Raw genomic sequence first — 72,089 nt, forward strand, 5'->3', positions numbered from 1 at the left:
TTAAATAGTGCAGACATTGGTTTCCTTCCCTGTCCAGGTACCACCCTACCATCCCCCACCCCTACCCCACCCCATCCCATCCCATCCTCTTCAGAAGCTTTTGCTTGAAAGCTTTGAGGTGATGTTTCCTGTATAAACAGGTAGCTGCAACTAGGTATTACAATCCTAGAGTAGGAGGTCCCAGAAACTTGTTCTTAAAAGTGAGAATTAGAGGGATACTTGGTGACTCAGTTGCTTAAGCCTCCAACTCTTGATTTTGGCTCAGGTCATAAACTCAGAGTTGTGGGATGGAGCCCTCTGTCAGGCTCTGGGCTCAGCAGCGAATTTGCTGGAGATTCTCTCTTTCCTTCTCCCTATGGCCTTCCCTCACTAGCTCTCTCTTTTTTTCTCCCTAAAATAAATAAATCTTTTTTTTTTTAAGTGAGAATAAGAGATACTGGAAGGTCTCTACACATCCCATAAGCCAACAGGGGGTATAAAAAGTTCTGAAAGAAAACATTGGCAGAAAAAGCCCACCACGTACTAAGAAAAATTAACGAGTAAATAAACTATATTCAGATATTTCATGATTATTGGTTGATATGGGAAAATATTTCAAGCACCTAGATTTTCAGAAAAAAGTAATCTGAAAAGAAATAAAAATCAAACTGGCCTAACTTCCCTGAAATAAATACTAGATTTCAACAGAACAATGTCAACATGATTTTGGCAGGAAAACATTTTAATCTATGGAATTTTTCTCTAGCCAAGTTGTTATTCATGGGTAAAGAAAAGACAGAAAATGAACTCTCCATGTTTCTGTATTAAATAAGTTTAGATAACTAATGGTTATAAACCTTTTTCTGGAAATAAACATTGTCAATAATGTATACATTTATATGTATATATAGCATGTGCATGTAAATATATGCATTTTGTATATGTAAGCATCTATATATTATTGTATATTTTCTATATCATATCTAAAATACAAGGAAAATAGTGAAAAAAATAAAATTGACAAAATCCTATGTTTCAGAAATGAGTACCACATTTGTCTTAAGAAAACAAAAGTAGTTTAATCTTGCTTTGAGGGAAGAGGTCTCAAAAGGTAACATTTTATGGTTTATCAACAAAAAATATAGAGCAAAATATGCTTTTGAAAGTTAAAACTAATCACTAAATTTAAACTATATAACATCAAAAAAACTGGAGAAAATACAAGCAAGGAAATAGAGTCCATATACATACAGACACACACACACACACCTAAATAAAAGAGAATAGCACTAAGAAAAATATGTAAGTAAAACAATAAATAGCAAGACTGTGTAAAATATTTACTGACAAAGCTTTCTTCACTGATCTGAAATGTCAAATTATCTTAGACTACATTTCTATACATAGTAAGATTTATGTGTATGTTCTTAATGAGGCCACACTGCATCTGTTGTTTCTTTAATATCTGCTTGAAAAGTTCTTTCTCAGCAACGACAAAAAAAACCACTTTTTTTAAAATTTGGAATTAAATAAAGACAAATATTTAAGTGATCATGATACACAGAAAAAATTTATACATATAAGCCTGAGAAAATACCACAAAGGAAAAAATGTCTGGACCATGTGAAAGTAAAAAACACCTGTATATTGAAAAAAAAATTAAAAGACCACTACCAACTTGAAAATAAATAATTGCAATATATCCATTAGTCAATGGGTTATTACTATAAATACAATTGATGAATCAAAAATAAAACCAGTATTAATATTTAAAGAGCCAAAGAAAAATGAGAAAAATTGTTTATCCTCATTATGAACCAAAGATATGTACATTTTTAGATGCTACTTTTCATTTACCAAATCACCAATTTAAAAATATTAACTATACTTGTGGGGGCACTGAAGTGGTTCAGTCAGTTGAGTGACTGACTCTTGACTTTGGCTCAGGCTATGATCTCAGGGTCAAGGATCTAGCCCATGCTTAGTATGGAGTCTGCTTGTCCCTTTCCCTCTGCTCCTCCCTCTACTCCTCCCCTGGCTCACTCCCTTGCTCTCTCTCTCTCTCACACACACACACACACACACACACCATCCCCTCTCCCTAATAAATAAATAAATGAAGTCTTAAAAAGTAAGTAAATAAAAAATTAAACTACTAATTATACTTTTGTTTGATGGTATGTGAGATGGGCCTGTTCATGAATTGTGCCTGATAGAAATGCACTACTACAACTTTTCTGGAAAGGAATTTGGAAATTCATATTAAGAACCTTAGAATGTTCACACAGTTTGACTTGATCATTCAATTCCACCTCTAGGACTCTGTTCTAAGGAAATGATCTTAAATACTACCAAAGATTGAATTTCAGAGATACTAACTGCAAATAAAAGGGGGAAAAAACCCTTTCTAATACACAAGAGAATAATTAAAACAATGTAGTACAATGTAGAAATGAAATACTGTACCTCATATCTATTAAAAACATAGTGTTCCAAGAATTTTTTTAAATGAGAAATTTCTCACCACAGAATGTAAGTCAAACAAAAGCGCAATATAAAAAAGCAGGATACATACAGAGTATGTATTAAGTGCTTTTTAAAATATTAATAAGGTTATCTCTAGAGATGAGTCTCACAGTTTATTTGATTTTTAAACCTTTCTATATTGCTCATATTTTTCTACAGTGTGTCTATATTGTTTTTAAAATCAGGGACAAAAATGTAAATACTTTCCATGTGATGTAAAACTAAAATTACGGATTCAGCCTCTAAAAGGCCGCATCCTGTGACTGAATCCATGTGAAATTCATTACCCCAATGTGACAGCTAATTTTTCATCAAGCCCACTTGTGAATAAGCCTCCATGACTTCCTCCATTGTGTTCCACACAATTTAGCACTTGATTATACGCTGTTTTGTGTGCTCTTTGGAGTTCCTCACTCTTAATGCATATGCGTTAGAATTACTCAAACCTGGTAAACATTTATGAAGCCTCAGTCCTGTTCCAGGCTCTGGGTTGTGCTCTGTTAGTTTGCTTTTTATTTAATTACCACAATTCGAAAACATTCTTAGTATTTGCCAATTTTTAAAGATGTTAAAAGGTTAAGTGACTTACTCACACTCAGAGGGGCAGAACTGAAATTTAATCAGAGATCTCCTCTTTCCAGTATTTCACGGTTTTTCCACTAAATAGCTTTTGTACTCCAAGAGTGCAAAAACTCTTTTCACTTCAGATGACCAGTAAACTTCATGAATACTCTTTAAGGTTATTTAATTCCCTAATGGAGGTTATCATATGGAAAGGAATGCCATAATCTACTTTTCTTTTTTTTTTTTTAAAGATTCTATTTATTTGTCAGAGGGACAGAGTGAGAGAGCACAAGCAGGGGAGTGGCAGGCAGAGGGAGAAGCAGACTCCTGACTGAACAAAGAGCCCGATGTGGGACTCAATCCCAGGACCCTGAGATCGTGACGTGAGCCGCCACCCAAGCATCCCGACTTTCCAATCTCTGTATGATACTGAACAGTGCTTATCAAATTCTGGATGTGTGCTGGTTTTTTAGGCACCAATTCAGAGGTTTATCTTGGACATTTGCCCATGTGTTGAATGTATGGCAGACACAGATGGAGGAAAGCAAACCACACAACTATTCCACAGGGTATGCATGAAATGACTCTTGGAGAAACTGACAAGCAGGAGATGTGTAAGATGAGGCATGCAGTCCTCTGGAGAGGTATGTGGAGGCCAGAACACATCATGGGATGTGCTCCAGGAGGGCTGGCTGCCACCCTTGAACTCTGCCATCTTATACAGGGCAAGCAAGACCGTAGCCCTTTAAACGGAGCCATGACCTGAGCTTGCATGCCAGCCACTCATGTGGCTCTGCTCTTATCACCTGGAGTCCTCACAGGAAGTGAGACTATGTACTGCCCCTCCCACTGGTAGGTGGTAGGAAGGACTGGTACCTATGGGGTCACCAGTACCTAGGATCACCTAGAGGATAATGTTTTTTTTTTTTTTTTTTTTTTTTTTAAAGATTTTATTTTATTTATTTGAGAGAGAGACAGTGAGAGAGAGAATGAGCGAGGAGAAGGTCAGAGAGCGAAACAGACTCCCCATGGAGCTGGGAGCCTGATGTGGGACTCGATCCCGGGACTCCAGGATCACGCCCTGAGCCGGAGGCAGTCGTTTAACCAACTGCGCCACCCAGGCGTCCCTAGAGGATAATGTTTTGCCACCAAAGACATAAGACTTGATGTTTTAGGTGACAGAAAAGAATTTCCTTCATCTTTTCTCCCTCCCATTCTACCATGAGGAAGTTCTACTAGCTGAAAGCCCTCCCAACCTAGACGAGTTGGGAGCCCCCCAATGTGCTGCTAGACCCACTCCATGACTATCTGTGTATCTGTTTGACTCCTCTTTCAAGAACGCAAATCTTCAACTTCTGTAATTTTTCATCACCGTATCCCCAACACCCAACACAGTAAATAATAGAGAATCAATACGTATTTATTGATTACAAACAAACATGTAAATAAATGAATCCCTTCCAGCTCTTTTATTCATACTTCAGTTGAATACTCTGGGGAAACAAACTTTCTATTGGCTGGAGGCTGCCTATAAGGCAATTTAATAAAGTAGCACTTGGACAGGGAGCTATGTCCCTAATCCTATTACCAGACTGAACCTTCCCTGCTTCTCCAAGTTCTCCCCAGCTGAAGGTTCCTCCAGTCCCGGGGTCCAGACAACCTGTGTTTGAACATGGTAGTGTATGTTCCATTAGCTGGAGCACAGACCACCCACTTGAGGGCCTCTGATGACACCCGGTGACAGAAGCCCCATGTCCTTGGGCTCCCAGGTGGTCTCTTGGATGATCCTATTTCTGCTCCCATATACCCATTCCAGGATCAAACTTCTGTGAGGTATAGGATTTCTTCTTACTCTTGCTGGTCTTTGAACTCTGCCCGTTACCCTAAGACTGGCTGTTGAAGAGCTGTCCACTTGGCCCATCATCCTTCTCCCAGTCTCTGTGTCCTCTGCCCTGGGCTTCCTCTAAACAACCTGTGGGATTACAGCCACCACCCTCTTGGAAATTTCAAAGCTGGTTGTCACCTGAATCATCACTAGCTTGGGATATACCTTTAAGACACTGACAGGCCTGGAGGTGCCTGGGTGGCTCAGTTCTTAAGCATCTGCTTTTGGCTCAGGTCATGATCCCAGTGTTCTGGGATCGAGCCCCAAGAACAACCAGCTCCCTTCACAGTGGGGAGCTTGCTTCTCCCTCTCCAGCTCCCCCTACTTACATTCCCTCTCTTGCTATCCTCGCTGTCAAATAAACTTTAAACAAACAAACAAAAAAAAGATGGGCATGGTATGCTGGTTCCTGCTCACTGCCTCTCGGGCCCTCCCAGACATCACACTGGCCCATCTCAGGGTGCCTGCTTCATGCTAAGAAGAGCGATCATACCTAGACCCAGGATAAGCTACCTGGGCTTCCTTCAATAGCCCCAAATCAAGCATAGCTTCATTTCTATCCTTCTTTCTTAACCCAACTTCAAACATTATTGTAACAAACTGAATGGATATTGCTTTTACACATTTGTAGGTCCAAGTTTGAGACTTATTTCAGGACTCAGATTAAAAGTTATTTTCCAGTAAGATATTCTCCTAAATGACTCCAGTTGCTCAAAACATTGAAGACGACTAGCTTTCTGTACCAAAAACTTCTTACAAGGAGAGGGAAATTTTCACAAGTGTGGCAGTCACTTAACTTTCAACAGATTGGTTTCTGGCCAGTTTCTAATTCTGTGGTGACATCAGCTCCTTTTCAACAGATTAGTTGCTAGGTATAATAGAAACAAACTTTCTACCATTATTTCTATAGAGAAGAAAAATATTTTGTAGTTCTGCACTTTCACGTGTGGTTTCTTTCTGAGTCATCTATTTTTCCTTCCCCTAAAACTCTTTGGCCACTAAAGTTTTGCCATGAAGTTCATTTATCACAGGTACGGTATGCAACCATCAGTGTTTGGCCAGGATCAAGGGGTGTCCTAGGATACAGGACTTTGGATTCTAAAATCACTTCATTCCCAGGTGAACCAGGATGGTTGGTCACTCTAAGTCCACAGGACATGGGAGGGTAGGTATGACAAAGTCAACGACAGTCTGCTATGACATGCAGGACACAGGACGACCCCTACATAGGAGCTAGTAGGAACAACAGAAATCCCCCTCAGTAGGAAAAGAGTTGTCAGGGTGGATGTGAGAATTGGGACTATGCCAGGGTCCCTCAAAGTTCTAATAACCCCAACCCCAGAGCCTTTGATCTAAGACCTCAATCAAGGAGGCATTTAAGAATACAGAATATTGGGGCACCTGGATGGCTCAGTGGGTTCAACTTCTGCCTTCGGCTCAGGTCATGATCTCAGGGTCCTGGCATCGAGCCCCACATCGGGCTCTCTGCTCAGAGGGCAACCTGCTTCCCCCTCTCTCTCTGCCTGCTGCTCTGCCTACTTGTGATCTCTCTCCCTCTGTCAAAGAAATAAATAAAATCTTAAAAAAAAAAAAAAAACAAAGAGAGAAAATACAGAATATCCAAAGTGCTTAGGGGAGGTAAAGTAGAAAAGCTTGTGCCCTACTTCATACTGGGTTTCTCAGGAGGAGACCACATTTCAGGGTGTCTCTAGGCTGACATGCAGCAGCTACATCAGAACAGAAATAGCAACGGCACCCCCTGTTACAGCAGCAAGGGGAGGGCCTACACTTCAGGAGCTAAAGATAGGACTTGGGGAGGACTCAGAGGCTTTATATTCATAAGAACCAAGATGGACTCGTAAGGACAGTTGGATGGGGCAGAGTAGGTTGTTTCTAACCTTACTGAGAGTCTGGATCTCAAGCAACAACAGCCCCCGTCGCTTTGGTAGGGGATGAAATAAAGACAGATGCCAAAACTGAGAGGTCAGAGGTCAACCGCGCATTAGCAGAATTCAACAGGGAAAGTCAGCACTTGCGTGGGCCGGGAGGTTTCTCTGCATCTGATGCCAAATGGAAAAAGCAGAGGAGGGGAGACTTTCCTTGAAGAGAAACAAAGAGAAATTGACTTGAAACTGAAGACCTCAGTAAACATAAGAGTTCTGGTGGCCTTGTCCCACCATCCCCAACTGTAGACATACAAAGGAATGTACTTTTGGGCACATCTGAGTTGCAATGTAAAAAAAAAAAAAAAGAATCCTGTCATATTTCCATGGCATTCAATTCCCTCTACCTCCTTTACTATTTATTGTTCTCTATGTTTATTCCAAATATATCCCTCACTTCAAATCAGGATATAAATTTCTATTTCATAGCTATGAATTACTGAGTTTGGAAAGATGATGCCATGAAAATCAGAACACTGAAGACTTGCATATCAGATTCATTACGAAATTGAACTTGTCCCTCGTACAAAAAGAATCTTAGCATCTTTCATAGCCATATCATGATTCCCATTCTCTCTGCTAAAACTAAAAAAAAAAAAAAAAAAGGCCTAAAGTACCTTTCTTTACTTTTTATTTGACACCTTTGTTTTGCACACTTGTGATACAGGGCTCTAAAGACTATGTCTAATTTTGGGAAGTTCAAGCACTTAAGTAAATTTTGGAGGAATAAGTCCTTCATTAGGTGAGCCCACGTTGCTCAAACCTTGTAACACAGGACCTTACTGATCTGGCTTCCGCTTGGGCCAAAACACATGATTATCTTGGCAGGAAACTAGAATTTCCTTTTGACGAGGAATGGATTAAAGTTTCCTTTCTAGAAAGTACACTCACAATGGCACTCTGTTCAGAGTCAGGCCCATGCAGGTGTGACTTGGCAGGATTTGGGAGGCATAATAATAGAAGATATTATAATTGGAGTCATTTCATTCAGGTTATACAAGATGAGTTTCTAATCTACTCAAGCAATAAAGATTGAATAAACTGCATAAAATACCATTCTCAAGAGGCACTGATCCTATGAAAAGTATCATACTTCTGAAGCTCCTAAGTTATCCCACTGTTAATTTTCTTCATCCTGCTGTCTCGGTTTAGTCGTACCTTGGGGCTTGCATTCCTTTCCAACTAGACCTAATTTTATGCTCTGACAGTTCCCCCAGAAATCTGCTTCCAATGTAGTCAAGGTTGTACACTTGCATTTCAAGTCGCGCTGCCTAAAGACTTCCTTTGAGAAATAGATCAGGGTTTACTATAACACAGCTTTCTTCCTCTGCAGCATTTACCCTTGAGAAAGTGTGTTGTCAGACAATCTCAGTGGAAGCACGATAGATTCTACTGTGGGTAACATGTTCACACAAGGATGAGAATGTCTGGAGAAACAGAACAGTGTTAGCCCAGAGCTAGCAACTCTGATTCAGTTAGGTTTTGGTTAACAGTCTACAGAAGAGTCTTCAGCAGCCACTGCTTCTAGGCTAAACCTGGCCCTTTGCCTGTTTTTCTAAATAAAGTTTTATTGGCACACAGCCACTCTCAATTGTTTTCATTTTCATATTGTCTATGATGGCTTTCACACTATGTGGCAGTTTTAAGTGACTATACACCTGCAAAGTCTAAAATATTTACTCTCTAGCCTTCTATAGGAAAAGTTTGCAAACCTCTGATCTAGAACCTGAATATTGGACACACCACACTGCCATTACCCTTCACTCTTACCTCACTAATCAACGAAAGCCTTTCTTCCCATTGAAACTAACCTCAGAAACCTTCCCAGTACAGGCAAACACCAATATTCACTCCAAGTTGCCACCTGCAGCTTGGATAAATAACTTTCAGGGTCACGTAGGGCAGCAAATAGGGAATCCCATTCCTCATAAACTATATAACCTAAAGATTAAACCCAGGTTCTTCTCTAATTATCCTTTTTTTAGAACTGAATAAAGTTAGTTATACTATCTTCCTATGTCTGGTTTTCTAAACTAGACCACTGGGCTGGTAGAAACCACAAGGGATCATGTGGCTCTCCCTTTGTGTCTTTGAGATTCCCTAGAACTTGGTAACTATACCATCAATAACTGAACTGAACCATTTCTAAGAATTGCTAAGAATTTTTTTAATCTTTAGGGAAGGATAAAGTCACCTTCCATAGCAGCCACAGACTGTCTAATGAATCTATTTTTTTCTTTTTCTTTTCTTTTTAACTTCAAATCAATTTCATCTTTCTCTGTCATTGAACAAAGGTCATCATCCTCTGTACTTTCCTTCTTAATCAATTACCTTGCCACACAGCTCTTTTGTTTTTAAGAATCGGGCTTACCAGAAAGCGCTCACACTGGTGCTTCCTAGCCAAGGAAAGAGAATATAATTATATTTTTCATTATCCATCTCCCTTTCCCTAAGCATATGCCCAGAAAAGCTACAGGGGAGCAATAACTCATAGCCAGGCCTTAAAATGAGGAGTCTTCAGCAGCTACTTTACTCTTCTCTAACTAAATGAGAAAGCACTTAACAAAAGCACTTAAAAGTACCATGGAATACCCCTGATATGGAAGGAATTATTTATCCTCCACTTAAGCACCACATAATGAGATATTATTAATAAATGAAAATTGATCTTCTTTGGAAACCATAAAGCTCAAATCTCTTTCCCACCAATGGTGATGTCTCTTTCTCCATGCAGCCCACAAAGGAAAAGCAATTTCACTCCAGATAGCCCCAAGATGTAAATCAAAGGTTTTATGGCTTTGCTGCTGGTTTCTCTGGTGATACACTTCACTGGTATCAAATTATAAGCATCTGAATCAGTAAGCATTGAAGGTTATTAAGGGTCCTAAGAGTTTCCAGCATATGTGAACAGTGAAATAATCACCGAGGAATCGATGTTGCTTCATTTAGCTTATTTTCACAAACATAATGTTAACAGTAGTTATCACGACAAGCTACTCTCATTTCTTTATATTCTTTATGTCTTTGTTCTTTAATTGGAACTTCTAAGCTTCAGGCTTCAGAACACAAGGTAGTCTCCTAATAGGTAGAAAACCGCATCAGGAAATGGCTAAGCCTCTGAGGCTTTGAAATATTTAAACTGAACACAGTATGGAAATTAGGATTCATTCTTTAAAAGCTCCAAAATACCTATTCCTAGGCATTTTCTGTACATGTGGTCACTGAATGGCTACTCTTTTGTAGTTGAAATCTCAACCTGAAGTCATTTTTCTTTTGCTTTAAGAAGAGGAGAAGAGAAAAGGCAGGAAATCCCCACACCCATGCCAAAATAGTCTTAAAACAGCTGTGAGGCTTTTTACCTCTTATCAAATGACCCAAACACTAGACATCATACACCCAAAGGCCTGCCATGATTCCAAGACAATGGTGTCCTAAGGAGGGCAAAGAGCAAGAACCATTAACATGGGAAATCAAACAGAAATGTGAAACCAGAGATAACTCAAATCTAAGAGTGAATTTGATGGATTGTTCAGCATGAAGGTTAAATGACTTGTTGAAGGTCACAGGAGAGGCTATAAAGAAGGGGTTGTACTAGAATATTTTAGGCACTTGTCTCCACTCTCTGGCATTTCCTTTAGAGCATCAGTTCCATCTCCAGCTTCTGGTAACTGAGGACTGCAGACACCACTGGCATTGAAGGTGACTTCTCCACCACAGCAAATTACTGTTCTACATTTGACCAGAGAAGGCAGATTCTTCCGGGCCCTTCCAAACCTCCCTCGAAAATCGGAGGGTACAACCTTGTCATTTTCATGCTTTCTTTCTAGAATTTTATAGTAAACTCCAAACTCTCAATCCTTAAAAAGTATGCATTCAGGTTTAATCAAAATGTGACTGTTAGAATCTGAAGAGCTTCACCTATTACCTGCTGTCGGTTTTTCAGTCTTCTTTATACAATTTAAATCATTTTTGCTCTATTTTGAACAGAGGTGCTGATGGGTGACATTCCAAAGTCTGTGCCGGCCAGATAGGCCAAGCAACAAATGCATTTTATGGAGAAATGAGCTGAGGAAATAAGAGAGTGAAATTCATGGTAGATAAAGAAACTGAAGGAAGGCACGGAACACTCTTGCTTCTCCAACCTCAAATTTTCCCTCTCTGTTGGATTATTCTCTTTGCCTACTCTTATTTCTCTCTTCTTAATAATGAACAAAAACAGCCCCCAAATTTTCCCCTGCCAGCTACAGACATACTTCTTTGCAGAACTCTTCAGAGGAGTTGATACTTCTAGCTATTTCCCTGTGCCTAATTCCTCTCCCATTTCTCTGCAACCCACTTCCTTCAGGTTTTCAGTGCCCATTGCACCAATGAGACTGCCCTCTCTACTGAACTGAAGCCCCACTCTTAGTCCTCTACTTACCTGACTTCTCAGCAGCTTTTTTAAAATTAATTTCTTTTCAGCGTAAGAGAATTCATTGTTTATGCACCACACCATGCTCCTTGCCATACATGCCCTCCATAATACCCACCATCTGGCTCCCCCAACCTCCCACCCCCTGCCCCTTCAAAACCCTCAGATTGTTTTTCAGAGTCCATAGTCTCTCATGGTTCATCTCCCCCTCCAATTTTCCTCATCTCCCTTCTCCTCTGCATCTCCCCATGTCCTCCATGATATTTGTTATGCTCCATAAATAAGTAAAACCATATGATAATTGACTCTCTCTGCTTGACTTATTTCAGTCTGCATAATCTCTTCCAGTCCCGTCCATGTTGATACAAAAGTTGGGTATTCATCCTTTCTGATGGAGGCATAATACTCCATAGTGTATATGGACCACATCTTCCTTATCCATTAATCCATTGAAGGGCATCCTGGCTCTTTCCACAGTCTGGCGACCGTGGCCATTGCTGCTATGAACACTGGGGTACAGATGGCCCTTCTTTTCACTACATCTGTATCTTTGGGGTAAATACCCAGGAGTGCAATGGCAGGGTCATAGGGAAGCTCTATTTTTAATTTCTTAAGGAATCTCCACACTGTTCTCCAAACTGGCTGCACCAACTTGAATTCCCACCAACAGTGTAAGAGGGTTCCCCTTTCTCCACACCTTCTCCAACACACGTTGTTTCCTGTCTTGCTCATTTTGGCCATTCTAAGTGGTGTAAGGTGATATCTCAATGTGGTTTTAATTTGAATCTCCCTAATGGCTAGTGATGATGAACATTTTTTCATGTGTCTGATAGCCATTTGTATGTCTTCATTGGAGAAGTGTCTCAGCAGCTTTTAAAACAATGGCAATCCCCCTCCACCATGATATACTTCCTTCACTGGGCTACCAGATCCCCCCATTCTCTTGAACTCTGTCCTATCAGCTTGGCTCCTTAGTCTCCATCTCCTCTGCTCGTTGCCCTCCATCACCGTAACCTCCTGAGCATGGAGCACCCCAGGCACTCTATCACCTTGTTTCCCTCCTCACTTACTCCCTTGACCATCTCAATCAGACTCTCGGCTTTAAATGCAAGCAACACGTGTTCTGGTCTTCCATATGTGCCTCCAACCTATGCCTCTCCCTTCAACTGCGTCTCTATCTCTAATAGTACAAGATTTAAAGATCTAAAACCAAACTCTTGGTCTTCTCCCATCCCCCAACACCTGCTCTGCATGCAGTCCTCACTCTTTCTGTCCAGGACAATGTTCTTGCGCTGCTCAGACTCAACACCCGGCTGTCATGCTGGACTTCTGTCTTTCTTTTAAATCCTATGTCCAGTCTGTCAGGAAATGCTGCCCACCTCCATTTTTCTACTCTCTGCCCCCAACCTCAATCAGGAACAGCTCTACTTGGCAACACAACAGTGTCCCAACTGGGCTCTCTCCTTGTTCACTTGCTCCCTAGCAGTCTGTGCTCAACCATTTAGGGCACCCGGAGGTATCCCTTCTATGTACTTACAAAGGTATCCCTTTGTAGGCCATCTGTTAATGGCCTACAAAGCTTTAAGAGCCTGCCTTCCTCCAACACTTGACCCTCCCTCCACTCCCTGCCACTCACTCTCAGGATTCAGGTCCTATCTCTTTCCCCTGTGCTCACTCCACTCCAGTCACTCTGGCCTCTTTCCTGTCCCTCTGTGCACCAAGCATGCCCTTGCCCTGAGCCTTTGCAATGACTATTATTCTCTCTGCCTAATACACTCCTTCCAAATAACAGCCTGACATACTCCCTTGCTTCCTGCAATTTCCACTCAGATGTGAAAGCCTAGCCTGAAAACCCTATTCAAGATTTCAACCACCTCCTGTCAACAATCTTGTGCCCTTGATCCGGTCTATTCCTTTCCTCTATGGTACACAGCCATTTCCAACACTCCATTTAATTCACTTATTCATTATGTGGACTGTTTACTGCCAACCTTCCACCATTGGAATTCAAGCCCCATGAAGACAAGGATTTTTGTTAGTTTTGTTCACTCATGTTCCACAAACACCCATGGTGCTCAAAAATGTGTTGAAAACTGAATGAATGGTGAATCAGGACAAGAGCCAGTATACAGAACTTGTGAAAGGCAGAAGTCACAGGATATAAAACACAAAGAAAAACTAACCTATGTCCAACTTTGACTATAAACCATGCATTACAAGTGTTTTTATCCTTTTGCCAACTTCTCCATGACCTCATTGCACTTTCCCCTTGAAAATAATTAAACATTAGCAGTATTCCTTTTGAGCATGTAGGTGACAACATACATCTATACTCTCTGAAACTAATAAATCTCCCTGGGAGGCAGGGTATTTCCTCTATTCCAGGGTCCTCAAGCAAAAAAGATGAGGTACTCCAGTGAACTTGAACTCCCTGAGTAAGTAAATATAGAAATATTTCTCCTCATAGCTAAGTCAGAATTGTTGCCCTTAGCAATAAAGTTTACACGGCTGTGATGGTGTCGGGCTTATGTCAAAACTTTAAGTATTGGGGGGGAAAGTGAACAGATTATTCACATATAGAAAATGACAAATAGTAGCACAGAAAACTAGTTTCTGGGAGTAATAATATAACTTGAGCATATTAAAAGCCAGAGGCATGAATTAATAGACTAAGACAAATAATTCTCTTAACCTAAGTCTCTCTATTGTTAAAAATCAGGTAGCTCAAAATGTACCATTCTAAACTTGATGATTTTTAAACAAAGGGATCAATTTCTTCTTTTCTCCCCATTGAACTAAAAAATATGACTCATTCAATTGAGATAAAGGCAAAACCCGGAGACTCACCCAAATAGTGTCTGAAGCAGCACTATACCCCAAGAAAGAAGCAAACCCATGGAAATTTTCAAAATTACATTTTACTTACCAGCCTGTCCTACTATGCAGTAGATCAGAAAGATGAAAATGGCTAAAGAAGAAGAACGAAAGGAGAATGGAGAGTGATGGTGTACAGGCCTGAAAAAATAAACTCATTTATAAAAAGGAAGTTAAAATCTCATATTTCTGCTTTCTCCTGGGTTCTAACTACTGGTATAAACATGAGATTAAATTTTTCTCATGTTGTCTATACTTAATCTTCTATGAAATGCCTCAATAGGTCTTTTGCCCATTTTTCTAACAGACCATCTTTTCTTATTGTACCATAGATAACATCTATAAACTGTGGATATTAACAAAATAGTTATGTGTGAAGCAAATATCTTCTTTTGATTTATTATTTATTATTTGAATCTCCATGAGGCATCTTTTGATGGAGAGGAGTTCTTTAATTGGTTAATTTTATATAATTTAACCTTAATATTTAGCACTTTTATTTATTACTTTTAAAAAATGAAACAAGATGGGATCAGGAGGGAGACAAACCATAAGAGACTCAATCTCTCAAAACACAGGGTTGCTGGGGATGGGGGAGGTAGGGATAGGGTGACTGAGTTATGGACATTGGTGAAGGTATTTGCTATGGTGAGTGCTGTGAAATGTTGAAGCCTGATGATTCACAGACCTGTACTCCTGGGGCAAATAATACATTATATATAAACAAACAAAACAAAAACAAAGCCTCTCCTACTCTGAGATCATAGAGATACTCTCCTCTATGTTCTTCTAAACATCTTAACGATTTGTTTTTACCGATTGTGTATTTGATCTAATGGGATTGATCTCTGTAGTATACATGGCAGAATATATAAATCCATATCATGGATATGGATGTCATATATCACGGTCTTCCCTCACAGGTAACTCTCCAAGCACCAGTTATTGCAAAGTTCATCTTTGCTAAATATTATGCAGTACCAACTCTTTCATAAATCATGTTTCCAGACCTTCTATTTCACTCCATCCGTCTGCTGTATGTCCTGTGCCAATACCACACTATTTTAATCAGTGAAGCGTTGTCAATCCTTACTCTCTGCCAGACCAGTTTCCCCCCTACCACACCACCCCAACCACCTGATTCATCTTCTAATGGAGGGTCTTTGCTCTTTCATACAAACATGAGGACCACTGTGCTGAATTCCACAAAAATTCCTGTTGGGATTTTGAGTTACTTGTTCTAAATTTCTAGATCAATTTGGAGAGAACTGACATCTTTATGATGCCTAATCTTCCTATTCGTGAATATAATATATCTTTCCATTTATTCTGGTCTTCTGTAAGTATTCCCATAAATTGCTTATCTTTTGTAGGAATTGTTCCTAATACTACATATTCTTGTCTCTATTATGTTAAAATTTTCTCTTTAGTGTTTTGCATAAAAGTGCAACTTACTTTTTAGAATACTGATCTTAGAGGAATCTGGGTGGCTCAGTCAGTTAAGCATTTGACTCATGGTTCTGGCTCAGGTCATAATCTCAGGGTCATGAGATCAAGCCCCCAGTCAGGCTCTGTGTTCAGCAGGGAGTCTGCCTGAGGATTCTCTCTTTCTGCTCACCCCACTGCTCTCTCTCCCTAAATAAATGTTTTTTAAAAAAAAAATAAATAAAATATTGATCTTATATTCAAATGAACTTATTTGCTCAGTCTTTCTCACAGTTAGGTATGTTCAAGTTCTGGCAAACGGAATAAGAATGGAAGCAAAATAAGCCACTTTTAGGCTATCTTATAAATTTCCCATGTGATCTTCCATGCTTTCTTTCTGGTTAAAGTTTGATACTTGGCGTGATCTTGGAGATGATGAGTTGAGACCATCTGTTGTCCTGGGTGCCTAAATGACCACACTTGCACAGGGCCCCCACATGCCACAGACACCTTCCTCCCAACTAGGAACACCTGTTAGACTCTTTATTAGAAATAAATTTATATTGTTTTAAGCTACTGAAATATTAAGTTTATAACAATTAATGTTGTTCAAATTGCTCAACATTTGTTGAAAGAGATCTGTTAAAAAATCTCTCACTATGATGTGGGCTTGTCAATCTCTGTTTATAATGTGTACATTTGTTTTACATATTTCAAAACTATTAGAAGTACTTAAGCTAATAATGTTGTATCTTCCTGATAATTTGAAACTTTTATTAATGGTGATCCTCTTTGTCTCTAAAAATGTTTTACACATTAAAAATTTACTTCTTCAGACATTAAAACAGTAACGTCAGAGGGAAGGTGTGTGTGCAATACTTGAGTGGCACTGTCTTTTCCTAACTCTGACCTTCACCTGAGGCTTTATGTTTTTGCTATGTTTTCTTAAGTGGCCTATACTTCAGTTTTCAGTGTTTTCACCAAGTCCAAGGTCTTTTTTCCTAAGTGTAGATTTTCCATTTATGTTGATTGTGATTACAGATAACACATCTTATTTTGTGCTTTCTATTTTTTCTTCCTCCCCCTTCTTGCCTTTTTTTTTTGGATAGAATAGGAGGGGTTTTTTTTTCCATGTTTCTTTCTTCTTATTTTTTTAAGTTTTTATTTAAAGTACAGTTAGTTAACATAGTGCATTATTAATTTCAGGTGTAAAATTAAGTGATTCAACACATACAACACTCAGAGTTCATCGTAAGTGCCCTTCTTAATTCCCATGACCCATTTGACCTATCCCCACCCCCACCCCCCACCTACCTCCTCTCTGGTAACCATCAACTTGTTCTCTATAATTAAGAGTCAGTTTCTTGGTTTGCCTCTTTCTTTTCCTCCCCTATGGGCATCTGTTTTGTTTCTTAAATTCCACATGAGTGAAATCACATGGTATTTGTCCTTTTTTCACTTAGCATAATAGTTTCTAGCTCCATCCACATCATTGCAAATGTCAAGATTTCATTCTTTTGTGTGGCTGAGTAATATTGCACTGTGTAAATATACACCACATCTTTTTATCCATTCATCAGTCAGTGGACATTTGGGCTCTTTCCATAATTTGGCTATTGTAGATAATGCTGCTAAAAACATAGGGGTGCATGTATCCCTTTGAATTAGTATTTTTGTATTCTTTGGGTAAATACCTAGTAGTACAACTGCTGGATCATAGGGTAGCTCTATCTTCAACTTTCTGAGGAACTTTCATATTGTTTTCCACAGTGGTTGCACCACTTTGCATTCCCACCAACAGTGCAAGAAGGTTCCCCTTTCCCTAAACCCTGGTCAACAACTGCTATCTCCTCTGTTGTTGATTCAAGCCATTCTCACCAGTGTGAGATGAATCTCATTGTAGTTTTGACTTGCATTTCCCTGATAATGAGTGATGTTGAGCATCTTTCCATGTATCTGTTAGCCATCTGGATGTCTTCTTTGGAAAAATGTCTATTCATGTCTTCTGCCCATTTTTAAACTGGATTACTTGTTTTTTAGATGTCGAATTTGATAAGTTTTTTACATATTTTGGATACTAACCCTTTGTCAGCTGGGTCATTTGCAAGTATCTTCTCCCATTCCATAGGCTGCCTTTTAATTTTGTTGATTGTTTCCTTCACTGTGCAGAAGCTTTTTATTTTGACGAAGTCCCAATGGTTTATTTTTGCTTTTGATTCCCTTGCCTCAGGAGACATATCTAGTAAGAAGGTGCTACAGCTAATGTCAAAGGGGTTACTGCCTGTGCTCTCTTTTAGGATTTTTATGGTTTCAGGTCTTACATTTAGGTCTGTCATCCATTTTGAGTTTATTTTTGTGTATGGTGTAAGAAATTAGTCCAGTTTTCCCAACACCATTTGTTGTAGAGACTATCTTTTTCCCATTAGATATTCTTTCCTGCTCTGTCAAAAATATTAATTGACCATACAATTGTGGGTTCATTTCTGGGTTTTCTATTCTGCTCCACTGATCTCTATGTCTATTTTTGTGCTAATGCCATACTGTCTTGATCACTACAGCTTTTACAATATAATAGGAAGTCCAGAATTGTGAAGCCCTCAGCTTTGCTTTTCTTTCTCAAGATTGCTTTGGCTATTTGGGGTCTTTTGTGGTTCCATACAAATTTTAAGATTTTTTCTTCCAGCTCTGTGAAAAATCCTATTCATATTTTGATAGGGATTGCATTAAATGTATAGACTGCTTTGTGTAACAAAGACATTTAACAATATTTGTCTTGAAATCCATGAGAATGGAATGTCTTTCTATTTCTTTGTCATTTTCAATTTCTTTCAAGAGTGTTTTATAGTTTTCAGAATACCAGTCTTTTACCTCTTTCGTTAGGTTTGTTCCTAGGTATTTTATTAGTTTTGGTGCAATTGTAAATGGGATTGATTCTTTTTTTTTTTTTTTTTTAAAGATGCTACAATGTATCTTTTTTTTTTTTTTTAAGATTTTATTTATTTATTTGAGAGAGAGAGACAGTGAGAGAGAGCACGAGCGAGGAGAAGGTCAGAGAGCGAAGCAGACTCCCCATGGAGCTGGGAGCCTGATGCGGGACTCGATCCCGGGACTCCAGGATCACGCCCTGAGCCGAAGGCAGTCGTCCAACCAACTGAGCCACCCAGGCGTCCCTGGATTGATTCTTGACTTCTCTTTCTGCTGATTCAATATTGGTATATAGAAATACAACAGATTTCTGTACACTGATTTTGTATCCTGTGACTTTACTGAATCCATTACCAGATCTAGCAGTTTCAGCATGGAGTCTTTTGGGTTTTCTATATAGAGTACCTTGTCATTTACCAAAAAAAAAAAAAAAAAAAAAAAAAAAAAAAAAAAAAAGCTTGACCTCTTTCCTTGTTGATTTTTATGCTTTTTATTTCTTTATGTTGCCTGATTGCTATGGCTAGGACTTCTAGGATTATGTTATATAGCATAGTGACAGTGGACATTGTTGCCTTATTTCTGACCATAGAGGAAAAGCTCTGTTTTTTTCTCATTGAGGATGATATTAGCTGTGGATTTTAGACTGGGGGTACTAATATTACTTGTTTCCCCTTATTTTTTTTCTCTACTTCTTTAGAAATCACTCCATTATATGTTTTTATTATTTACTCTGGAAATTTTAATATTCCTGATTAAATTTACAAAGTTGAAAGTTAACCAAAATTAAGCAAGACCAGAATCTTATAACTTTTTTTACCCCAACAAGAATTTTGGTTGCTGTCTAGGATTTTAGTACTATTTCCATTTTTAACCCCATAAGCTCTAATTTTTCTAATTATTTTTTCTAATTTGCTTAAATAATTTTCATTTTACTTTGTGCAATTGTTTTTGAATTTTTATTTAAGTAAGCCCTACATGCAATATGAACCTCAAAATCATGACCCCAAGATTAAGAGTCACATGCTTTATCAACTGAGCCATCCATGTACCCCTTATTTTGTTCAGTCTTTGCATATATTTACCATCTACAGGGCTGTAAAAAATAATCATCTCTTGGAGAAGTACATGGAAGAAAAGGAGAAGAGAAAATGTATATACTTGCCTGCCTTATACCTTATACCTACTAATTAAAATAATTAAAATTTGCCATAGAGGAATTAACTCTTCCTACAATTCCAAGATTCTCATTTGGCCCCCAAGTGGCCCCCTAGGATGGAGATCCTACACCCTGCCATGTGGACTTGCATCCAAGTCTGAAAGTGGAAAAATATCCAGAGATACAAGGTATATAGTTGCTTAGCCCGGTGGCCCAACAGCAGACAGGGAAGCTTAATCATTAGCTATCCTCAAGTAGTAGAACTGCACAAGTCAAAGACAAATCCATGGGATGCAGTAGTTGTAAAGCAGAGCAAGTGACTGAGGGTCTGAGAAGGAGGTGGAGCCAAGGGAATATGAAGAGATAATTAAGACTGGGTGAAACACATCCCATTCCTTATAGCTTTCTGAGCTTTCTTCCAGAATTATCTTTCTTCTTTCTGACATGAATTCTTCAGAAGTTCTTCTACTAAAAGCCTGTTATTAGTCTTTATTTCTCCCACTTTTTTGAAAGATATTTTTGATAGGTATCAAATTCTAGGTTGACAGTTTGTTCTCTCAATACTTTCAAGTTATAATTCTACTGTCTCAATCTACTTGTTCCTTTGTAAATAACTTCTATTTCTTTCTAGTTGCTTTCTTTTTTATCTTATCTTTAGTGTTATACTTCAGATTTATCATGATGTATCTAGATGTGAATTTCATTTTATTTATCCTGCTCAAATTTTTAGGGCTCCCTGACTACATGGATTTAAGGCCTTCTTCAATTCTAGAAAATATTAGACCAGTATACCTTTTTATATTACCAGTCCCTTATCCTCTCTATTCTCTTCTTTTATAACTCATTATATTCCATGTTGGACCCTCCCATTTTATACTTAAGTTCTCTTTTTTTCCTTTTTTAAGATTTTATTTATTTATTTGACACAGAGAGAGATCACAAGTAGGCAGAGAGGCAGGTGAGGGCAGGGGAGGGAAGCAGGCTCCCTGCTGAGCAGAGAGCCCAATGTGAGGCTCAATCCCAGGACCCTGAGATCATGACCTAACCCAAAGGCAGAGGTTTAACCCACTAAACCAACCAGGCACCCCATACTTAAGTTCTCTTAATATATCATTTTACATCTGTCTCATATAACTGAATTCATATAATTTTTTCAGTCCTCTCTTTCCAGTTTCATTCTTTAACTTTGTATAATATACTCTATTATCTAACCAATGAGTTTCTAATTTTAGTTATTACATTTTCCATATTTCTTAAGTTTTACCTTTTTCCAATTTACTTGGGAAAACTGGATGGTATTGTTCCCCATACTATATGTCCATACAATCCATTTCTATAAACATTAAAAATACTATTTTAAAATTGTAAGATCCAGACATTGCAGGCTTGTTTCAGTGGTTTTCTCCTTCTAGTGACAAGGGATCTTATTTCCTATTTTATTTGGTAATTTTTTTGCATGAGCATATATTTCATGGAATCCCCTCTACAGAAATACTTTGAGGTCTCATCTGGTGTTCTATTGCTTTAAGTAGATTTGTATTTACTTCTAGCTAGTACATAGAATACTAACAACACAGGATCAACTTTAAACTAGATTTCCAGCTTGATTTTTTGAGACCATATAGATAGTATGAATTCTAGCCCTGAGCTCCCATGAGATTTTTCACTTTTTTCTCACTTGCTTAGAGCCAAAACTAAGACAGGTATATATACCCATTCTCTCCCTTTGTGGGTTGAGTTTTGTTTTTCTGCTTTAGTGACTAAAGCTGTCAACTCTAGAAACTCAGCTCTATTGTGTGTGTGTTACAGCACATATAGGAAAAGGATCTCCAATCAGACCTCACACATTAGTCCTAAACTTTATCTTTTGTTTTTCACAAATATGACCATTAAGAGAGCATGCTAGACCATCAAGAATAAATAAATAACCTAGAGCAAATACAGGCTTCAATACTGGCTTAGCCCTTTGACTCTGTCTTTCTCCTAATTTTCTGCCTCAGATTAATTCCCATACTTTCCTGACAGCACAGACATGCAGTATTTTTTTTTTGCTTTTACCTAACAAATTTATATCAGAAAAGGGTACTATAAACATCCAGTTGCTGCCAAAAATAGTATTTTAGCAGATATACCAGCCAAGATTCAAATTCCCAGAAGACACTGCAATTAATCTAGTTTGTGTGGCATACCCACACCTCAGTGGAATACAAGGCCCTTAATTAACAAATCTACCATTTCTAATCACAGTATTAAACAGAAATGTGTTCTCTGTGATCAAAATGAGAGCTTACTCCAATGAGCTCCCAACAACCAGCTACTCCCTAAATGTGAGTCATGCTATACCTCTATTATAGAAAGAGAAATCATTAGTTTGTTAACATTAATTTTAATACAGTTTTGTGGGTCACCATTCACATGGCATGGCTGTTATTACTTGCCAGTTCATTTAGTTCTAAGTATTCAAATATTCAAAACAGTTCAGAGTATATTCCAAGGGCTAGAAACTCTTAAACATCTAAGAAAAGTCTGCCCTCAAAAACACTGACCATCTAACTAAGTAACCAAGTATTTTTTCCCCAATGGATAATATAAATCAGGACATAAAAAATCCCTAAGCAGCATACTTTAAGATTAGAGAGAATTCAGTAATTTGTACACTTATTTTTTAACTAATTTTTTATCATTTCCACCATAGTCATTCTGTAGTCTGTCTCCGATGGGCTAACATATTTCAGGAGTTTGAATATATACAACCAAATAGTCTGGGAGTTTCAAGACCTATGAGTCAAACACATAGAGAGAGATTATAATTTGTAGGCAGATAATACATACATGATTATGTTAAGCAATTAATATATTTATCTAGTAGAATAAATTACAAAAGAAAATTCAACTCTTTTTACTTAGTTACAGCTAGCTGTCATATATAAAATTATAGCTCTTTGATATTTGATTACCTTCTCCTTTGTACACTTTCCCTATGGCCTCCTAATAAAATGGTATCAATTCCAGAAAAATTAAATGTACTCTGATATTCTGATTTTTTCTCAACCTAAGTTGAGTAACAAGGTAACAAGAGCCTACTGTATGGATCAGGATAGGCTACATTATGCTGTTGTTACAAAAAGCCCCAAAATCATGTGACTCAAAATGACAGAGGTATATTTCTACACACACTCACCATCCTCACTAAGGGATGCAAACTGATGGAGCCTCCATCATCTTGAATATCACCAGTCAGTGGAACGTGCATAAAGGCAGCTGAAAAATCCTACCCTGGTTCTAAAAGTCTTCTGCCTAGAAAAGATTCTCCTCGCTCTTACACTTTTTCCATTGGCTGAGTCAGATCTTGTATCTGTATCTAAGTTAAGTGCCTGGAGTGTGCTTGGAGAGTAGGAAGGATTATTGCTGAGCATCCTTAATGACTGGGGTACAACAGTCATTTTCCAGTTAAAATTACCTTCCACATAGAGTAATGTACACATCTCTAATACTGTGTCTTTTTCACTTTCAAATACCTACATGTTTCAGAATCTTAAGAATCTTGAGATGTTTCTCTCTAACACAGAAAGGATTTGCTTTCTAAACTGCTAACCTCAGGGTGCCTGGGTGACTCAGTGGGTTAAAGCCTCTGCCTTCAGCTCAGGTCATGATCCCAGGGTCCTGGGATCTAGGCCCATATCAGGCTCTCTGCTCAGCAGGAAGACTGTTTCCGTCCCCCATGCCCCCAGCACCTGCCTCTCTGCCTACTTGTGATCTCTGTCTGTCAAATAAATAAATAAAATCTTTAAACTGCTAACCTCTAGAATGCCTCTGTGCCTTATTTGAACACCATAATTTATATATACAATATAATGTCCCATGCATAAATATGGACTTGCTGTTCAAATAAAATTCAAACTACGTTGCCATTTGGTCATAAAACTCCTATTATATTTAAGGAAAGCATTCATTGAAAGTTTGACAGATTATCATATTTTACTCCCTAATAGTATCAGCTAAAACTTCAGAGGACTTAGAGAGCAAGGGCACAGCCCTGTTGGAAATCAGACTTCAAACTGAGCCAAAATGGACTTCCTGATATCCCAGGGTGAGTCGACACACAGTCTCCCCATCACTAAGCATTAAGATGATTTTTACATTTTCTCTTCTAAAGAGAAGGTCAAAACATTTATCCTCAGGATGAAAATTATATTCCACCTCAGAAAAGTTAGTTTTTAAAATGATGTATGTTAGAGATGATAATAGCATAACTAGACTCAAACTATGGAAACTAGTGTCATACAAAATAAGTGATCATCCCTAAATAATTTTATGGACATTTTAGAGAATATTACATGGAATGGAGTGTTCAAGGAGTTTGAACTCTATTCTGGATTCTACCTTCCTAGTGATGCGCTCTTCTGTTTCCATTTCTTACTGATTCCTTTTATTTTACTGTTAATGATAGTTTGTGAGAGCTCCATACAGGTATACACCAGCATAGCAAATCATGCTAAGGAAAACTCAAAATGTAAATGAAAGTCAATGGATAACAGAGGAGGAGTACTACATCCTGGTCACAAATCAGTATTCCCAGAGCACAACACTTAGAAATACTGACAAAATACTTCTTATTGTTTTATTGTTTTACTTCTAATAGTTTTCTTTCTTTTTTTTTTTCTTTTTAATTTGGGGGAGAGAGGTTGTACTCTCTTAGAAATTTAAATGACACTCACTGTGGGGCACCTGGGTGGCTCAGTGGGTTAAAGCTTCTGCCTTCGGCTTAGGTCATGATCCCAGTATCCTGGGATTGAGCCCCACATCAGGCTCTCTGCTTCCCCCTCTCTCTCTGCCTGCCTCTCTGCCTGCCTCTCTGCCTACTTGTGATCTCTCTCTGTGTGTGAAATAAATTTTAAAAATCTTAAAAAAAAAATGACACTCACTGAAACATTTAGAATTTTCAGCACTTCCCACAGAATAATTCATACTCTAAATCTGAAAGTAAGTGGGGTAAGGGGATTAGAAAAGCCTGCCAGGAAAGTTGAAGGCTGCGGTGGAGAAGAATGTTCCAGAAAGAGCAAATAGCTCATGCAAAGTAGCAGAGATTAAAGGATGAATGAGCATTACATGGGCAAGGCTCTGAAAGAAGTTCAAAAAGGCCAAATTCTAGAGAAGTAGGAAAGATGGCATGTGTTGAGATCAGATCTTGCATAGTTTTTGAAGGTGTATTCAGGAATTTCAGCTTTTAGTACAAAGGACAAAGAAAACCACTGAAGGATGCTAAGAAGACATGACATGATCAAGTTCACTGTTAGGATGGTGTTTAATATAAAAACAACATAAATTTCATCTGATCATACCTTACTATATCCATTTTAGTTAGGGGAAACTATATTTGGAGTTCCATTTGAAATCCTATGTCAGATAAAGAGGTATTTTTTCCCCCATCTACTGGGAGCTCGAGTACACACTATCTCATCAGGAGAGGAGAGCCATGATGCAGTTAACCTTGCAATTACACAACTCACCATGTTTTTTTCAATGCTCCCTTTTTTTTGGAGTATTTGTGTTTAGCTAGTTTCAGCAGTAGTTTGTAACAGTGATCATTTCATTTATTGTTCCGTCCATGCCATCAATTTGTTTAGTGAATGCAATATTTTTTCCAGTGTTTTCATTTCCTTGGCTGTTCTGTTGGAGTTTTTACATTAAACCTATTAATAAAGGGTCACCTGGGTGGCTCAATTGGTTAGGCATCTGCCTTAGGCTCAGGTCACGATCCTGGGGTCCTGGGATTGAGCCCCACACAGGGCTTCCTGTTGAGCAAGAAGTCCGCTTCTCCGTCTCCCTTTGCCACACTCCCACCACCCCCCGACTCATGCCCTCTCTTTCAAAAAAATCTTTTTAAGAAATTGATTACTTGGGCGCCTGGGTGGCTCAGTGGGTTAAGCCGCTGCCTTCGGCTCAGGTCATGATCTCAGGGTCCTGGGATCGAGTCCCACATCGGGCTCTCTGCTCAGCAGGGAGCCTGCTTCCTCTTCTCTCTCTCTCTGCCTACTTGTGATCTCTCTCTCTGTCGAATAAATAAATAAAATCTTTTAAAAAAAAAGAAATTGATTACTAAACACTAATATCATATATACAGATTCTGGTAGTAAGCATATTCTTAAATGTAAAAAACATCATAGTTATAAAATAAGTTAACAAGAGCAGGTACACAGCCACGCTATAGAGAAATTAGTGCAGAGAAATACTCTTTCATATGTAAGTTAAGAAAACCAGCATTTTCCTAATGTTAACTATTGGAACAATTATTCATTACTGGAATATTGCATTTATTTAATAAGATTTGTCATTTGGGTATAAAATCGTTGTCCATCTGGGGTTTCGGGGATGGACAGAGAGGTCTCATGTTAAAATAACAATAACTGTATATGTTTATTTTTGAGATTACGCAGACACTTTGGAGAAATGTGACCAGGGGAAAAGGCAGGTGGTTAAGCATGGACGTCCCTTTATCATGCTTTCTCAAGAGCAGCACTTCTGACAATTTGAATCAGGTAATTCTTTGTTTGGTGGGGCTGTCTTGTGCATTGTAAAATGCTTACCAGCATCCCAGGTCTTGACCTACCAAATGCCAGTAGCACCCGTCCCCAGTTGGGACAATCACGACTGGCCTCAGACACAGGCAAATACCCGCTGGTTTTTGAGAACACTGCCTTGAACCAGTCAGGAGTGCAACGCAGTCGCTGCAGTAGGTGGCCTGGCCTGCAGGAGTGACAGCAGGGATGGAGAAGATTAGAGCAGGCGGAGGAGAAATATATCCAGGGAAAAGCACCGGAAAAGCACAGGCAGATAGGACAGAGTTGCTACTAGAGGGAAAGGAAGTTTGACCACCGGGTTTAAACCATGAGCAATGGCATGGCGCCATCTATTGAGTTAATTAGTAAGATGAGGACCAGGATTGGGCGTATTGAAGAAATAGGGCATTTAATTAATCTTTTCATGTTGATTTTGAATTTGAGATGCCTGCAATGCATCAAAATAAAGAAGTTTGTTAAAAACAAAAAGTTGGGGGTACTAATGTTACTTTTTCTTACTTATTTTTATATTCTATTCATTACTCTTGGCATTTTGAGGGAAAGAGAAACAATGAAGTGTAAAAAAAGAAAGGGGAATAAAGTTTATTAAATACTTAGATTTTACTCAATTTTTCTAAGCTATAATTGACATACAGCATTATATTGGTGTCAGGTATGCAACAGAATGATTCAGTATTTTTACATGGCAAAATGGTCACCACAGTCATTTTAGTTAACATCCAGGACTATAATGTTAATGTCAGATTTTACTGGGATGAGTCCCAGGGTATTTGTTCTCACTCAGATCCTGTCTCAAGGTCTTCTCTATCAACCTGTAACCGTGGACATCACTCAGAATTTTATTTCCAGCCCTTTTCTCTTTATACTATCACCCAGCCTTAGGCTTCAGACACCATTTATGGTGTAACAGTATAATCCCCGCAGTTTTTCATGAACTCCCTCGTGTAATTAATTTTATAGGTGGTGCGTGGGTGCCCACACACCACAACTTTCTCAGCACACCAGGAAACACTTGAAAAAAGCATTTTTCTTCAAAGTTATAAAAAGTTTAGTTAACATAAAATATTAATATCACATATTACATGAGTAGACTCCATTTAGACACCTGATCTGCAAAGCCTAATTACTGAATTTAGAACAATTCTTTACTCCTTTGCCACAACAAAAGGCCCTTGTGGGTGTGTGCTACCAGGTTAAACTTGCAAGCATTTTCTTGGACACCACTGTGGGCATTTAATCCCATAACTGGCCTGAAACTCCTTTTCACCTCTACTGCAAACTGGAATCTCTGTCAGCACTGGCTCCATCTGCCTTCTTGCTGTGTTTCCTGACTCAATCCTTCAGAAAAGCCACTGACCAGGCAGCATCATGATTTCTCTAGCTGGATTTCTGTTGTAGGCATAGGAGCTCCTGCTGGGTGGGAAACAAAAACTGTCTTTTTTTCTTGTTTTCTGCCTTTGCTTTTATTTGTGTCATTGGGTAGTTTTCATCCCCAGTGGCCAATCTTCCCATTCTTTTTTAGAAAATAATCCCCATGATTCTGATCACATGGGAGATGACTCTGAAATCCATCTTAGACTTGACATTCCAGCCTGCATTCCAGCCCTAAATGGTCAAGTCCCTGCCACATACCCGAGACTCTACCACCAAATTTTTCCCCATCTGCCATTAGTCCCCATCCTCTCAACAAATGACACTACTTTTCCTCACTTGCCTGGCTTCAGACATCTCACTCACCCCAGCACTACCTCACCTGCTCCCATGGCCAAGGCCCAGTGGCTCTGCTTTTAAATCACACCTAGATGGTGACACTTCATACAACCCCATCATTGTCTCCCTGGCCCATGCCAACACCCATCACTTCCAAGAGCTTCTTTACTTGTCTTACCACTTCCATTGAGTCCATTCTCAGCAATCAAAGCCATCTTTTTAAAATGTAGGTAACAGAATCTCTTTTCTTTGGGGACTACTCTTCCTGTATGCTCAGAATGAAAACACATTATGTCACCAGAGCCACACCCCTGCATCCCTGCTGCCCCATGTGACTCATCATCTACCTCTCTGTGCCGAACTGTTACAGACTTGCTCATCCTTGAGCATGCATTGCTGGTTTTTGCCTTGAAGCCTTTCCACCTGCTATTTCCTCTGCCTGGAATTCTAACTCTAGGTCCTTCTGTGACAGACTTCTTCCAACTCAGGTGTCTGTTTCAAAGTCCTCTCATCAGAGACACCTTTCCTGACCCCTGAACAGATCCCCCTGTCTGGTTACTCCCTTTCCATTATCTTCTTTTACTGGCTATTTGGGGCTTATTAGAACCTGAATTTTTTTTTACCTTGTTTTTATCAATATGTCCCTAATGGAAAGCATGTTCCATGAGAGTGAGGGCCTTATCTGTGTTTTCTTTTCTTTTTTTTTTTTAAGCTTTGTATTCCAAGAACCTAGAATAAAGTATGTCATTGTCATTAAATAAATAAATATGCCACAAATGAGTCAGACTCAATGGTGTTAAAGTCATCTTGTTTTCTTCCTTCACCAAAAGTGTTCCTCAACCTAAATTCTGTTTTCCTCAAATGGCATAACCGTCTACCTTGTGGTTAAAAATATGAGGGTCATCTTCAACTTCTCCCTTCTTGAAATTCATATTCAATTATTTCTCAGGCTTTTCCATTTTACCACTAAATGTCTTGAGTTCATATCTTCCCTTCCCTTCTCAAAGTCCTAAACATTTAACTTGGCCTTCTAATGGGTCATTCTCTACTTGCTGTTACTTATTCTCTAGGCTACCAACAAAGTTACCTTTCATAAAATATAAATCTTATAATGTTTCTTCTTCAAAAATGTTCCAGGGGTGACTGGGTGGCTCAGTCAAACATCCAACTCTTGATTTTAGCTCAGGCCATGATCTCAGGGTGGTGAGATAAAGCCCCACATTGATCTCCGAGCTCAACAGCAACACTGCTTGAGATTCTCTCTCTCCCTCTGCCCTTTCCCTCCAACTCTCTCTAAAATAAATGCATAATTAATTAATTGATTAATTAATTCTAATTAGCCACAGGAATTAATTTTAAGCTCCTTAATATGGCTTTTAAAATTATTCTCAATCTGGTCCTCCAGCTCGTTTTTAAGTTGTTTTTCTATGTTTTTAAGTTTCATTTCCATGTGCTGATGTGCCTTGAAGTATTTACTGTAGGTTCAATTCCAGGCCATGGCAATAAAGCAAACATTGCAGTAAGTCGAGTCAAATGAATTTTTTTGCTTTTCCAGTGGATATAAAAGTTATGTTTATGCTATCCTGTAGTCTACTGAGTGTGCAATGGCATTATGTATACAAATGTACATACTTCAATTAAAATATACTTGATTGTTAAAAAAGCGCTAATCATCATCTGAGCTTTCAGAGAGTTGTGATCTTTTTGCTAGTAAAAAATCTTGCCTTCATGTTGATGGCTGCTGACTGATCAGAATGGTTGTTGCTAAAGGCTGGGGTGTCTGTGGCACTTACAGAAACAGTGACGTTTGCCCCATCCATTGACTCTTCCTTTCAAGAATGATTTCTCTGTAGCATATGATGCTGTTTGACAGCATCTTACTCAAAGTAGAACTTCCAAAATTAGAGGCAAGCCTCTCATATCTTGCCACTGCCTTGTCACCTAAGTTTACGTAGTATTCTAAATCCTTGACTGTCATTTCAATAATCTTCACTGCATCTTCACCAAGAGTAGGTTCTGACTCAAAAAACCACTTCCTTTGCTCTTCCATAAGAAGCAACCTCTCATCTGTTGAAATTTTATCCTAAGATTACAATAATTCAATCATGACATCAGGCTCCACTTCTAATTCTAGTCCTCTTGCTATTTCCATCACATCTGCAGTTACTTCCTCCATGGCATTCTGAAACCCCTCAAAGTCATCCACGAGGGCTGGAACCAACTTCTTCCAAATTCTTGTTAACATTGCTATTTTGACCTTTACCCATGAATTACGAACATTCTTAATGACATCTAGAATGGTGAATCCTTTCCAGAAATTTTTCAGTTTACTTTGCCCAGATCCATCAGAGTACTCACAATCTGTGCCAGCTTTACCTAATGAAATGCATTTCTTAAATAATACAACTTGAAAGTCAGAATGACCCTGTGATCCACAGGGTGCAGAATGGATGTTGTGTAAGCAGGCATGAAGAAAGCATTAATCTCACTGTGCATCTCCATCAGAGCTCTTGGGTGACCAGGTGCACACTGCCAAGTGAGGAGGAATATTTTGAAAGGAATTTTTTCCTTCAAATGGTAGGTCTCAAAGTGGGCTGAAAATACCCAGTAAACCATGTTGTAAACAGATGTGATGTCATCCAAGCTTTGTTGTTTCATTGATGGAGCACAGGCAGAGTAGATTTCACATAATTCTTAAGGCTCCTAGGATTTTTGGGATGGCAAATAAGCACTGCCTAATTTCTTAAAATCACCAGCTGCATTAGCCCCTAACAAGGGAATCAGCCTGTCTTTTGAGGTTTTGAAGCCAAGCATTAACTTCTCCTCTCTAGCTACAAAAGTCCTAAATGGCATCTCCTTCCAAGATTAGGCTGTTTCATCTACACTGAATTATCTTAGTGTAGTCACCTTCATGAATGATCTGAGCTCGATCTTCTGGAGAACATGCTGCACCTTCTACATCAGCATTTGCGGCTTTGCACTACACTTCTGTTATGGAGATGGTTTCTCTCCTTAAGCTTCATGAACCAACCTCTACCAGCTTCTAATTTTTCTTCAGCAGCCTCCTCACCTCTCAGCCATCACAGAATTGAAGCAGAAGAGGGACTTGCTCTGGATTAGGGTTTGGCATAAGGAAATGTTGTGGCTGATTTGATCTTCTATCCAAATGACTCAAACCTTCTCCATATCAGCAATAAGGCGTTTTTGCTTTCTTATCATTCATGTATTCACTGGCATAACCCTTTCAATTTCCCTTAAGAACTTTTCTTTGCAATCATAGCTTGGTTAACAGGTGTAAGACACCTCGCTTCCAACCTATCTAGGATTTTCTCTTGCCTTTTTCACTAAGCTTAAAAATTTCTAGCTTTCATTTTAAAGTGAGAGATATGGAGCACCTGGCTGGCTCAGTCAGCAGAGAATGCAACTCTTTATCTCAGGGTTGTGAGTTTGAGCCCCATGGTGGGTAGGTACAAAGATTACTAATAGGTAAAATTTTTTAAAAAAATAAATTTTTAAATAGGGGTGCCTAGGTGGTTCAGTTCATTGGGTGTCCAACTCTTAGCTTCTCGGGGGTGTAGTTGCAGGGTCATGGGGTTGGGCCCCACCTGGGGCTCTGTGCTCAGTTTGCAGTCTGCTTGAGATATTTCCCTCTGCCCAACCCTCTGCTCACATGTGTGCATGTACACTCTCTCTCACTCTCGCTCTCTCTGAAATAAATAAATAAGGGGGGCCTGGGTGGCCCAGTTGGTTGAGCATCCAAATCTTGATTTCAGCTCAGGTCATGATTTTAAGGTCCTGAGATCAAGCTCCACGTCAGGTATTACGCTAGTGCAGAGTTTGCGTGTCCCTCTCCCTCTGCTCTCCCAGCCTGTCTTGTGCTCTCTTTCTCAAACAAATAAATAAAATCTTTAAAAAATGGGGGCGCCTGGGTGGCTCAGTGGGTTAAGCCACTGCCTTCGGCTCAGGTCATGATCTTAGGGTCCTGGGATCGAGTCCTGCATCGGGCTCTCTGCTCAGCAGGGAGCCTGCTTCCCTCTCTTTCTCTCTGCCTGCTTCTCCGTCTACTTGTAATTTCTCTCTGTCAAATAAATAAATAAAATCTTTAAAAAAAAAAAAAAGTAAAGTGAAAGGGGCATCTGGGTGGCTCAGTGGGTTAAGACTCTACTTTCGGCGCAGGTCATGATCTCAGGGTCCTGGGATCAAGCCCTGCATTGAGCCCCACCTTAAGCCCCACATCGGGCTCTCTGCTCAGCAGGGAGCCTGCTTCCCCCCCTCTCTCTGCCTGCATACTTATAATCTCTCTCTCTGTCAAATAAATAAAATCTTTTTAAAAAATAAAGTGAAAGACATGAAACTCTTCCTTTCACTTGAACATAGAGAGACCCTTGTCAGGGTTAATTGGCCTCATTTCAATATTGTTGTGTCTTGGGGTACAGGGCCCAAAGAGAGGGAGAGAAATGGAACAAGCTGGCCAGTGAAGCAATCAGAACATACACAATATTTATCAATTAAGTTCACCATCTTAAAATGGGCATGGTTCATGGTGCCCCAAAACAATTACAACAGAGACATCAAAAATCACTGAACACAGATCACCATAACAAATGTAGTCATAATGAAAAAGTTTGAAATATTGTGAGAATTGCCAAGATGTGACCCAGACACACAAAGTGAGCAAATGCTGTTGGAAGAATGGCACCAAGAGACTTGCTCAACATAGGGTCATACAAACCTTCAGTTTATAAACAACACACAACCTGTGAAGCATGATAAAATGAGACATGTCCCCCCTGACATGCATTATGTGCTTCTTGAGAGTCAAACTCCTGCCATTCCTTGAATACATCGTACACTTCAAAATACTTCTGAATCTTGTTCAAGCTATTTCTACAGACTGGAATTCTCTTTCTTCTCCTTTCTACCCAGTGAAACCCGTTTACCTTCTTCAAATCCAATTCAAATATCATATCCTCTGAGGAATTCCTTATCCCATCAGAAATTAGTAATTCCTTCTGCTGAGCTCCCATAGCCCTCACAAAGCCACGTGTATGACAGAACTTGACACATCCAACTAGATTAAAGCAACTTTGTGTGCTTCATCTAGGTAAATTATGGACATTGTAAGGGATAGAAACTGACTAGTTCACCTTCCAGCTTCCACCTGCTATTCAATCTTCATGCCCCACCGTGGCTTCCCATCCTCTTCCCCTCCACAACCTCCTTACAATATTTTGATGTTCTAATTATATATGTTCCTCTTCCATTGAAGGTGCCTCAAATCCATTTTTTCAAAGCACATTTTGGCAGTGGAGGTTCGTATCACTTGAAATCTCTGGCCCATGCCTCACTTTAAGTGGAGAGCAAGTGGGTAAGAACAGTGAAGTCCGAAGTGTTAGCCAGCTATTTGTGGACTCAGACTGAATTTTTAAAGATTCAGACAGGAACAGCCAGACGTTGTGTGCCTATTGATACAATGCAGTCGGAAACACACAGAACAACTTTTGTTGTATTCTTGCCCAAAAAGCTGAACTTCAATCTAATCAGTCCTCTAAACTAACTCCTATTAGGAAATACAAGGGACAACAGATCAAGCTAAGTGACATCACGAAGAGAACAAACAAACAAAAAAAAAATGCAAAATGGGGTAAATTCTATAAGACAACTGATGTACTTTTTGTATCAAGTCAATGGGAAAATGTGAAAAAAATGTTTTTAATATAGTATAAGAAGGGAGACTAAGTCAGTCGGAAAAAGACAAACACCAAATAAAGGGCAAATACCATATGATTTCACTCAATGTGGAATTTAAGAAATTGATAACATAGGGGAAAGGGAAAAAAAATAAGAAAGGGAAGAAAACATGAGAGACTCTTAACGATAGAGAATGTTAGGGTCCGTAATCAAAAGAGCGAGACTGATACAAAGAGAAGGTCAAGCAAAGCTTTATTTCACGCCAAGCATCAAGAATCAAACTGATCAAATTAATCAAACAGGGCCTCTTTCTTACAAAGAGGCGACCCCTCTCAGCCTCACAGACTAACTTTTATAGAGCAAAGGCCATGTGGTTGAGCCTGGCTACACACAGCTGGCCAATGAGATTTTAACACACAGAGAAAACTGCACAGTCATGCTAGGTCACACACGGGTGGCCAATTGAATTACAATTCACCCTAGTAGATATTTGAACTAGCCAATCACCTTGGTCAGAACTGGCATAAGGCGGGACCCAATCTCCTTGGTAGCTAGGGAGACAGTATGCCTGCCCCACTGATTGGATGTCTCCACCTGACCTGACCCACCCTTGTATCTGGGCTTTGCAAATAAGTTCCTCTGGGAGGGGCAGGGTCAATCTAAGTTTACTGCATAAACAACAAAATGGCTCCCTCAGGCTAAGTAGGCCCTTACAGAGAACAAACTGAGGGTTGATGGGTGTGGGTTGGGGATGGGTGAGATGGGTAAGAGAGTGCACTTGTGATGAGCCCTGGGTGTTGTAAGTGATGAAGCACTAAATTCTCCTGAAACCAATATTACACTATATGTTAACTAACTAGAATTTAAATAAAAATTTTTTTAAAAAATTAAAATTAAAACAAACAACAGCAAGAAGAAGATAGAAAGCAGTGTCAAAAAAAAGGAAAAAAAAAAAAAAGAGCCTCTGGAAGGAGCTGCCTGTAGTGAAAAGGGTCTAAGAAGCTATAGAAGATGAAGAACATTTCTAGAACTCCTTGACTCAGAGACCCTGCTTTCCCGAGCTGTGGCTTCTGTAAGAGCAAAGTAATATATAATCATTAAATTTTTCCAGACTCTGCCACTTATCTCCGACGGTCCTACCAAACTATCTGCACTTCAGTTTGATTTTCTGCAAAACTGAGAGGGCAACCATAGCTAGTGGAATAAGGGGAGAGCAAGCTTCTCAGTGTATCCAACGAACAGGTCCTTAACATAAGTGACAACTCTAGCGTCATTCTTAGAGTAAATGAGGTAGTGGCCAAATTCACTGCTAGGAAGCCAAGAACAGCTCTCCTGACTTGCCTGTGTGACTGGGAAGTTCAAAAAACACACAAATATGGTGGCTGCAGAGGACTCCAAAAAAAGGTTCCCATTAAATGACCATCCTATTAAAAAATGCCAAATCTGCCTTAATGGCAGCTTCCTGGACTTTATAGATATTAACAATCTGCCACTTCCTCCCTTAATGTTCCCATGTTCTACCTGGATGCCAATGCATTCTTTTAAAATGGGGGAGGTGGGGGCAGGGAGTGGGCATTGCTCTCCACTTCCCCAGGCTTTCAGTCCTCCATCCTCCGATGATACTAAGGGAGGAAGTTAAGTATCTGCCCTGTGGTTTCAAGTGGAAAGCAAGCACAGAAAAAGTCACTGAGTGACATGAGACTATTTAAAGCTGTTACTGTTTGTAGGTGTGGCTGCCAGGCATCTAAGCACGGTGGCTCACAAGTTGTAATGAGGTAAAAAGAGCAGTCATCTCGAGCTTCTCCCACTAGCTGGATGTGGGGTGAGCAACTTCTCTGAATCACAGCTGAAACGGAAATTGTACAGCCTGTCTCTTGAAAACGAGGCAATGTGAGTGATGGCACTTTGTGTACTCTAAAGCACTACCTAAATGTTAAGAATCACTTCTATCTACCAGGTTTGTTGCCTCTTGCATATTAAATAGCAATCACAGGGCACCTAGGTGGCTCGTCGGTTAAGCATCTGCCTTTGGCTCAGCAGGTCATGATCCCAGGGTCCTGGGATGGAGCCCCATGTCTCCCTGCTCAGTGGGGACTCTGCTTCTTCCTCTCCCTCTGACCCTCCCTCCTGTTAGTACTCTCTCTCTCTTTCTCTCTCTCAAATAAATAAAATCGTTTTTTAAAATAAATTAATAAATAAATAGCAATTGTAAAGTTGTGTTAGGAAAACAAACTATTTTATATTGACCACGTACTAGACAGAAAGTCAAATCCCTACAGGTCTAGCTGCCAAAATTCTCAAACATGTTACACATTCCTGGTATATGGATTCAGTAAGTTTGTCAACTATGGTTACACTGAACAAACAATGTGTTGTGTTTTTTTCCTTTTGATTAAGTAGGCTTCATGCCCAACTCACAACCCTGAGATCAAAAGTCATATGCTCTACTAACTGAGCCAGCCAGGAACCCCACACTTAACAAATAAAATAACCTATCACAGTGAAGAGCAGAATATACTTGCTATCTTTTGGGGTCCCCATGGGTTGTTAATTCTTTGAAAGATAAATGGTACATCCCCATTTCCTCAATCATATAAAAAATATCAAACTCAGTAAGTATACCAGCACTTACACTCAGTAATTAGGACCCTACATTTTTTTTTTATTCTAATAGCAACTTTTGCTAAGCGTTATCAAAGACCAAGTCAAAATTTACCCACTAAATTTTAGAAAACCTTCTTTTTCTTATTCTACTATTTAACTGCATTTTCCTTTAGTATAATAACAGTATCACCAGGATATATAAAGGACCTATTACATGCCAGGCATTGTTCTAATTTCCCACACATACTAACCCATTTGTATTGTGTGTGTATATATATATATATATATATTTTTTAAATTTATTTATTTATTTATTTGACAGACAGAGATCACAAGTAGGCAGAGAGGCAGGCAGAGAGAGGGGAGGAAGCAGGCTCCCCGCTGAGCAGAAAGCCCAATGTGGGGCTCCATCCCAGGACCCCAGGATCATGACCTGAGCCGATGGCAGAGGCTTTAACCCACTGAGCCACCAGGTGCCCCTGTATTGTATATATTAACTGTAAACAGCTTTCACATCTATTTTAATTAACTCAAAATATTTCTCTTTATCACCTATATTTTGTTTTACATACATTGTTGCCAGTTCTGAAGATGAATGAGAGAAGTTCTCATCTACTCCCGAAATGGAATTCCACCCCCGTACAATGAGATGACATATTTAGATCAACTCTGAAGGACTACAAGTTTATCTCAGATTTTCTATAAAAACTAAAACAATAATTTATCCCTACTATAGTATGTAAATTAGTTAATAATGCATAATTTTTAATCCAAATTTCCAAAGTAGAAAAGTTTAAAAAACAATTATCTTTCTTTATATAAATAGACAAAAATACATTCAATTTCTAATGGTTCATATTACAGTTTCTCTCCCAGAAAGTTAATAATCTATGAGGAATTCTCTATAGCTTAAATTCCAAAAAGATAAATCATTTCCATCAGATTTAATTTGCTAATACATATCTCTACTGAGATTAGTCAGAGATTCAGAGTAATTAAAAAAAAGATGGGCAAATGTAGATGATTTAAAATACCCACCAAAGCCAAGAAGTGAATGCTACACTTTACAAAAAGCAAATAAAAAGCATCTTATTTCAAGGTGCGAACTTGAGAAGTTTTGATCAGTGCATTTAAGGACAATCCCCTACTCACTGCTCACCGGGTTTCTGACTGTCACAATCAATAGAATGGGCAGAGATACACTGTAGCCCCCTGCCGCTCCATGAATGAAGGCTGCTATAAACAGGGAGCTGTAAATCTTTCTCCAAAAGCTAAGGAGCCATTAAGAAAGCCACAAAGCACTTAGTAGACAGTGTGCTTAGCAGATTCCACATAATTACATCAATTGTTTCAGTACCACCTACGAAACAGGCACAGGTACTCTGTATTTCACAATGAGGAAGTTGAGACTTACATGGGTCAAGTACTTTACTGAAGGTCACACAGTAAGGGGCAAGAACAAAATCAAATGAAAGTCTGAGAAGGGGCACGTGCACCCGAATGTTTATAGCAGCAATGTCCACAATAGCCAAACTATGGAAAGATCCTAGATGTCCATCAACAGATGAATGGATCAAGAAGATGTGGTATATATACACAATGGAATACTATGTAGCCATCAAAAGAAATGAAATCTTGCCATTTGCGACAACGTGGATGGAACTAGAGCGTATCATGCTTGGCAAAATAAGTCAAGCGGAGAAAGACAACTATCATATGATCTCCCTGATATGAGGAAGTGGTGATGCAACATGGGGGCTTAAGGGGTTAGGAGAAGAATCCATGAAACAAGACAGGATAGGGAGGGAGACAAACCATAAGTGACTCTTAATCTCACAAAACAAACTGAGGGTTGCTGGGGGGAGGGGGGCTGGGAGAAAGGGGGATGGGGTTATGGACATTGAGGAGGGTTTGTGCTATGGTGAGTGCTGTGAAGTGTGTAAACCTGGCAATTCACAGACCTGTACCCCTGGGGATAAAAATATATGTTTATAAATATATAAATTAATAAATTAATTTTTAAAAAATGGAAGTCTGATTCCAGAGCCCACTTTCTTAACCATTTAATGCTATATTAACACTTAACACTGTATTGCCTGAATGTGACAAGCTCCAACATAGAAAATCATCATCTGGGTATCAACTGCCTAATTTGGGTTACTTATGCATCTTATTTTATAGTCTAGTGTATGTCACATTATAGAGCATTACTCATCTTTTGAGATAATTACCCAAAAAATAAATCTCTGGAAATCTGGTGGTTTTGAGGTCTATCAAGGAATAATGTTTATCCCAAGCTTTGATTCCTCTTATAAGCAGTAGCAACATAACTTACATATTATTCAGTTATTTAAATTCATGAATATCCAGCTCTAATAATTCTAAACAGCTCTGTAAGTGTCTTGCTAAATATTTGTGCTGTTTTCCCCCATGTTATTTTTAAAAAGATTATCTTAATTTAGTGATTTGAGTATCACATTAGAAGTTAGGAAACTGGGTAGCTCTGTTCAGCTCAATCACTAAATTCCTCCTAAAACATGAAGTAGTTTCTGTTTAAATACCCTGGACACTGAGAGATGTAACTGGCAAAATAAGGTGTGTGTGTGTGTGTGTGTGTGTGTGTGTTTTATGTATTTATTTATCTGAGAGAGAGCAAGAGAGAGAGAGAGCAGGGGCAAGGGCAGAGGGACAAGCACACTCCCCATGGCTCAAAGAGCCTGACTCTCCCTCCCAGGATGGGGAGATCACAAACTGATCCAAAATCAGACACTTATCCAACTGAACCACCAGGTGCCCTGGGTCTGTGTGTATTTAAAGTAAATTTTAAATCATATCATTTTCATTGTTAATTGGAGAACCAATGTGACAAAATTTCTAAGATAAAAATAAATCTAAGAAATTGTTCACTTTTTAAAAAGCACTTACCCGCATAGCAGATTCATTAGATGCTTCAAGTTTCCCTCAAGTTCTAAAATTCCTGGTCCATGCCTTATACCAGCATGATACAAATTCCTGGGTAGTCCGTCTTAACCATCAAATACAAAAAGGAAACCTCTGTTCTGATGATAGTTGCAATCCTGAATCCATCCTGAATTCTCATTGCCAGTGCCCTCCTGAAAATGACATTGGTCAACCAAGGCCTACCTATTACCATAACTCCAGCTGTTCACCTCAGTGATGAGTTTCTCTATAAAACCTTTAGTTTAGGATTCCAGAACTGGAAAATATCATAGGGATCATCTCTATATACCAACCTGCTCATTTTATAAAAAAAACAAAAACAAAAACTAAGAGGGATAGAATTTCCCTATGTGCACTCCATTTATAAATTTATTTTGATGCTAAGATTGGTGGACTAGTAGAAGAACGAAACTGAAGCAAAAACAATCAGTTCTAAGCCAACTCAAATTTGGGAAGTTTTATATTATTAAGAGGATCAGTGGGTAGATTTTAATTCTGGTTCCATCAGTCTCTAACCTTGGGCAATTCACTTAAATTTATAAATCTCAGGGCACCTGGGTGGCTCAGTGGGTTAGGTGTCCACCTTCAGCTCAGGTCTTGATCCCAGAAGGATCAAGTCCCACATCAGGCTTCATGCTCCTTGGGGATCCTGCTTCTCCCTCTGCCTCTGCCTCCCTCTTTCTGTCTCTCATGAATAGGTAAATAAAATCTTTTTTAAAAAATTCATGAGGGGCGCCTGGGTGGCTCAGTGGGTTAAAGCCTCCGCCTTCGGCTCCAGTCATGATCTCAGGGTCCTGGGATTGAGCCCCACATCGGGCTCTCTGCCCAGCAGGGACCCTGCTTCCCTCTCCGCCTGCCTCTCTGCCTACTTGTGATCTCTGTCTGTCAAATAAATAAAATCTTTAAAAAAAGAAAATTCATGAATCTGTTTTCTATTCTGTAAGGTAAGCAATCAATTACTCTTGAAACCTCCTTAAATAAATGAGGAAAGTAAAAATACTTACTCCTGATCATTAAATACATAAAAAAAACTTAATAAACACTTGATTGGAGATATGAATTAGAACAGCTAAAATTTATTGATCATTTACCATGTTTCAAATAGTTACCTAAATGTTCTGTCTGCATTTATTTTATGTAATCCTCACAACCTGGAACTGATTCTACTACCATACTGATACTGCATGGAAAGAATTGAGATGTAAAGAATTTAAGTAACTCAGCCAAGGTTTCACCTTTTAGGTGGGGCAGTAAGGATTTCAACTCAGGTTGTCTAACACTAAAGCAATGCTTCAAAACTGCACTGCCCTTTAGATAACTCTTTTGCTGTTGTATTTCTTAACTAGTCACTTTTCTGGATTTTTTTTTTTTTTTTTTTTTTACCAAGAACCAACGTGCTTCTTGACTCCTGATAAAATCCAATTCCTAGCTCTGTGGGCAGCCATTCACTCTATTTCCGTTCCCACTGGCATCTGTAAATTAGCCTCTGGTAATTATCTGTGAAGGGAGCAGCAGGCAGTATACAGAACAATGTAACTGCTGGTCAGATTCCAACATGGGAATTCAGCATTCTTGAGTCATCAATCAACCGACCATAGCCCAACTTGAGGACGTATTTGCTCAAGCTATAAAAATAGGCTTAACTGCATCGCTGTAGGCAAACACACCTTCGGAGACCTGAAACAGTAAATCCTCCATCTGCAAGAAAGAACAGGTGTTCACACCTTGCCCTCAAAGACAATTGGCTCCCACTGTGTTTGACCAGATGGTGAGTACAATTTGGGGGCATCTGTCTTCCCTTGGGTACGTACTGTCTTCAGTTCCAGAAGTCATATACAGGGACTAGAAATGTAGCCCTAGACATCACTTTCATTCAAAAGTTAAGATGAAGACTCGGTAGCAGAAGACTAACTTCCGATGAGGCCTCAAATGTCACAGTGTTGCATGTCATTACGTCCCTATGCTGTGGAACACTCACTCTATTTCATTTCACACTACTTCTCTTTAGGGCAACTAGAGCAATCTGGGAGAAATAAAACTAGAACCACCCAAGAGAATAGGTAATCTTGGGCTTAAAGGAGGGGTTGGCAAATCACAGTCTGTTGGCCAATATCCCTGCCATCTGTTTTTGTAAATAAAGTTTTACTGGAACTCAGCGACATCCATCTGTTTACACGCCGTTCTGCAGCTTTCGGGCTACCGCTGCTGAGCAGTTTCAGCAGAGGCCACAGGACATGTACTAAAAGATGTATTATCTGGCTCTTCATAGAAAAAGTTTGCTGACCTCTGGCTTAAAACATGGTGAGTTGGAAATCTTAATGTACTTACATTTTTGGAATGTTCTTAGAATATATAAATGAAAAAGCAGAAGTGCTCTGATCCTATTACCCATTTTATCCCACTTATGAAACCATGACCTAGTAATCCAGAATCAACCCCTTTTACATCAGTTCCGTTAGCAGATGATAACTGTGCTCTCCCCATAACAAAATACTTGACCATCAAAATGACTCAGTACTCTGAACAGAGGTATGTCCTGATAAACTGTACTTATTGAAAAAAATGGGAAGAGAAAGAAACACTGCCAGGCACAAGGAACATAATTGTGGACATGGATGACATACTTCATTTATTTCACAGCTATGCCTACGTCTGGCTATATTATCCTCTTACAAAGTATGTCACAATAGGAGGTCATGTAAACCCAGTCTCCTCTGGAGCCTAAGATCAAGCCCTAAAAGTGAAGAAAAGCAAACATGACTGATCCTTTGGTCTAAGTAGAAATGGGAGACAGCTTCAAGGAAATAGCACTTAACAAATGTGAACCAAAGAAATAGCACGTAACATAAGTAAAGCAGATCCTAAGAGAAATGATGGTTCTCATTTTCTACTGGGGCTCTAGTCTTCCTTTGGCCTCCTATATTTCAAAGTACCTGTCTCTTTTGTTCATGAATGATCTTGGGATTCCACTAAATACCAACATAAATTAGAGTGATAGATCACTAAGGGAAAACCTAATTAATATTTCAACTTCAAAACAGCAGACTCTTGAAATGCTGAAACTTACAAGTTTACTGAAGCACAAATTTGTATCGCATGCTTTGTAAAACTGGTGAACTGAAATGAGTCATTTAAGTAATGAGCGAGCACAGCTGATGCCCCAGCTCCCACATCTCAAAATAGCTTTACAGTTCTCTGTTCACCTTCTCCATGAAGCAGCATTCATAAAGTGATTAGAAAAATGGTGCCCCAAGGAAAACTACCTGCTGGGGCTCAAGAAAGAGGGAGGAAAAAGTAAAGAAGGCTAAAAAAGGAGAGCTCTAAAGCCACAAAACAGAAGGCTTATGAGTACATGCCATACAGTGATGATAATCACGAAAGTAGAGTTCTACTAGCTACACTTCATGCTTGTGTCAAGGGAAAAAGCAGGAAAGGACAGGTATAAAGACAAGAAGAACTTTAGTGGTGGTACTGTGTACTCTGGGACTTGTAGCATATCATGTATACATTGGTTCAAAGTATCAAAAACCTGAGCAGTGGGTTTTGGATGCCTTCATGGTAAAGGAGAACATATGCATGATTATCTGTTAGATCCTTTAGGGGAAATTAACCATAAATTTAGTGCACTGACTGGGGGCAAGTGTAATCTCTACACACCGTATGCCGATATACAGTGAAATCTGAAAGGATTTGGCCTGACGGTCAACAACAACAAAAAATAACATGAAGACTAGATGGGGCTATACAGCAAGGCAGTAAAAGAAATTGTCCTTCTGAAAGATCAAATGAACAGCAGATATTGAGAAGTTAGTCATTATAGAATCCAGCAGGAAACTTTCAGCAACTATTTAGCATTCTCAATAAAATATTTTTAATTTCCACTCTAAGAGTATTGCTCTATGGAGGGAGCAGGTCAGAATAAGAAATTTAAAATGTGATCAAATGTAACAGGTTGAGATGAGGAGACGGACCAATGCAGAGTTAGGTTTCCACTTCTGAGAATTCACTGGGATGTTTTCTGCTCATCAGTTTTCATTATTTTTATTACTAATATTTTCCTGTGTTTTAGTGAAAACATGTATGCCTTGTGGGGGCACATGCCAACTACTGGGCCATAAAGTACGTGTGTATTTAAATATTTTATCTATAGTCAAACAATCTCCTAAGTGGTCATACCAATTTACAATCCCATCAGAAAATACATGACCATTCAAATTGCCTCACATCCTTGACAACACTTGACCTTTAGTCTTTTCCAATTTAGTCATTCTGATATGTATATGTGTATATCACACTATGATTTTAATTTGCATTTCCCTGATGCCTAGTGAATCTGACCAACGTTCCTTATAATTTAGATGTGCTCTTTTGGGTTCACATCTTTTACCCATTTTCTTTGGTCATCTTGCCTTTTTCTTTTCTTTTTTTTCTTTTAAGATTTTTATTTATTTGACAGAAAGAGATCACAAGTAGGCAGAGAGGCAGACAGAGAAAGGGGAGTTAGCTAAGCAGGGAGCCTGATGTGAGACTTGATCCAGGACCCTGAGATCACGACCTGAGCCAAAGGCAGACACTTAACCAACTGAGCCACCCAGGTGGCCCACCTTTTTCTTATTAATCTGTAGATGTTCTTTTATGGACACAAGTCCTATTTGAGGCTTTCCCTTTCACTTTCTCAATCCTTCTTTTGAACGCTTTCTTTATTTTAATATGGTCCAGTTATCATTTTTTCCTTTATGATTGGCCCTTTCTGTACACTATCTTGTGTACAATTAAGAAATCTGTCCTAGGAAGACCTGGGTGGCTCAATTGGTTAAGCGTCTGCCTTCAGCTCAAGTCATGATCCTGAGGTCCTAGGATTGAGCCTCATGTTGAGCTCACTGCTCAGCAGGGAGTCTGCTTCTCCCTCTCCCTCTGACCATTCCCCCTTCTAGTGCTCTCACTCACTCTCAAATGAATAAATTTCTTTAAAAATCTTTATGAAATCTTTCCTAGACGTCCTCTGTTCAAATTATAAAAATTCTATTTTTTTTCTAAGAGCATTGTTGTTGTACCTTTCATTTCAAGATCTATGGATGCATCTAGAACTTACTTTTGTGCATATTAGGTAAGGGTCAAGATCCATTTTTCCATATTGATATCCAATTGAATCAAGAGTATTTATTGGCACTGCAAGGGAGGATCTTTGACCATCAACATGGTCACCTATGTGTGTGTCATAATTAACAGCTTTATGATGTTGAGTCTTTCTATCCACTTGTTCTGACCTCAGGCTAGTCCTTGTGTACCCAGGACATACATAGTACAATAATTAGATCATGGTGGGAAATTATGGAAGCCATGTGGCAAATAGAGTTATGACTTAAATCCCCACATAGTCAGTCCAATTGAATTCTGGATCTATTCCAGAGATACTTTTCTAGTTTCTAGGTATACGGTTGGAATAGATATACTCAAGCAACTGACAGAACACCCACACTGGCTTCCTAACCCATCCAGTAAGAATTACTGTACTAAAAAAGGACAAGTGGAAGTTCCTGGATCCTCCAATCCCTACCAAAATAATAAACTAAAAGTAATACTATACATACAAACATGGGATGATGGCCTGAGGTATGAAACTTTCCCAATTCATGGGTAATGGCTGATGGTTTGGCCAGACAGTAAGGGACTTGTAAACAACTAGATGGGAAAAACTAATGTGAAAGGAGGTTTGGAGAGAAGTCTATGGATACAGAGTATGGATTATTTGTATCCCATGAAAATGCTAATCAAGAGACCCTTTTTGTGAAGTTGTCTCTCAAGGCAGAAGCCTAATAAAAATAGTTCCTATGAAAAGCTTAGTAAGGAAAACAAAGTATAGAAAGGATAAAAGTAAAGAAAATTAAATATAAATTTTTTTTTTAATTTTGAGAACATGGTAACAGTAGAGGAAAGACAAAAGTCAAGCAGAGAGAGTCAATTATCATATGGTTTCACTTATTTGTGGAGCATAACAAATAGCATGGAGGACATGGGGAATTAAAGAGGAGAAGGGAGTTGGGGGAAAATTGGAAGGGGAGGTGAACCATGAGAGACTCTGAAAAACAATGAGGGTTTTGAAGGGGCGGGGGTGGGAGGTCGGGGTACCAGGTGGTGGGTATTATAGAGGGCACAGATTGCATGGAGCACTGGGTGTGGTGCAAAAATAATGAATACTGTTATGATGAAAATAAATTTTAAAAAAAAGACAAAAGTAATTACTGTGTATGTTGTATATATTGTATGCTCTAATATATAAAAAATATATAAGACAAAAGTAACTATATATACACTATATATTATATATAACTGTAACTATATATATATATATATATATATATACACATATTATATATTTAGTTACTTGCTGTCCATTAAACAAGACCCTCTCCATTTTAAATTCTCTGGAATATAAGTCTGGCTTTTCTGGTGAGTCAGGAAATGGGGGGCTGGGGAGGCAGTCAGACTATATGACATAAAAAAATCAGGTAACCCTCCCATGCTGTTCTTAGCCCCATGACTTAACCTCATGCTCCATGACCTGTAGCTGCTAAATCCTGAACAGGTCTAAATTTTCAACAGCAGCTGGTTTCCATCTTCTTCTGTTTTCGATCTTTCAAAATATGTTGGCATCTCCCATCCATTGTTGCCTCTTCTCCCATTCTCTAAAATAATCTTATGGTTCTACTTAGTTTAGAGTTTAGTGGAAATTGGGAAAAGCAGAAAGACAAAATTATGTCTTCAAGCTATCAATTTATGTTTTCAAGCTATCATTTGATAGCACTCTGTTCTTGCCTTTTTGATCACCTCCTTTTACCAAAGGTACCTTTTTCCTCTATGCAGTTCTTTCTCAGCGACCATGGTCCTGTTTGTTCCCCTTCTAGCCCATGGAGCCAAATCTCCACCTCTGTTCTTCCCTCATCCCATCAATCTTGGTCTCCTATTAACATTTTTCTGTGAGAAACATCCTGGACATCAGATTCAGAAAAAGAACAGACCAGACAAAAGGAAAGTTGAGTGTATTTTGAATTTGGTGGTGGTTCCTGAAAAGAGATCAGATTCCTTTCCTTTACAGGAGACCTCATCTGCTTTGGTTGCCATCCCATCTTTTCTATAGGGCTCCAGGTCACAATTGGGTCCACTCAGCTTACCATTCTTGGAATGTTGAAGTCTCCATGGTAACCATGTCCAAAGGTTCTTAGTCCTTTTTCTAATTTAGCCATTTAATAAAAGTATTGAGGCCAGAAACTTTTCTGTAATTCTTTCTGAAATTTCTTGTTTCTTTTGAACATTATGCTAATCTCGTCACATTTCAAACTTAAATTTCTAAAAGGTTCTTTGCACTGCACAGTACCTACTATATATATTTATATACATATATACACATATATCCTATATTCACTGCCCAGCTGCTCACAACCAATTTATGCCTTTAAAACCCTAGCTATGCTGCTGACTCTCTACTCCCCATTAATAGGTATCTCAACTTAACCCAAACCAAAGCGCCCAATTACAGCACATTTCCTCCAACCTGTTCCTCTCATTCGCTTCCTATCTGAGTAAATTAGACAGCAAGGTTATCATTTAGATTTGAAGAAGAGATACAGAGTTTCTCAGAAAAACAAAAGATAAATGAGTTTATTGCCACTAAACCAGGCTTACAACAAATGTTACAGGGACTTGAGCAGAAAAGAAATGGCCATAGCCAGACATAAGAAAAATATGAACAAAAAGAGGTAAAATATGACAGGATATACATGAAGTGTGGAGAAGGGAGTAAAAAGGGAAGAAAAGGAAAAAAGAAAAAGAATTCCTTTTCTGTTTTTCTTTTTTTTCCCCAGAACCTGTCTGAACTTAAATGACCATTGAATGAATATGGACTCTTATTAACTTAGGATGTTATATGTGAACCTCATAGTATCCACCACACCCAAAACCTATGATAGATACACAAAAAAACAAAGAGGGGGCAAAAAAAAGGCCAAACATAACACTATAGAACTATAGATACCCATTGATCACAAAGAAAGAGAGCAAGAAGAACTACAAAAAAATCAGAAAACACATTTTTTTTCAGAAAACACATTTTTTAAAATGGTGATATATACATACATGTCAATAATTACTTTAAACGTAAAGGGCCTCCAATCAGAAAACATAAGGTGCTGGAACAGATTAAAAAGAAGAAGAAGAGCCAGCTCTATGCTGCCTGCAGGAGACTGACCTCAGACCTAAAGATACATACAGACTGAAAGGTGAAGAATTAGGAAAATATTCACCACGCAAATGAAAGTGAAAAAAATCCAGAGTACTGATGCTTATAGCATACAAAATAGACTTTAAAACAGAAGATTGTAAGAAAAGACAAAGAAAGGCATTATATAATGACAAAAGGACCAATTCAACAAGAGGATTTAACAACTGTAAATATGCACACACCCAACGCTAGAACATCTAAATAACTAAAGCAAATATTAATGGAAATAAAGAAAGAAATTGCTGGTAATATAATAGTAAAACTTTACATTGTGTTGCTTATTTCACCATATATATGTATAATAACTCATCACATGATAAACCTTAAAGTTACCCAACTTTATACATTAATAATATCTCAATAAATCTAAAAAAATGGTAAGGGAAAAAAACTAGGAAACCTCAACATTCCACTTACATCAATGGACAGGATCATCCACTAAGAAAACATGTCTTTGAATGACACATTGGAACAGAAGGACAAAACAGATATAGACAGAACATTGTATCCAAAATCAACAAAATACACATTCTTCTCACATGTACAGGTAACATTATTTAGGGACTACATTTAGACCAAAAAACAAGCCTCAATAATTTAAGAAGACTGAAATTATACTATGCATCTTTTCGAACCACAGTGGTACAAAACTAGAAATATATCACAAGAAAAAAACTGGAAATACACGTGGAGACTAAACAGAATGATACTAAACAATCAATGGTTCAATGAAGGAATCAAAGAAGAAATACAAACTACATAGAGACAAATGAAAATGAAAAACAATGGTCCAAAATCTCTGGAACACAGCAAAAGCAGTTCTAAGAGGGATGTATGTAGCAATAGAGGCCCACTCATGAAACAAGAAGAAGCTTAAAGAAAGAAGGTCTAACCCTATGGTTACAGGAATTCAGAAAAGAAAAACAAAGTACAAGGTGAGTAGAAGAAAATAATAAAGATCAGAGCAGAAATAAATGACATAGCGGCTAAAAAAAAAAATAGAAAAAAACAAAAGCTGGTTCTTTGAAAAGATAAAAATGACAAACTCTTCACCAGATTAATAGCATATAATGAAAAATTATATGCCAACAAACTGGATAACCTAGAAGAAAAAGATAAATTACTAGAAACATAAAATCTTCCAAAACTGAACCAGGAAGAATCTGAATAGATCAATTACAAGTAACAAATTGAACTAGTACTCGAAAAACTACCAAAAAATAAAAGTCCAGGACCAGATGGATTCATAAGTGAATTCTACCAGACATTTAAATAACAGTTAATACCTGTTGTCTTCAAACTCTTACAAAAAATAGAAGCAGAAGTACAGTTTCCAAACACATAGCACAAGGCCAGCATTAACACAACACCAGTACTAGACAAACACTACAAAAAAACTATAGGCCAGTTCCCCAATGAACATAAAGAAATCCTCAACAAAATATTAGCGAACCAGGGTCCCTGGGTGGCTTGGTGGGTTAAGCATCTGCCTTCAGCTCAGGTCATGGTTTCAGGGTCCTGGGATCAAGCCCCACATCAGGCTCTCTGCTCAGCAGGGAACCTGCTTCCCCCCTCTCTCTGCCTGCCTTTCTGCCTACTTGTGATGTCTCTTTCTGTCAAATAAATAAATAAAATATTTAAAAAATATATTAGCAAACCACATACAATAACACTTTAAAAAGTTTATACTTTTAAACCTGGTTTATACCACAACCAGGTGGGATTTATTCCTTGGAATGCAGAGATGGTTCAAGATTCACAAATCCATGAATATCATATACCATATCAATAAAATAAAGGATAAAACTCATATGATCATCTCAATAAATACAGAAAAAGCATTTGACAAGATTCAACATCCACTCATGGTTAAAAAAGGAAAAAGAAAAAAAGGAAATCTATCAACAAAATAGCGTTAGAGAGAATATACCTCAACATAATACGGGGCATATCTGAAAAACCCACAGCTAACATTATCCTCAATGGAAAAAAACAGAGAGTTTCCCTCTAAGGTCAGGAACAAAATAAAGATGTCGGTTTTTACCTCTTTTATTCAACATAGAACTAGAAATGCAAGCCACAGCAATCAGACAAGAAAAAGAAATAAGAGGCATCCATACTGATTAAAAAAAAAAAAGTTAAACTGTAACAATTCAGAGATGACATGATACTATACATGGAAAAACATAAAGATTCCACATAAAAAATTACTAGAAGTAATTAAAAATTTCAGTAAAATGGCAGGATACAAAATTAAGTCCCAGAAACAAGTAGTATTTCTGTATAGTAACAAGGAAGTCTCAGAGAAATTTTAAAACCACCATTTATAATTACACCAAAAAGACTAAAATATCTAGGAATAAACTTAACAAAAAAGAGATGAAAGACCTGACTCTGAAAACTATAAAATATTGATGAAAAATTAAAGATGACACAAACAAAAGGTAAGATAGTCCATGTTCATGCTTTGGAAAAATTAACATTGTTAAAATGTCTAATTACCCAAAGCAATTTATAGATTCAATGCAATCTCTATCAAAATACCAACAGCATTTTTCTTTTTTACAAAACTAGAACAAATAGTGTTAAAATTTATATGGAACCACAGAAGACCCTGAAGAGCCAAAGCAATCCTGAGAAAGAACAAAGCTGGAGGTATCACAATTCCAGATTTCAAGGTATACTACAAAGCTGTAGTAATCAAAACAGTATGGTACTGGGACGCCTGGGTGGCTCAGTGGGTTAAGCCGCTGCCTTCGGCTCAGGTCATGATCCCAGGGTTCTGGGATCGAGTCCCGCATCAGGCTCCTTGCTCAGCAGGGAGCCTGCTTCTCCCTCTGTCTCTGCCTGCCTCTCTGTCTGCCTGTGCTCACTCGCTCTCTCTCCCTCTGTCTCTGACAAATAAATAAATAAAATCTTCAAAACAGTATGGTACTAGTACAAAAATAGACACATAGATCAATAGAACAAAATAAAGGCCTCAGAAATAAACCCACATTTATGTGATCAATGTATAAAAAGGAAACAATAATAAACACTGGGGAAAAGCTTTTAAATAAATGGTGCTAGGAAAACTGGACAACTTTACATAAAAGAATGAAACTGGCCTACTTTTTTTAACACCATATATAAATATACTCAAGATAGATTAAGGACCTAAACATGAGACCTGAAACCATAAAAATCCCAGAAGAGAACATAGGCAGTAATTTCTCTAACATCAACCGTAACAACATTTTTCTAGATACAACTCCGAAGGCAAGGGAAACAAAAGCAAAAATAAACTATTCTGACTACATCAAAGCAGAAAACTTTAACACAGCAGAGGAAGTCATCAAAAAAACTAAAAATCTGCTGAATGGGAGAAGATACTTGCAAATGATATATCTGATAAGGAATTAACATCCAAAATATACAGAGAACTCATACAACTCAACACCAAAAAGAGAAAGAAAGAAAGAAAGCCCAATTAAAAAATGGACAGAGGACCTAAATAGACATTTTTTCCAAAGAAGACATACAGATGGCTAATAGACATATGAAAAGATGTTCAACATCACTGATCATCAGGGAACTGCAAGTCAAAACCACAATGAGATACCACCTCATATCTATTAGAATGGCTAAAATCAAGAAGATGAGAAACAAGTGGTGGGAAGGATGTGAAGGAAAAGGTGTAAATTGGCATAACCACTGTGGAAAAAAGTATGGAGTTTCCTCAAAAAATTAAAATTAGGAATACCAAATGATCCAGTAAATACCATGTGATCCAGTAATTCCCCTATTGGGTATTTACCCAGGGAAAACTAAAACAGTAACTCCAAAATATATATGCACCTGTTTATTGTGTGTGTGTGTGTGTGTGTGTGTGTCACTATTGTCATTTACAATAATTAAGACATGGAAGTAACCTAAATGTTTATCAACAGGCAAATGGATAAAGAAATTAAATGAATGAAGTATTATATAGTTATTATAAAGGATGAAATTATGCCATTTGAGATGACACTGATGGACCTGGACAGCATTATCCTAAGTGAAATATGTTGGACTGAGAAAAACAAATATCATATGATTCTACTTGTAGTGGAATTGAAAAAAATGAATTAAGCAAACAGCAGAATCAGGGGCACCTGGGTGGCTCAGTCTGTTAAGCATCTGACTTCTACTCAAGTCTTGAGTTAGGGTCCTGGGATCAAGCCCAAATCAAGCTCCCCACTCAACAGGGACTCTGTTTCTCTCACTCTTCTTCTGTTCCGCCCCCCACCCCTGCCCAAGCTCTTGCTAACTTTCTCTTGTGCAAGCATACATGTGTGCACTTGCACAAATAAATAAATAAACTCTTAAAAGAAAAAAAAAAGCATAGTCAGAACTACAAATCCAGGGAACATCCATTTTGAGTTTATATTTGCATATCTTTGCATTCTTCATATAGAAGAATGAAACATCGTCTTACACATAAGAGGATGGTCCAGTTTCATCCTTCTATATGAAGCTTTCCAATTATCTCAGCACCATTTACTGAAGAGACTGTCTTTTTTCCACTGGATATTTTCTTTCTGATTTGTCAAAGATCAGTGACCATAGAGGGTCCATTTCTGGTGTCTCTATTCTGTTCCATTGATCTACAGATGAAAGACCTCAATGTGAGACAGGAATCCATCAAAATCCTAGGGGAGAACACAGGCAGTAACCTCTTCAACATTGGCCACAGCAACTTCTTTCAAGATACATCTCCAAAGGCAAGGGAAGCAAAAGCAAAAATGAATTTTTGTGACTTCATCAAGCTAAAAAGCTTATGCACAACAAAGGAAACAGTCAACAAAATTAAGAGGCAACCCACAGAATGGGAGAAGATATTTTCAAATGACATTACAGATAAAGGGCTGATATCCAGAATCTATAAAGAACTTCTCTAACTGAATACTCAAAAAACAAATAACCTAGCCAAAAAATGGGCAGAAGACATGAACAGACACTTCTGTAAAGAAGACATCCAAATGGCCAACAGACACATGAAAAAGTGCTCAACATCACTACTCATCAGGGAAACACAAATCAAAACTATGAAGAGATACCACATTACACCAGTTAGAATAGCAAAAATTACAAAACAGGACACAAGAAATGTTGGCAAGGATGTAGAGAAAGGGGAACCATCTTACACTGTTGGTGAGAATGCAAGCTGGTACAGGCACTCTGGAAAACAGTATGGAGGTTCAAGCTGTTAAAAATAGAGCTACCCTACAACCCAGCAATAACACTACTAGGTATTTACCCAAAAGATACAGCTATAGTGAAAAGAAGGGGCACATGCACCCAATATTCATGGCAGCAATGTCCACAATAGCCAAACTGTGTAAGGAGCCAAGATGCCCTTCAACAGATGAATGGATAAAGAAGATATGGTACATATATACAATGGAATATTATTCAGACATCAGAAATGATGAATACCCACTATTTGTACCAACATGGATAGAATTGGAGGGGATAATGCTAAGTAAAGTAAGTCAAGCAGAGAAAGACAATCATCATATGGTTTCAATCATATGTGGAAAATAAGCAAAAGCACAGAGGACACAGGGGAAGGGAGGGAAATCCAAAAGGGGAGAAATCAGAGAAGGAGATGAACCATGAGAGACTATGGACTCTGGGAAACAAACTTAGAATTCCAGAGGGGAGAGCGGTAAGGGGATGGGGTAACAGAGTGATGGGTACTAAGGAGGGCATGTATTGTGATGAGCACTGGTGTTATATGCAACTAATGAATCAATGAACACTACATCAAAAATTAATGAGGTATTATACAATGGCTAACAACATAATTAAACACACACACACACACACACACACACACACACACACACGGAGAGGAGCAAAATGGCAGAAGAGTAGGAGACTGAAATATCATCAGGTCCCAGGAGTTCAATTAGGTCGTTCTCAAACCATTCTGAACACCTACAAACTCAACAGGAGATAGAAGAGAAAAAGAGCAGCAATTCCAGGAACAGAAAAGCAACAATTTTCCAGAAGGTAGGATGTGCAGAGAAGTGAATCTGAAGCCATGGGAAGACAGACCATGGGAGGAGGGGCTAGCTCCCTGCAAGTGAGAGAGCAGTAGAGCATAAAATTGGAACTTTTAGAAGTTGCTCCACTGAGGGATGTCACTCCAGAGGGACATCACTGCAGAGGCTAAGCATGGGTACAGCCCTCTTGGGGACAGTGTGGTCTCAGGACCCATGGGGTCACAGAAAGACCAGGGGTGTCTGAGTGCAGCAGAGCTCCCAGGTACTAGAGTGGGGAAGCCAGCTACAGAGACGAAGGCAAGGAGTGGGCTCTCAGCTCGGGGTTACCTTAAACTGTGATCCAAGGCACAGTCAAGCCACTGCTCTTCGAGCTGGGACTACACAAGTGGCAGATCCAGAGAGATCCCTTCCTTCCTCCTCTGGGAGGAGCAGCATGGGACACACAGCAGGAATCTGCTAGGTTTGGAGACTCCAAATGGGGCTGTGCACCAGAGACAGAAATGCTTGGTCACAGGCTGGGTCAGCTCAGACTGTGGCCGGAGACCACGAATATGGGAGAGATTGACTACTTTTCTCTTGAGGGTGCATTGAGGAGTAGGGCCCTGAGCTTTCGGCTCCTACAGGGCCAAGACTGGAAGGCCGCCATTTTCACTCCCATCCTCCAAAACTATACAGAAAGCATTCAGGGAACAAAAGCTACTGAGAGTGAACCAAGCAGATTACTTAGCCTGGCCCCTGGTAAGGGCAGTACAATTCCACCTCAGGCCTCAGTGATTCGACCTCAGAATCACTGCAACAGGCCCCTCCCCCAGAAGATCAGCAATAATATCCAGCCAAGAGCACGTTCACCAATCAATGAGAACTGTGGAACTCCAATGCTAGGGGAAAGCAACACACAGTATTCCTGGCTTTTTTTCCCATGTTTCTTTAGTCTTTCAATGTTAAATTTTTTTAAAAATTTTTTCGTATTCTACTTTTTAAATTTTTCGTCTTTTCTATTTTAACTTTTTTGACTATTTTATCTTATCAATATCTCTTTAAAAATATTTTCAAATTTTCATTGTTATAGTCATATTTTATCCCTTCATTATATTTAACCTTATCATTTGTATACATACAGGTGTTTTTTCTTTAAAGTTTTGGGATACAATTTCTTCTAATAGATTAAAAAATATAGCCTAAACCTAGAACATGGCTCTGTTCTACTCTCCAGCTTAATCACATTCTTTCCTCTTTTTTCTTTCTTTTTTCAACCAACTTCTTTTCAACCAACCTCCTCCTTTCTTAGAATCTTCTTTAATTTTCACCTTTACAGTCATATTCCATCCCTTCATCATTTTTACCCTTATTTTTGTGTATATATATATATATATATATATATATATATGCTTTTCTTTCTTTAAAATATTGGGAGGTAGTTTCTTCTAACAGACCAAAATACACCCAAAATCAAATGTGTGGCTCTGTTGTATTCACTAGTCCAATACATATATTTTTTTCTTCCCCCCACCCTTACTTTTCCCCCTGGTTTCAGCTGTCTTCTGATTTTGTTAGTGTATGTCTTCTCCAGTTGTTGCTACCCCTTTAGTGTTTTGTTCTCTCATTCATCTATTCTTATCCAGATAAAATGACAAGTCAGAAAAAGTCACTGCAAAAAACAAAACAAAACAAAACAAAACAAAAAAAAAAACAAGAGGCAGTTCCAATGGCTAGGGACCTAAGCAATACGGACATTAGTAATATGTCAGAACTAAAGTTCAGAATGACAATTATCAAGGTGCCGGCTGGGCTCAAAAAAAGCATGGAAGGTATCAGAGAACTTTAGAACTTTAGAAGGAACTAAAATTTAACCAAGTTGAAATCAAAAAAGCTATTAATGAGGTGCAATAAAAAATGGAGGCTCTTACTGCTAGGATAAATAAGGCAGAAGAGAGAATTAGTGATACAGAAGACCAAATGATGGAAAATAAAGAAGCTGAGCAAAAGAGAGACAAACAACTACTAGACCAAAAGGGAGAAATTGAGATATAAGTGATACCATAAGACAAAACAATATTAGAATAACTGGGATCCCAGAAGAAGAAGAAGGAGAGCGATGGGGGCAGAAGGTATATTGGAGCAAATTATAGTAGAGAATTTCCCTAACTTGGTGAAGGGAACAAGCATCAAAACCCAGGAGGCACAGAGAACCCCCTCAAAATCAATAAAAATAGCTCCATACCCCAACATCTAATAGTAAAACTTATAAGTCTAGTGACAAAGAGAAAATCTGGAAAGCAGCTCAGGATAAGAGGTCTGTAACATACAATGGTAGAAATATTAGATTGGCAGCAGACCTATCCACAGAGACCTCACAGGCCAGAAAGGACTGGTATGATATATTCAGAGCACTAAACAAGAAAATATGCAGCCAAGAATACTATATCCAGCTAGGCTGTCATTGAAAATAGAAGGAGAGATAAAAAGCTTCCAGGACAAACAAAAATTAAAAGAATTTGCAAACACCAAATGAGCCCTACAGGAAATATTGAGAGGAGTCATCTAAGCAAAGAGAGAGCCAAAAAGTAACAGCCAGAGAGGAACACAGACACTATACAGTAACAGTCACCTTACAAGCAATACAATGTCACTAAATTCATATCTTTCAATAGTTACCCTGAATGTAAATGGGCTACATTCCCTAATCAAAAGACACAGGATATCAGAATGGATAAAAAAACAAGACCCATCAATATGATGTCTACAAGAAACTTGTTTTAGACCCAAAGACACTTCCAGATTTAAAGTGAGGGTGTGGAAAACAACTTACCACACTAATGGACATCTAAAGAAAGCTAGGGTGGCAATCCTTCTATCAGATAAATTAGATTTTAAGCCAAAGACTATAACAAGAGATGAGAAAGGACACTATATCATACTTAAAGTGTCTGTCAAACAAGAACATCAAACAATTTTAAATATCTATGTCCCTAACATGGGAGCAGCCAATTATATACACCAATTAATAACAAAATCAAAGAAACACATCAACAAGAATATAATAATAATAGGGGACTTTAACACCCCCCTTACTGAAATGGACAGATCATCTAAGGAAAAGATAAACAAGGAAATAAAGACCTTAAATGACACACTGGACCAGATAGACATCACAGATACATTTAGAACATTCCTTCGCAAAGCAACAGAATACACATTCTTCTCTAGTGCACATGAAACATTCTCCAGAACAGATCACATCTTGGGTCACAAATCAGGTCTCAACCGGTACCAAAAGACTGGGATCATTCCCTGCATATTTTCAGACCACAATGCTCTGAAGCTAGAACTCAATCACAAGAGGAAAGTTGGAAAGAACTCAAATACATTGAGGCTAAAGAGCATCCCACTAAAGAATGAATAGGTCAACCAGGAAATTAAAGAAGATTTTTAAAAAGTCATGGAAACAAATGAAAATGAAAACAAAACTTTCAAAATCTGTAGGACTGGGCGCCTGGGTGGCTCAGTGGGTTAAGCCGCTGCCTTCGGCTCGGGTCATGATCTCAGGGTCCTGGGATCGAGTCCCACATCAGGCTCTCTGCTCAGCAGGAAGCGTGCTTCCTCCTCTCTCTCTGCCTGCCTCTCTGCCTACTTGTGATCTGTCTCTGTCAAATAAATAAATAAAATCTTAAAAAAAAAAAAATCTGTAGGACTCAGCAAAGGTTGTCCCGGGAAGAAAGTATATAGCAATACAAACCTTTCTCAAGAAATATGAAAGGTCTCAAGTACACAACCTAACCCTACACATAAAGGTGCTGGAGAAAAAACAACAAAGAAAGCCTAAACCCAGCAGGAGAAGCGAAATCATAAAGATCAGAGCAGACATCAAATAAACAGAAACCAAAACAATGGTAGAGCAAATCAATGAAACTAGGAGCTGGTTCTTTAAAGGAATTAGTAAGACTGGTAAACCCCTGGCCAGACTTATCAAAAAGAAAAGAGAAAGGACCCAAATAAATAAAATCATGAATGAAAGAGGACAGATCACAACCAACACTAAAGAAATACAATTATAAGAACATATTATAAGCAACTATATGCCAGCAAATTTGACAATCTGGAAGAAATGAATGCATTCCTAAAAACGTATAAACTACCAAAACGCAACCAGGAAGAAATAGAAAATCTGAACAGACCCATAACCAGTAAGGAGATTGAAGTAGTCATCAAAATTCTCCCAACAAGTAAGAGCCCAGAGCCAGACGTCTTCCCAGGGGAATTCTACCAAACGTTTAAAGAAGAATTAATACCTATTCTCCTGAAACTATTCCAAAAAACAGAAATGGCAGGAAAACACCCAAACCCCTTTTATGAGGATAAAATTATCTTGATCCCAAAACCAGACAAAGACCCCATCAAAAAGAAGTACAGATCAATATCCTTGATGAAATGGATGCAAAAATTCTCAGCAAAATACTAGCCAATAGGATCCAACAGTACATTAAAAGGAATATTCCCCACAACCAAGTGGGATTTATTCCTTGGATGCAAGGGTGGTTCAACATCTGTGAATCAATCAATGTGATACAATACATTAATAAAAAAAAAAAGAACAAGAACCATATGATACTTTCAATAGATGCTGAAAAAGCATTTGACATAGTACAGCATCGTTTCTTAATCAAAACTCTTCAAAGTGTAGGGATAGAGGATACATACCTCAATATCATCAAAGCCATCTATGAAAAACCCTCAGCAATTATCATTCTCAATAGGGAAAAACTGAGACTTTTTCTGCTAAGGTCAGGAACATGGCAGAAATGTTCACTATCACCACTGCTATTCAACATAGAACTAGAAATCCTAGCCTCAGCAATTAGACAACAACAACAACAACAACAAAAATTAAAGGCATCCCAATGGGCAAAGAAGTCAAATTATCACTCTTTTCAGATGACATGATACTTTATGTGGAAAACCCAAAAGACTCCACTCCAAACCTGCTAGAACCCATACAGGAATTCAGTAAAGTGTCAGGATATAAAATCAATGCATAGAAATCAGTTGCATTTCTATACACCAACAGCAAGACAGAAGAAAAGAGAAATTAAGGAGTCAATCCCATTTACCATTGCACCCAAAACCATAAGATACCTAGGTATAAACCTAACCAAGGAGGCAAAGAATATGTACTCAAAGAACTATTAAGTACTCATGAAAGAAACTGAGGAGGACATAAAGAAATGGAAAACCGTTCCATGCTCATGGATTGGAAGAACAAATATTGTGAAAACATCTATGCTACCTAAAGCAATCTACACATTTAATGCAATCCCTATCAAAATACCGTCATTTTTTTTTTCAAAGAAATGGAACAAATAATCCTAAAATTTATATGGAACCAGAAAAGACCCCGAATAGTCAGAGGAATGTTGAAGAAGAAAACCAAAGTTGGTAGCATCACAATTCCAGACTTCAAGCTCTATTACAAAGCTGCAACCATCAAGACAGTTTGGTACTAGCACAAAAACAGATACATAGATCATGGGAATAGAATAGAGAGCCCAGAAATGGACCCTCAACTCTACAATCAACTAATCTTCATCAAAACAGAAAAGAATGTCTAATGGAAAAAAGACAGTCTCTTCAACCAATGGTGTTAGGAAAATTGGACAGCCACATGCAGAAGAATGAAAATGGACCATTTCCTTACACCACACACAAAAAGAGACTCCAAATGGATGAAAGACCTCAATGTGAGAAAGGAATCCATCAAAATCCTTGAGGAGAACACAGGCAGCAACCTCTTCGACGTCAGCCACAGCAACATCTTCCTAGAAACATCACCAAAGGCAAGGGAAGCAAGGGCATAAAGGAACTATTGGGATTTCATCAAGATCAAAAGGTTTTGCGCAGCAAAGGAAACAGTCAACAAAATCAAAAGAAAACTGAAAGAATGGGAGAAGAAGACAGTTGCAAATGACATAACAGATAAAGGGCTAATATCCAAAATCTATAAAGAACCTCTCAAACTCAACACCTAAAGAACAAATAATCCAATCAAGAAATGGACAGAGGACATGAACAGACATCTCTATAAAGACAACATCCAAATGGCCAAGAGACACATGAAAAAGTGCTCTATATCACTCAGCATCAGGGAAATACAAATCAAAACCACAGTGACATACCACCTCACAACAGTCAGAATGGCTAAAATTGACAAGTCAGGAAAAAACAGATGTTGATGAGGATGCAGAGAAAGGTGAATCCTCCTACACTGTTGGTGGGAATGCAAGCTGGTGCAACCACTCTGGAAAACAGTATGGAGGTTCCTCAAAAAAGTTGAAAAAAGAGCTATCCTATGACCAGCAATTGCACTCCTGGGTATTTATCCTAAAGATACAAATGTAGTGATCCAAAGAAGCACGTGCACCCAAATGTTTATAGCAGCAATGTCCACGATAGCCAAACTATGGAAAGAACCTAGATGTCCATCAATATGATAAAGATGTCCTATGAACATCCCATGAACCTAGATGTCCATGATTGGATAAAGAAGATGCAGTACAGATATACAATGGATTACTATGCAGCCGTCTAAAGAAATGAAATCTTGCCATTTGCAACGTGGATGGAACTAAAGGGTATTATGCTAAGCGAAATAAGTCAGTCAGACAAAGACAACTATCATATGATCTCTCTGATATGAAGAATTTCAGTAGAAGAACAGAGGGTCATGGGGGCTAGGGAGGGGGAAAAAAAGGAAACAAGATGGGATTGGGAGGGAACCAAACCACAACAGACTCTTAATCTCATGAAACAAACTGAGGGTTGCTGGGGGAGTGGGTAGGAGTAGGGTGACTGGGTGATGGACACTGGGGAGGGTATGTGCTATGGGGAATGCTGCAAAATGTGTAAGCCTAATGATTCACAGACCTGTGCCCTGGGGCAAATAATACATTACATGTTAATTTAAAAAAAAACCTTTTTAAAGCACACACACACACACACACACACACACACAAACAAATACAGAGAACAAACTGATGGTTGCCAAAGGGTCAAAGATGGGAAATTATGCAAAATGGATGAAGGGGAAAGGGAGATTTGGATGAGTAAATCATGGGCATAAAAAGCAGAACATCAGGAATACTGTCAACAATATTGTAAAGGCAACATAATAGGACAGAGGGTAGCTATATTTCTGGTGAACATAGCATAACATAAAAACTTGTCAAATGACTAAGCTGTATACCCAAAACTAATGTAACACTGCATGTCAGCTACACTCAAATTTAAAAAATAATAATTAAATGAAATGATGCCGGGTACAGAGAAGCCATTCAATAAATACTTATTGAAAAATACATAAACACATGCCAGTATCGGCATAAATTTTTTTTTTTCCTGAAGGGATACAGAAAACGCTAAGCAGTAACCTTTAGAGAAAGAGAAAGACGCAGGGTGAAATGGGAAGCGATATTTTGTTCCTATTTTATGCCTTAATATATTATTTAAATTAACTCATTATGTACATATATTCAATCTATGGCTTTTAAGTCATCAGGAGTTCTCTGATGTTTTGTTTTTTATAACTGTGGACTAAAAACAATAAATGATTTCTTTAAGTAATGAAATGGGTATCTACAATGAGAACTTTCCCCAGACTTAAGTGATCCATCTCCTCCATAGATCAATGAAGTTAAGTACTCACCTACAGCCCCACTGCTCACCAGTCTTCTCCCTGGAGGAATATACTCTACCTAATCATGGCCCATTCTAAAGACCATGCAAGGATTTGCAGTGACTATAACAACAGAAAAGTAGAGGAGTGTCATTACCAGAAAGCATCATATCCACTCACTAGGGAATGGTCCTAGCCTAAAAATATATGAGTCTACCTTCCGTTCACCAAGCATAAAATTTGTCCCAAGAGGTACAGTACCTTCCTTACTGTATGGCTCTCACGTGGATCAACTTCCCTTTTCGGTCAGCCTCCTTCTCCCAGGATCCTTCATCGCCAATGTGCTCAGAAGCAGCACAGGCGTACCCCACTTGAACTTACCATTCTTCCTTCTATCCCATCCACTTCTCTCTCAGGTAAGGCCATCCCTTCTCTCCTCCATACCCCATTCTTAAAGTCCTCTCCATTTCCAACCATGCCTTCAGAAACCTGTTTTTATTAATAGTAGTTTGTGGTTTAAAAAGGAAAAAAAAAAAGCCCCTTTAAATCTACCATGGAGTCATAAAAGCCCAGACCTCCAAAACAAAAAGCACTAGATATTTCCATGAAATAGATAGCTAATGAGTTTATAGCTAAAACAAACAAACAAACAAATGCCCATGTTATATACAGATAAAAGAATTTTTTAAACTCATTCTTAATCCAACCATGAAAAGCTTGCCAGAACTAAAGCTAGGGCACATTTCCATGATTTTATCATTGAAACCATATATTTAAATGTGTATATTAATTTTTTTTTACTTTCCATTGTAACATAAGCAATAAAACTTCTCTATAAGCATAATTTTATATGGCTGCTCATCATCTCATTATATGGACACAACACAATTTACCTTAATCATTTCCCATTCATTGGATACTTAAATTGTTTTGTTGGATATATAGAATTGTCCAATTAGAAATGATGCTAAAATTATTTTATGAAAATCTGTACCTTGTATCATTTCCTTAGGGAAGATCCTGAGAATGGGAGATGCCAAGTCAATAATATTAATAGTTTGGGGGCTTTCAATATATGTTATCTAAATATAATATAGGCATGTAATTATAATTTATACTCAGAGCAAGTATGATCAAGCATTAGACATTTGCTCTTTGGTAACTGCAGCTAACCCTTAAACAATGCCAGGGTTAGGGCCACCAAACTCCCATGCAGTCAAAAAAATCCATGTATAACTTTGGACTCTGCAAAAATTTAACTACTAACTGCCTACTGTTGACCGGAAGACTTATTAATAATATAAACAACTGACTGCCACACATTCTGTATGCCATATAAATGATATACTATATTTTTATAATAAAATACTAGAGAAAATACATTTACAACGCTGTACTGTATTTATTTTATATTATATATTTTATATATAATTTATATTTTATATAATATATATATTTTATTGTGATTTTTTTTTTTGAGAGAAAGAGAATGAGCAGGGAGAGGGGCAGAGGGAGAAGCAGACTCCCTGATGAGCAGCTCCAGGATCATGTCCCAAACTGAAGGCAGACTCTTAATAGACTAAGCCACCCAGGCACCTCTGTACTGTATTTATTTGTTAAAATCTGCATATAAATGGACCCTCACAGATCAAACTCCTGTTGTTCAAGGGTCAACTGTATATACATAAAAGAGTACCTCATTCTTTTTATATTAATTTGATTTTTTTGAAAGCAAAGGGATTTTGTAGCTGTTAGAAATACTTCCCTTCCCCCCCCAAAAAAAAGAAAGAAAGAAATACTTTCCCAATGTGTTACATGCATTTTACTTTGTATTGTATTGTTTTGTTTTTGTTTGCTTTTTAACTTTGTATTTAACTTTTATTTGTAAGTTTTAACTTTGTAATTAACTATTTAACTTTGTATTTAACTTTAACTTTGTATTTAACAATATATCTTCAGGGTCTTTCCATGTCAGGGACGCTTGGGTGGCTCAGTTGGTTAAGCAACTACCTTTAGCTAAATATAGTATATAATTCATATGCCAAATGTGTGCCAGTTGGTTTTTTATGTTATCAGTAAGTCTTCTGGTCAACAGTAGGCTGTTAGTAGTTAAAGGAAGGGTCCTGGGATCAAGTCCTACATTAGGCTCCTTGCTCAGCTGGGAGCCTACTTCTCCCTCTGCTTGCCACTCCCCTTGCTTGTGCTCTCTCTCTCTCTCACAAAAATAAATAAATAAAATCTTAAAAAAAAAATAAAGGATCTTTCCATGTTAGTTCTGGTAAATACAGTATTTCAGAGTATTGTTTTTATATTTTTTAAATAGAAAAAGGGTTTTTTATAATTATTTTTATGTGAGAAGTCAAGTCTATCAGTCTTCTCTTTCATTGCCTGCAGGCTAAAAAAAAAAATCTTTCCTATTCTTAGATCAGATAACATTCAACCATATTTCCATCATTTTCATGTTTTATTGACATTTAGTGTTTTAATCCATCAAAAAATAGATGATCATTTGCGAAGAGAAAATTCTAAACAATTTTCTAGTAATTTTAGAAGTAATGATTAAATAATCCTACCCTTTATTACTGATTTGCTTTGCCTCCTTTTCAGGCATTAAGTCTTATTCACATCAAGTTATTTTTCTAAATTATCTATTCACTTACCTATTAGTACCATACAGATATAATTGCTATAGTTTTATAAGTGATAACAAATATTTTAAATACACTCCAGTAAGGTTGCTTCTATAATATTTTATTTCTTTCTCAGCATTTTTAGTGCTGTTCTCACCTGCTTGCTCTTCCAAGTGATAGTAAAAGAAAAAAAAATCTCAATTTTCAAGGGAAAAATATCCTGTTGGACTTTTTATTGCATTAATACTATAAGTTAATTTGGAAAAAAACCCTGACATTTTCACATAAATCCTCATCCCTTTCAAGAACATTTTATGTCTACATTTTTCCAATTCTTTTATATCTCTCAGTTGAGTTTTGCAATGTTCTCCACAGAGGTTCACACATTTCATTTTCATGTTATTCATAGACATTTTTCTCCCTCTTATTATTATTGTGAACAAATCTTTTTTTCATTGTTACTGCTAACTGGTTATTGCCATAGAGATTAGCCACAATAATATTAACCCAGAAAACTTTTAAACAAGTATTACCAAGTGCTCATTTCTACAAAAGAGAAATAAATCTCTTTAAAGTACTCAAAATGCATCTACCTTTAAGAATTCTGTCATTCTGATGAACCCTCTAAAATAAACTGTGCATAAATAAGTTGATTTGCTCAATCTTAAGCAGTATATTTTTTAGATATAGGATAATGCTTACTAAAATATTACTGGTTAGAATGACTTCTCTGAAATAATTTTTGCTAATAATTAGATAACAGAGCCAGTTGTCTACTAATATTTCTCCTACTCTATAAAACACACACACATGCACATGAGATCTGTATAAAGGAGACTGCTTAATTTTCTCTTCTCAGTAATGGAGTGAAATAGAGGGAACGGCAAATGCGTCCAGCTCATTTGAAAATGCTGTAAAGTCTCTAAACTGCATTTGCCCTAAAAAAGGTCAAAATGTATCCTTATTTTAATGTGATGAAAATGAACTTTTGCAGACAACACTTCAACTCAATCCATCCCTAGACCAAAATTGACTCCTTGACTCACGTAATTAGAAAGTCCAAGAGTAGAAAGGTATATTCAAGGTTTCCTCTACAACCCCCCCTCTTCCTCTACCTTATCTTCTTTTGGTTCTGCTTTTCTAGGCTTCTCTTTGCATACTGACTTCATTCCCAGTGGTGATAAATAGGATTTATCTCCACCCCGGGAACTGTTAGGCTTTCCCATGTATTTACTACCTATTTCTCATTCTCCCTAATAAACATCTCATCAACATGATGAACCAAAGTGAAGTTCTGCGTAGTGTCCAGATGATCTAAGTCCCTTCAGACTGTATTACAACAGGTGGAAGGACAGTTAGCATAGACCTGTGGCAAGATCATCAATGTGCACTGTTGTCCAGTCCACACAGATGAAAACTGATTCTGACCCTTTTTCTTGCTAAGGCTGAACAGAAGGTATTCACTGTATTGATGATTGCACACCTATCATTTCTCTGAGGCTGCGTTTAATCTGCTCTGGGTTTATCTGTTGATATGCCTGGCATGGCCACCACAATGGGCTACTACTTGACTGCATTTATGGTAGTTTATTGTCATCTGCCAGAAACCATTTCATTTTTGTAGGGTCAAGATTGGTAAAACAAACAGGGATTTAAAGGACCACTTCTGCCTTTTCTAAGTTTGGAGGGGGGCATCCGTATCTGAAACAACCCTAGACTGCAATATTTTGTTTTTTATTTACTCTCTTGGCCAGGGTGAAGGACAGTTTTTGAGGCTTCCCCATATTACCACTCTTCACCATAGACCAAGAAACAATGTGAGAGCACTACCGACTTCCAATAAGACAACAGAACACCTTTCTTCTTTTCAAATATAAGTGCCCTCTACACGTGACATGAGCTGCATCTTAAATTTCAGATGTATTATATTCTCATTTTCATTCAATTTAAACATTTCCTAAGTTCCCTTATGGATTTGTTTCTGACCCGAGGACTGGTTAGAAGAGTGTCCATTCTAATTAAATATTTGGAAATGGGGAAATGCCCCCTGAGTGCATTCAGGACCCATTGTGAGGTGCACCCAGCCAGGATTCCATTTATTACCTGGACCCCATCTACTTACCGCCTTTCTACATGAAAGGCATAATTCTTTTAGGTCCCCTGATTTCAGTGTCAATTTGGACGCTACATTGAATAGTCTTCAAAATCTTCTTTCCGCAGTATAAGATTTCCCTAGTATAGGGTTATGGCCATGATCCCTTTGCAAGAAAACCGAGAAGTTCCTTAATGCTTATACTTTTCACAATCCTTCAGCATTTTTCCTCATGGGAACCGCCTTCTCCTTCAGTCAATGGCTTCTGTGTGTGAGAATTGACTCAGTCCAAAAACTGGGCAAGGACAGTGAGATTTTATTGAGCTAATTGATATAAGCCTCCTGATCATCCATCCCTAATTTCTCCTGATAGTATAAATTATGCAATACTCTTGTTAATTGTCATCTATCTGGATCCTAATAACACTGCATACTAGTAACAGTTTCCATAGCTCTCTCGAGTTCAGGCCCCCCTCACCACCCGTCCAACCCTGCTGTTCATTACTGTAATGGCACTCGCCTTGTTTCAGATGGTTAAGCAGTGCCACCTAGCCCCTATTAGGGACAATTCTGTAACAGCATCTCCTAGCACCAGCTCTGACATACAAAACTTCTCAAGGTGGGGGGTGGGGGGGGGCTTGCCAATCCTGTGATGAGCTCTTGACCTGGGGTGGATCTTCAGAGTTGCTCCAAATGGACACACGTTGTGCAGGCCTTTGCACCCCTGTCTGCACTGACCAGTCACTGAATGCAGAACTGCTCCCCTGCCCCCTTACATGCAGGAGAAAGCGTAACTTTTGGTGAATGAACAGCTCCCTTTAGCCCAAAACTCCCAAAGAGAGATGCCACTAGTTGTGACAAGCCAGCACTCCTGGCAGCTAGGGGACTGAGGGCTTCTGTCCAGAACAGGGATCTGGAAGATACATCACAGCATCCATCAACATAAAATACATGCAAGGAATGATTAATAAGATAAAGGGTTTTCGGAAGATGGGGGAGTAGAGGAGTGAATTTTTTTAATGGCACTCTAGGTCAAATCAGTTGAAGCCTTTTCCATAGAACTAATAAAAATAAACTCAGATGATTAGACACAAAGTTTCAAATTTGTCATTGAATATCTCCCAAGGCAGGACATCTTCTCCAGATACTTCCTTTAGCTTTATGAAGAACTAGGGTATTTGGATTGCACACTGGTGGCCTAAAAGCCCAAAGACTGTTCACAGCGGTATTTTGCTTGGCACTCAATGTTTTCTAAAAGTCAAACGAGGCGTGGGATGCCTGGTGGCTGAGTCATTAAGCATCTGCCTTCGGTTCAGGTCCTGATCCCAGGGTCCTGGGATCGAGCTCCACATCGAGCCCCGCATGGGGCTCCCTGCTCAGTGGGAAGCCTGCTTCTCCCTCTCCCACTCCCCGTGCTTGTGTTCCCTCTCTCACTGTGTCTCTGTCAAATAAATAAATATAATCTTTAAAAGTCAAATGATGTGCCAATAGGTAAAATCAGTCAATCTCACAATAAAATCACATTTTCATCATCTCTTGAAAAAAAAAACAAGATCCAGAAACATTGGTCTAACAGGAGTATGTTCTCAAGAGTAGACTTCCCCTCGTCATACTCAATGGCTGGGACCCCAGCTAACCTGGCCCATCTTCTGGTAAAAGCACTTTCCATTACCTGTGGCATAATGATACTAAGTTGGCAAAGGTTCAGGTGCAGCAAGTTTGCACCACTGAGCAGCCGAGAGCCTGGAATATATATTTTTTTTATTTCCTACAGTTTCAGAGAATCACTAATAGAATTTGCACTTCAATCCACCTAGCTCTTCAAGACCCTTAATCTCCAAAGGTCAACCATGTGAACAGACAGTTTGGGACAACTATGCCAACAGTGAAAAAGAGGGCCCTGTAACTTCTTCTTTTTTTTTTTTTTAATTATTTTTTTAAAGATTTTTTAAAATTTTATTTATTTATTTGACAGACAGAGATCACAAGTAGGCAGAGAGGCAAGCAGAGAGAGAGGCGAGGAAGCAGGCTCCCTGCTGAGCAGAGAGGCAATGAGGGGCTCGATCTCAGGACCCTGGGATCATGACCTGAGCCAAGGACAGAGGCCCAACCCACTGAGCCACCCAGTGCCCCAAGGGCCCTGTAACTTCTTAACCAGCCCAAAATATCCACTTCTAAATGTACTTATAGACAGAAATGAACTATGCTATGCCCCATAATGCTGGCTTCCAGATTAATTACTTTTAAGTTTCCCCCAAATTATCTCCCACCCTCCCATTCAGTATTAAAAGCTATTTTGTAAGGACTTTTCCACTTTAAAGTGTACATCTTTATGAAAAGAATAGCCCATGATAGAATAATCCTCCTGCTCACTGGTTCCTAAAATGTTATGACATTCAGATCCCCAAACACCATAAATTTCTTGCATAATATGTCGAATGGACCAAAGAACTTTGTGTGACCATCTGCCCTAAAGATAGCAAACAGCCTGACACAGGGAAATATAAATGTTAAGAGCAAGCACACATCGATGACTGAGGAACCAAAGAAGGAAATGACAGCAGAAGACTCCTGTCACTCATGGAAGGACTGAGAATGAACCTCCATAATGCTGACAGGGAGGAAATGATAGTAACTTTTATTTCTAACAAAGTATTGTATGGTCTTTCCCCTCAACATCCGAGAAAGGGATCAAATCTAAAACCTTGATATGGTTTGAAACACAAATCTCTTGACATTAACAGCACTCAAAAGGCAAGCCATCTCTGTGAAACCCCCAAACAGAAGATCCTCAATCAAGGCAGGGGGAGAATGTGGGTCATGAAGGGGATTCCTAATAATCATTCTTCTTTAGTGGTAATGGGTTTGGCTACAGCAAGCAGAATAAAGGGAAGGAGGTAATGGTGACAGCCTGGGGAAAACAAGCAGAATGCTGAGGTAAGAATATGAGGTTCCTAGCATTGGACACTTTCCAATGATAAGATAAATCCATCTCACAAGAGTCTTGTGGGAATGAGGTAATCAAAATTATGCTATGGCTTATTATGCATAGAATGATGAACAGATGTTTTCTCTCTCCTCTGAGGAGCCAACAAGTAGGAAAGGGCACACACTGCAGCACAAAGGATGTCACTGTGTTTCTACAACTCAGTGTGCATCTGTGTCACCTACTGAATCCAAATCTCTCAGGGAACAGGGTCAAGATTTTGCATTTCTGGCAAGTACCAGAGGTGATTCAGAGAGGGTCTACAGACTTCACTTACATATATTCTGCACATAAAGTGAAACAGAACGAAGACTGTTCTAGAAGTTGGGAGTTAAATCTCTGGAGTGAGGTGGTAATAAGGAATGATGAAGAGAACAGAAATTTCTAGAATGGAAATCCTTCTTTCCTAATCACTAAGAAGAGGGGAAAATTATATTTTTCCTGTGCATAGTTCCAGAAAGCAGATGAAAGGGGATTCTGAGGCAAAAATGTTCTTTTTAGAACAGAACCTCATTGGCTACATCAGCAGGAAGTCAAGAAGTAACCACTACAGTGGAAGGGGTCTAGACTGCGCTTACTGGGGAGTCCTTGCCCCCAACAACTCTAACTGGCAGAGTAAACTTCCACAACTGCTTTACTCTGTGCTTCTTTGGATACGATTTTCTTCATGAATAAAATGAGATTAGCCTAGAATTTCTAGGTGACCCTCTTTAGTTTTCTATTGCTTTATAACAAATGACCACAAACTCAGTGGCTTTAAACAACACAGGTTTACTATCTCACAGTTCTGGAAGCTAAAAGCCCAGAGCTAGATTTTCTGCTCAGAGTCTCACCAGGCTGAAATCAAGAGGCCTCACCAGAAACTAACCCTGCCAACACTGTGAGAACATAAATTTCTGTTGTCTGAACCACCCCATCTCTGGCATCTTGTCCTGGCAGCCCTGGCAAACTAATACATCTTTCGAGCCCAGTGGCTGTAGCAGAATTCCGTTTCTTGTGGTTGTAAAACTGAAGTCCTTGTTTCCTTGTGGGCTGTCAGCCAGGGAATGTTCTACAGGCCACCTGCCTTCCTTGTCATGCAGTCCCTTGCATCTTCAAGTGAGCAGTGGAGAAATTCTTGCACACTGAATCTCCCTCATGCTTCAAACCTTTGACTACCTCTGTCTCTAACCTATAGACTCAGATTATAAAAGCTTGCTAACTGATTATGTGATTATATCATCTCTACATAGATAAACTGTCCATTTTAAGGTCACTTGATTTGGGACCTTAATTACATCTGGAAAAATTTCTTCAAGTGCTACCAACATTAGTGCTTGATTCAACAATTGTGATAAGTTGTATGTATACCCAGGTCCAGGAATCTTGGGGGCATCAGAATTCTATCTACCACATGCCCTCCAAGCCAGCTAAGGGCTAATATTTTATCATTTTATTATGTGAAGATAGTTTATTTACTCATTATATTTTATGAGCATATATATTATATATATATGATAAGTATAAATATATATCTTCTCTATATAAATTTCATGATATATATTTCTTATATATATTTTCATTATACATAAATTTCATTACATAAAATATATAAATTTCATTATATATACTTCTTATAGGAAATTTCATTATATATGTGTGTGTATATATATTTCTTTCACTATATAAATAAATTTCATTACACATTTTATTATATGTAATATATAAATTCATTAACAGTGTCATGTTCCTGGCAAACCTGGACACATTACACTGTACCATCATAAAGTTTCTACATTTATGATTTTCCCTTAAAAAATGTAATTTGTGATTACTGTCATTTTTGTTTAAATAGAGCTGTGATTAAAGTTTGTTTTTAAAACTTAAAAATACACAAAAAAATACATTTAGACTTCTATGTTTCATCTATAAAAGAATAAAACTAAAGACTTTAGAATTGTTTAGTCCACTGGTTTTTCAGTATTCCTTTTTTTTTTTTTTAAATGTTGTTAGTCACCATACAGTACATCTTTAGTTTCTAATGTAGCATTCCATGATCCATTGTTTGCATAAAATACCCAGGGCTCCATGCAATCCATGCCCTCCTTAATACCACCACCAGGCTCACCCATTCCCCCATCCCCCTCCCTTCTAAAACCCTAATTGAGAAACTCTTAAATCAAGTGAAATCTTATACAGAACCTCAAATAACACTGAGGCTACCCTGCTGAAGTGAAATGAGGTCCCATTGAGCCCCCAATACAAATAAAAGCACATCTGTAAGAAACATAATCCCACTTCCTTATTTTTCTGAAACTTTCAAGTTTAAAGACAGAATATGCCTCCTCCAAGTCTATATATTAGCATCAGTAGTAAAGTCAAGCCTAGAACTCAGATTTCCCAAGTCTTATTTTAATGTTCTTTGTAGCCAGCATGCATAACAGACTGTATATCTCTCCCTGAATCCTTTCCACCTACCATGCGACAGTTGGAGAAGTGGTTTCAGCCCACTTCCAGGGATGGGACCAGATTGTTTTAACCTAATCAGCATGGTCCCCTTACCTTTGCCACAGTTAATTGATTAAGGTCAACCAGACCTAAATCACTTTGTGAATAGTATTCTTTAAGTCAAAAGTGAATTGATTCAGAAATGAGAATATTCAGGCTATTTAGTCTTGAATGGAACTTTACTTCAAATGAAGACCCCTCATTCTTCTGAGTCAGTAGAAGCCTGCCCTCACAAAGATCGATGCTTAGCTTAGAAACATCTCAGTGTCTGACTGAATTTAGGTAATCAGTCCCTGGCCTAATTGCCTTTGAAGCAAAAGAAAATCATCACTGGAGAAAGAGAACATTGTCCACAGCCTCAACTTCTTTTTATAATTTTTCATATACTATGTACAACATTCAATCAAAAATTATCACACATGAAAAAGGTAAGAATTGACTGAAAATTAAAGGAAAAAAAGAGACAAAAAAACAGACCCATAGGAAATCCAGATATTAAACTTGTCAGACACAAAATTTAAAACTGCTTTGACTCATACGGTCAATATAAAAATCAAGATGGAAAATTTCACATCTAAAAATGATTTTTAAAAATCCAATAGAAATTCAGAAACTGGAAAACACAGTATTAATCAACTTACTATAGAAGTAATGACAAAAAGATAATTCAAAATAAAATACCCAGT

The 72,089-nt window shown here is 38.3% G+C and overlaps 1 pseudogene; it reads right to left on the minus strand.

Annotated features, from left to right (window-relative positions):
- Positions 1–29,547: 29,547 nt before the first annotated feature.
- LOC122890387 lies at positions 29,548–33,006 on the minus strand (annotated as a pseudogene).
- Positions 33,007–72,089: the final 39,083 nt, after the last annotated feature.

This window comes from Neovison vison, chromosome 11, assembly GCF_020171115.1.
Source record: "Neovison vison isolate M4711 chromosome 11, ASM_NN_V1, whole genome shotgun sequence".
Classification (NCBI taxonomy): domain Eukaryota; kingdom Metazoa; phylum Chordata; class Mammalia; order Carnivora; family Mustelidae; genus Neogale; species Neogale vison.